General features: G+C 41.3%; 1 protein-coding gene across 1 annotated transcript; it reads right to left on the bottom strand.

The window, feature by feature from the left end:
* Window positions 1-12789: 12789 nt before the first annotated feature.
* On the bottom strand, window positions 12790-38307 carry LOC121287398 (vomeronasal type-2 receptor 1-like). Its single transcript, XM_041205242.1, has 7 exons — window positions 38204-38307; window positions 29199-29490; window positions 26973-27575; window positions 26685-26885; window positions 21684-21911; window positions 17465-17588; window positions 12790-13784 (listed from the first exon to the last, which is right to left on the bottom strand). The coding sequence occupies exons 1-7, from the start codon at window positions 38305-38307 to the stop codon at window positions 12790-12792; spliced, it is 2547 nt and encodes an 848-aa protein (XP_041061176.1).
* Between the last annotated feature and the right edge of the window lie 15806 nt (window positions 38308-54113).

Here is a 54113-nt window from a genome sequence, read left to right as displayed (position 1 = left end):
GAGGTTCTTTGAAATGCAATGTTACCCAAGTATGTAGTATCAAATGATTTGTAACACTATGACCTGAATTTTTCAGGCGGCGGACGGGCTCGGCGGGAGCGGGCAGGGGCGGTCGCAGAGCTGATCACCATCCGCAATCGGCTCCATGCCGCTACTTTACACGGGTGGACCAATTAAGGCCCACCCAGCGTAAGACACAAGCCATAGCGCTCAGCGCTACCTGTGCAGAGGGGGGAGAAGGGAGAGTCAAGGCACTGAGCTGCCTCAGGGAGATTGAATCGATATTGAAATATTTAAATAAGTGGAGAAAATATTTTAGTAAATATGTCCCCTCATGTCACTGTGTCACATGAGACGGGACATGTTTTTAGATCTCTGAGAAAATTTTTATTAATTTAATAAAAGCTTTAGGAAACCTCATCCTGCTCATGGATGAGGTTTCCTAAAAACGTAAAGACTGCATGGCCTTTTCACCTGCCTGCCAACTTTAAGGTTGAATGGGCAGCATTAACAATTACATTACTTACTTGCTTAATGGCCTTAATAGGTAATTTATATATTGACAGGCATGCAGCAGACTCCGCGCCCGCCCACCGAACGAATCATTGCGAGTCAGCACAATGACATCAGGACGTACGCCCGATATCATCATGCATCATCTTATGTGTCAGCGTGTCAGGCCCGCCCCCACACTCCAACTGAAAAATCCTGCCCTATATCAATTTCCCGAATATTTCTGAAGCCTAGAGATACAAAAGGAATTGAAACTGCAGGAAGGGTCTGAATCATTATTGCCAATATTTAAGACTAATCATAAAGAATCAATGTGATCCTCTTTGCCTTGATGGTGTCAAGTTTCTTGAGTGTTATTGGAGTTGAACTCATCCAGGCAAGTGGAGAGTATTCCACCAGACTCCTGACTTGTGCCTTGTAGATGGTGGACAGGCTTTAGGGAGCCAGGAGGCGAATTACCCACCACAGCATTCCCTGCCTCTGACCTGCTCTTGTAGTCACAGTATTTATAAGGCTGGTGCAGTTCAGTTTCTGGTCAATGGTAAGCCCCAGAATGTTGATAGTAGGGGATTCAGCATTGGTAATGCCATTTAATGTCAAGGGGCAATGGTGAGATTCTGTTTTGTTGGAGATGGTCATTGCCTGGCACTTATGTGGCACGAATGTTACTTGCCACTTATCAGTCGAAGCCTGAATGTTATCCAGGTCTTGCTGCATATGGACATGGACTGCTTTAGTATCTGAGGAGTCGCGAATAGTGCTGAACATTGTGCAATCATCAGCGAATATTCCCACTTCAGACCTTATGATGGAGGAAAGGTCATTGATGAGGCAGCTGAAGATGGTTGGGCCAAGGACACTACCCTGAGGAACTCTTGCAGCTATATCCCAGGACATATTCAATATATTATATATGTTCTATATATCAGATGTTATATGCTCTATATATTCTATCCTCTATATTGCATTCTCTATATATTCCCTTCACAATAAAGACCTTTGGTGTTTTTGAGAAAATTTTCCTTGAAGCTTATCCCAGTCTGGTACCTTAACTTCGATGGATATGAGAAGCATTGCTAAACACACTTATAGGGTTTCCATTGCACTTCTGGTACTTATGTTGAAACAAGTTTCATCTTCAAAAAAGCCAACAGTAAACTATTTGCAGGATATTTATGACCAAGTTGTACAATTAATTTGATGTATGTCATAGGATAGGGTCATTACCAGCACTAATATTGACTGACATAGGCAAAGGGAAGTTGATGTAGAACAGCACGTTTATCAGCAAAGAACTAGGGCTTTTATTTTTACCCTTGCTTGATATTTTCCTGAATTAGGTCCCTTTGAATTATATGTTTTACTTGAATTGAAAATGATACGTCACCATAAAGAAGCATAAGCCTGAACCAGGACTTAATAGTAATTAGTATAATTCTACTAATAAACAGATCTCCCACACTAATATTACTCATGTATCTATAAGTTACTACAGGTTTCCTGAACAAAGAAAGCTGAAATCGAGAAAAACATTTGTTACATGCTTGGATGGGATGTGGATAATCAAAGGAAACTGTTTTGAATATTCCAATCCACATGAAACTTCTAAAAATAATTATCCTCAAAAGATAGAGGATTATTTATTTGTTTAAATTTTTAAATATGCTCTAAAAAATCAAAATATTGCCTGAGTCAGAGATCATAACAATGTCAACAGAGAAGTTGAGCTCACTGAGTATGATCCAAACAGGATGTAAATATTGTGAAGTGCTCTGGAATACCAGAGGTTATGTGAAGTGCAATGTTACTCAAGTATGTAATATCAAATGATTTTTAACATTATATCGATTCCCCAATATTTCTGAAATTAACATCAGAGCCTTGAGACACAAAAGGAATTGAAACTGCCGGAAAGGTCTGTATCATTATTACCAATATTTAAGGTTAATCATAAAGAATTGATGTGACTCATCAGCCTGAAATGCTGATGTATAATGCTTGAAAAACAGTTACACATGCGAAAAGAAGGTACTCCGTAACCACAGCAGCACCATAGCTGAAAGCAGAAACCAAGTGCATGGCTGCAGCTTCCATTTTGCTACTGCTACACAGTACAGTATTTTCAAAAAATTTGTAGAAATTTCCTGCCTGTTGTCCAATGAAGAATTGCACGTAATATTTTCCTGACACAATATGACAATTCAAGCAGGAGTTAGCAATGACAGTTCTAAATGAAGCAGACTTTCACAAGAAGCTCTGTCTTACCTTAAACCTTTGCAGATCCTTAAGATTTCTGAACACAGTTCTGTCCCTGATGTTCTGCATCATCCAGAATTTCTGCCTATGAGCTGTAAATGCTACTGAGTTTGTTTACCCATTCACACAACTTTCTCAGACATTGATGAAGCCAGACTTTGCTGTTCCCTTATTAGCACAACCTGAATCAAATGTGACTCCTGCCAGCATTCAATTCTTTGGCATATTAAAAACATAAGCATTCAAGCAGTAGGGATCTCAGGAGGCCAACATAACACAGCCGCAGTTTATAAATCACTATAACTTGGTGCATCCTTCTGAGAGTTTTTTTAATTTTTAATTTTTTCAAGTAATTACACAAGGCATTAAACAATCTATGGTTATTCTCTTCATATGCTGCAATGGGCTATTATGTTTTATTAGACCTGGAAAACACTTCAAATATGTGACCAGACTACTGCCCAATAACTTAAACTTATAATACATAGAAAACAACCTTACAGAAACACATGCATTTCAAATATATTTTGAAAACTAAAGTCTTCCTTTTTAGGGAACTCCTTTTCTTTTATTTTAAACTTGGTATAAAATCTGAAATCTATTCATTAGCTACAGAAATAGAATTTATTTCAGTGTTTTTAGGCTTTAAGAGATGAGTATATGGATTCTGTAACACTGGATTTAAGCACCCAGAATGCACAAAAGTGCCAGCACACAGATCTTTTATTCCACCTGCCTCAAACCTATAAATACACTCATGTAAAAGCTTATATTAAAGAAATGAACATTTTTTTTTTACAATGGATGACCATTGCTCCACACTACAAAACACAGAAAAGCCATTAAGAGCTCAACTCTTCATCGTGAATCAGCAGTGTTGTGGACTTGCTTGTTAAACAATGTGAACAGGTGTTCATCCAGGGTGCCAGGTCATGGTCCTGAGTTTTTTTTTTCCTTTATCCCCTTTCATCAAACTTCACATAATGGAATGGGCTTAAAATTGGACACAGCAGAGAAACAAAGTTTAGAGATGAAGCGCTCTAGCTAGTTCCCCTAGAATACACGAGCCAGATTGCCTTGCCATCCAGATTCAAAACAGTATGCCCTTCTTCTCGGGGCTTCACAGGCTCAGGAGGGATTTGTGTTGCTCAGATCATCCTTTTGGGTCCTCACCAGCTGTCTCCAATCCTCCGTGCCTGGTCTCTGGGCGGCATAGGCCTCAAGCTGATCTCTCCTGCTCCTGCTCCATCCTGTCCCTCATGGCCTCCGTCCCCAATCTACCAGCCTGCAAAGGACACCACTTCATGCACCAGAGGGGCCCACAGGGGCCTACCAATTCCCCTGCCCAATGCTCTCCCCACCATCGCCACCAGGCAGAGGCCCAGCCAACTGAACTTTCTGGTAGCCACAGGGTATGCCCCGTGGAGAATACCCTGCAGAAGGCCAGGCCTAGCTTCTGGCCTCATGCCTATGTCGAAAGTCGGGAGCCAGGACCCAGTGCAACTCCCCTGCTACACATGACTAAAAGATATTGCACATTGAATAGCACTCAGTGCAATGAACGGCTATGATAAGGATGTAAATTTGATTGTTTGGATAATTGTGTCAAAATTATTATCTTCATATGAAAATTTTTATTCCAGGTGGTAGCAATAAAATTATGTCTAACTTTAGTTTTGACCATCAAACTTCCTTTGGAGCCACAGTCAGACATCACAGGATTGGTTTTAACCACCAGCAGGTTTTGGCCAGGTGAGGGGATGGCAAGTGCAAGATGCATTCACAGGCCTAAGCTTGAGGCCCAGGGTATTTTAATACTCCGGCCTCATCTGCAACCCCTTAATTAGCTGGCCACACAAGATGAGTGAAAAGCAGCAACTGGTCACTGGGCAAGAGTGGCAGCTCAGGAAGTCACAGGCCACAGCCAGCACCAAAGAAGGGCTCACCAGCAAGTGGACCAGTTGTGGGAGGGGTTTTGAAAATTATCACTCATTCCAGGGTGTTACAGGGAACACTTCACACATCACGTTGCCTGCAATTCAAAAATGCAACAAGCAGATAACCAATATTCCTTTATCAGGCCCAATGAATCCCCGATGAACACCAGCAGTCAAAATTCAAGGGCTCTGGAATTTGCTGCATTGGCTGGCTTCCCTCATGAGCATTCATTAAATGGAAAGAATTTCATTCCATTGTTGTGCAGCTGCTTTGTGATTATTGAAACAGGATTAAGTGGGTCTATGCCTGGTTTCTAGGAAGCTTTCTCAATTCTTTCATCATGTGGCAGTCAATTATCTCCCTGCTTATTTCACCCCATCCAGAAATGTATTAGTGGATGACTTCTTAGGGATACACACCACTTCACAACCCCAGCACACATGAATGTCTGAAGACCAACCCAAACCACAGGACCACCAGGATTGAACACACTATCGGCCTCCTGAAGCAAGGTGCCTGGAGCACCTAGGGGCTCAGTTCAATACACACCACAGAGAGTGTCCTAAATTGTGGTAGAATGCTACATCTTGTACCATTTTGCAATCCCCAAAGGATTGTACATGGAGGAGGCAGACCAAGGGGAACTCACAATATCTGAAGAGGAAGACAAGTGAAGGTTCAGAAGAAGCAAAAGAGAGAAGGACACTACAACATCTTGCAGCCAGAGATGAGTTAATTGTTCAGCATTTCAGTTGACATGTTCATTCTCCTGAAATTCTGCACAATTATTTTCTGCTTGAACTTACCTCATTCACCACTCTCAATCCCTGCAATAAAGAACATTGAAACTATTCAACCAATCATCATATACATGGTACATTGACAATACACATAAGCTGCTGTGAAAGCCCACTGCAGACAAAAGTGCAAAACATGAATTATTTAATGGCAACCACAATAATTGCCTTGAATTCATTTCTTGCCCAAAAATCAACCTACAGTGCATTTCTCTAAACTGGTTTGCTAACTCTACTACTCATATAAATTGCCCATCCCTAGTTACCCTGAGATGATGGTGATGGGCCTTCTCTTTGAACCACTTCGGTCTGTGTGGTGAAGATGTTGTTAGGTAGCAAACTCCAGAATAAAGGGTGAAGTGTTAAATGTCCAAGTCAGGATGGTATCTGACTTGGAGAGGAACTTAGAGGCAATGGTGTTCCCATGCCTTTCCTTCGGTGTCAGTGACCCTCTTATGTGGGAGGTGAGGATCAAGTAGGACATGGCTGGCAGTGGGGACAGTATGGGAAACCCCCACCAATGGCAGTGACTTTGGATTTTCCTGTTACATGTGGCAGATGGGCAATGTTAGTACAGGGGGTGCTAGTGGGTATGATCACAGCAAAACAGTTGGGATCACGTCCTGAGGAATTTCATAACCAATAGCTTCATCAAATCTACACTTACTCCAAAATTTAAGGGACAGAATGATATAACCAGTTTCCTGAGAGCTTTCTTAAATTGTTGATACCCTATAATTGGTGAAATAGAGAAGTATCAATAAAAAAAGCTGTTACGGTAACTTAGCAGTAATGTGTTCACTACATTTCTGTACAATGAGGATTATGATGCTGCGAAGCAAATGATTTTCACTGCTTTTTACCTGACACCAGAAGCATATAACTAGAAATTTAAACTGGAGACCATTGTTTCAGAAAACTGATGAACAGATGATGTATTGAAATTGTTTGGAGAGACAAAATGTCATATAACATGATGAAGCACATTGTCAGAGATTTTTTAATGGAAGTGACTGTGTGGCATCTTGAATGAGAGCCATATCCTAAATCAGATGGCTGAGTTTGTTGCAGTGTCTATGACAAGTGAACAGCAAAAGAGCTGGGTATTCAATAAAGAACTAAAATTTGTGAAGGTCTCTCCTTGTGATAGGGTCAGAAAATGATAAAGCACAATAGAAGATCTGGCACATTGCTGGCCCCTAATCAGTCCCGTCCTTCCTTTGACTGCTCTTCCACTAATTATTTGTTTTTAAAAGACTTTTGTGTTCCTTCCATGAATTTGTTCTTATGCTTTCTCTTTCTCTCCTATTCCCTTTTAGATCTCTTCAGTACTTTCCATATTTAGCTTGGTTCTCTGTTGTATTATGAATCATACATTTGTCACAGCTGTACTTTCTCATCGCATTTTAACCACTACATCTTTAGACATCCAGGGAGATCTCATTTTGAACGCCCTTCCTTTCCCCCTCATAGGAATGTCTCTATCTGTACCTGAATCATTTCCTCTTAAAAGGCTTCCTATTAATCAATTACTGTTTTGCCTTTAATTCCAATCCATCTTGGCCAGACCTCTTTTCAGCTTATTGAGGTTAGCCTCTGCCAGTTAAGTATTTTTATGCTACATTGTTTCTTGTCATTTTCCACAAACATTCTAAACTTGATGATATCTTGTACATTTTATAGTCTGCGTATTTAATTGGTTAAAATGCTCAAAGTATTCAAAACATTAAAAGGCACACCTCATGGGAAATGTACATCCAGTTTTGTTTCTGTCATTTGCATATACTCAATCTGTCCTGAGATTCTACATTGAAATTGTTGGCTATCTCAAGATAATGAAACATCTCTTCTGTTTGATAAGCTTGTTATGCTATGTGTGCTTCTTGCATGACAAGTCAGACTGCAAAATAAGCAAACCTATGTCATTGTGATGACAAATATAATCACTGTTTCACAATGAGTGTTTTGGAACTTTATGGTAGTAATTTTCTTCTGCTTTGCACCAGGTATTGCTTACTTCCAGGCACAATAGAAAGCACGGAGACAGTAGATTTCCTGTGTATCTACCCCACAGCCCACCCTCTCATCCCAAATCCTCCTTTTTTTGGACAGCAGTTAAAAGTATCCAAGCCCAATATACACTATGCTAAAAGGTCTGGAAACCAGCAGACTCTCTGACCTGCAGCTACCATTTCCAGGTAAGGCTCTGCAAAGTATCAGGACTGCACCTAGATTTCATTGGGCCTCAGCTATTGTCCTGAACTCATATACACAAGCAGGATTAGGTTGAGATCTTTGGATAAATCAGGACCTATATGCTCTCCAGTGGCCAGTCCTCTGATATCACAAACACATCCAAACCTTGACTCACAATTAAAATCTCTTAGCCTTTTTAGTTTGACATAATCACAATTTAATTTAATGTAAGTTTTTTTATCAAATGATATTAGTTTACGAGATTGCATAGTATTACCAGTTAAGCTAACATAAGGAATGGAAATGTTTTCAGTTATATATTAAAAGTTGTGCCATTGAGTAGGGGCACATAATTCATTCCCCAGTCCAGGAAGGCTGTGGTGTACCTTCCCCATTGTGAAGAGATGCTAAGTGGACGTCAACTCATCCTTCAGGGAGGGGAAACAAAGCAAGAAAAGTCACAAAGTTGCAATCCAGCATCTCCAGCAGATGGTTTCACAGTAACTTTGTTAGATGCTGGAGAGTAGGTCATGCACATGATATCTCGGTTAGATATGGAGAGTGGCAAGCCTAGGGAAGGGGAGACATTTTTATAAAGCACTATTCTCAATTCATCAAAAGTCGATGGTTATACTTAAATAAATGGGATGGAAAAATTACTAATTTTTAATTAATCTTTTACATCAACTGAAGCGTGTGGTTCAATTTGAATAAACAACATCACAATATCACAGTATCTTTACAGTACAGAAGGTGGTCATTCGGCCCATCAAGTCTGCAATGGGTCTCTGAAAAGCTTTCCACCTTGTCCCACTCCCTTGCCTTATCTCCGTAACCTTGCATGTTCTCTCTTTTCAGGTAGCAATCTAATTCCCTTTTGAATACCTCAATCGAAACTGCCTCCACCACCCTTTCAGAAAGTTTGTTTCAGGCTCCAACCACCCTCTGGGTGAAAAAAACTTTCCTCGCACCACATTTACTAATTTTGCCAAATATTTTGAATCTATGCTGTCTAGTTCTTGACATTCTCTTGTGCGGGAACATTTTCTCACTATTTGGTGAAGTTGGTAGACAGTACATGTTTGTTTATATTTGATTTCTCTGTGACATTCTGTAAATAAATGACTCATGAAGTAACACAATTTTCATTTATAGTAAAAACCTTAGCCCAAAAACAACTGTTGGCAATTATAGCAAATACTCAAATTACATTTCTTTTCCCACTATTTTAACACAGAATCGTCCATTTATTTTAGTATCAAAAGAAAGTTTCCTATTAAATAAAAACATATATTTCAATCATTAAATGTAGCAACAATGGCCAGAAGTTTGACCTTGGTGAGCGGGCGGGCCCCACCGGCTCGTTGGCGGGCGGGCAGCCGAAACCCGTCGCTGAAACGGGGCCGACCATCATTTTACGTGGGCAGGCCAACTAAGGCCCATCCAGTGGCCTGCCCGACGGGAAACGTTATGTGCTTCCTGTGCGGGGGGTGGAGGGATTCCCCATCTGTCAAAGTGCACTCTTTCTGGTATGCATGCGAAAGAGTGCACTGCTCCCTGAGACTAAATGCTGTCTCAGGGAGAGTGCTGAATGTTTAAAGAACTTTAAAAATGGAGAAAGAAATACATTATTAACATGTCCTCCTTATGTGACACAAGATGGGACATGTTAAATATGAGTGAAGCTTTAATAAACTTTTTAAAAACTGAGATGAAACCTCATCCCGCCGGGGCTCCTGGCCTGCCCACCAACCTTAAGGTTGGGGGGGGTTCCTCCCAAAGTCATCCTGCATCATTTTCCCGTCGGCGAGCGGGCCCCACCCCCAAATCGCCAACGGGAAAATTCTGGCCAATATTTTTAAACTTATTTGTGTTAAATAAGCAAAAGCAGAACACAAAAACAGCTACAATAGAATTGTAAATATGCAGAACAAGTGCACTCTGACCAGAGTCGCACCAGATCCCTTGGGCAGAAATTTCAACTCGCCGGGTGGGCGCGCAGCCAACCTGCTCAAGTGTGACATGTCGGGCGATGATGGCAGGCAAGCATCCCAACATCAACAGGTTCAGTCAGTGGGTGTGCACAGGAATCGGCAGCACTCCCGCCGTCAATTAGAAGGCCTATAAAGGCCATTAAAATATTAATTTACTTAAATTTTTCACTGCCCGTTCAACCTTATGGTTGCCGTGTGGCCTTTGCATTTTTTTGGAAACCTCATCCATGGGCAGGATGAGGTTTCCAACATCAAATAAAAATAAAATAACAGAGTCACATAAGGGGACATCTTTTATAACATTTTTAAAATCTTTATTTCTGATTTTTAAAATTCTTCGGGCAGAATTTTGCCAGGGTGGGCTCGGCAGGGGCGCAACTCCCAATGTCACCCTCCCCATTTAAATTTTCAGGAAGGCGGGGGCGCAGCAAAAGCAGCTGTACGCCCGCCGACCTGTCTATGGCCATTGACAGAGCAATTAAAGTAATTAGTGGACCTGCCCGTCCAACCTTAAGGCTGGTGGGCAGGCCAGGAGCCCCAGCGGGCAATAGAAAAAACATGAAACCTCATCCACAGGCGGGATGAGGTTTCATGTAGGGTTTTTAAAATTATAACAAAGTTTTGTTGGAAATTATCAATTTGTCCCAACTCATGTGACATTGTTAGGGAAATTTTATTTTTCTATTTTGAGTTTTTTCACATTTTGAGCCAATCTCTGAGGCTGCACTTATGCCCAGGGAGATGAGTGCGCTTTCGATTTTAGGGAACCCCCTCCCCCCAGCCCTGCCCGCACAGGGAGCGCATAGAGCTTATGTGTGGAAGTCACACTGGGTGGGCCTTAATTGGCCCGCCCACGTAAAATGGTGCCGCGCCTCCGATCGGGGGCGCCGATCAGAAGCATGCCAGCCCATCAACTTCCCCAACGGGGGGAAAATTCAGCCCATAACTGAGCTGCCTCAGGGAGATGAAACATTTTCAAAAAAAAATAAATAAATAATAAAACATGTCCCCTCATGTGACTCTGTCACATGATCAGGGATGTGTTATTAATTAAATTTTTAATTTTTAATTTTAGTTTTATTTGCTTTAGGAAACCTCATCCCGCCCGTGGATGAGGTTTCCTAAAATGTGGAACGGCCGCTTGGCCTTTTCGTCTGCTCGCCAACTGTAAGGTTGGACAGGCAGTGAAAAATTTAATTTAATAACCTTGTTAATGGCCTTAACAGGCCTTTTAATTGTTGACAGGCACACTGCCAACTCTCATGCGCGCCCACCGATCGAAACCACACGACTGTGCGCTGACATCGGGATGCTTGCCGGCGTCAACGCACGTCATTTTATGCTCAAGCAGGTCAGGTGTGTGCCCTCCCGCCCAGCTAAAAATTTTGCCCTTCCTCTCCCTGAGACAGCTCTGTGCCTCAGGGAGATTTTCAAGCACTCACTCAAGCGCGTGTGCAAAATTCTGCACTCGCCCTTCTCTCCCGCCTGCACGGGCAGCGCTGAGCACTGCTGCTCGTGTTTCACCTGCATGGGCCTTAATTGGCCCACCAGTGTGAAATCGTGACCTGGCCCCGATCGCAGGCGGTGGTCACCTTCCCAACTGCCTCTGCCGAGCCCACCTGACAAGAGCAAAATTCTGCCCTTTGAAACATATGGGGCCAGCCAGAACTTCTGAATTCTAGATGTTCGCATCTTGAAGGTAACCCACAAGATGCACGGGGGGAGCCTTTGGAAGCCTTGATGCACTGACTACGCAGGAATTGCCCAGGAAGTTTGGACTTCCGATGGCCTGTTCCCATGTCTGGGATCCTACGAAACTCTGAGTTAGAGTTGGAGATTCTGTTGGTTCCGACTTATTTACCAGAATAGTTACCCAGGAATAGTTAGGAGGATTAAAACCAGTTCTAACTCCTGGATAACTACTACTAACCCCTAACTGCCCAACTAACAGCCCTGACCCCGACACCACCGGACCCACCCTACATCCTCACCCACTTACCCGTCACCCTACCTCATCACCCATCCATCTACCACTCTAGCCCCTCACCCACTTACCTTACATACTTACCTTCTCTCCATAGCTTCTCAAAGTAGCTTTGGGACATTTAAACTTACCAGAATACGGCAGCTAGTGCCATAAAAAGGAGGCATGTGCTTGGCTTTCCCCGATGATTCTGTACTACAAAGGAGGACTCCCACAACAGGTACATTCCGCATTTCTGAAGATTGCCACTCCATTCCAACTTCCTTATCTTGCACTGGAACTCCAGTTTGGAAGCCCAGGTGAGAAATGTTAAGTTCCAGTGCAAGATAAGGAAACTGGAGTGGAGTGGCAATCCAAAGTGATTGCCATTCCTTGGAAGATTCGGCCCACAGTATCATATTTAAAGCTAGATATGCATTCAGCATGACACCTCAACCTTCATTTGGGACATGGCTGCAAGGTGACAAAAGGTAGCCTATTGGGGCCTTTATACACGGCATTGGTTTTACACTGGGAGTACAATTATCTAAATGAAAAATGGCAAAATCCCCACCCACGGTTACTTTTCATTGTGTTTTTTAATTCAGACATTAAAATCCACAATTATGTAGCTTGCTAGGCGTTGTCGTTAACATTCTTCATCAATCTTGCTGATTCTCTTTTAGTTTCTGATTTTATATGTGACAGTGACTGGGTGTGAAGATAAGAGCAGTGGACAAACCATGCCATCTAATCATATTTTAAAATAATTTTTAGAAATAGTACTTTGAGTTATTACACTTTTTAAACAAAATGGCTTTACTTCATTATTTTCTCAAACATAAATTGAGGTTATGGGTCCTGTAGTTGAAAGTACAAAATGACCTTATTTTGCTGCTTCAGGTTGTTACACTTTTATAGTTTTTCATACAGAGAATTGCTCAGGGGATAAGACAAGAACAGAGAAAAATACATTCTACAAATTCTGACATTAAAATAGAATCCAATAGCATTATATATGAATGATATACAATCTATAGCTTCCTTAAGTGCTTGAGGAATATAATAATGTATATTCAAGCAGAAAAACAATCCTAGCATCACTTACAGACCTTGTTTGTAAGCAAGTTTATTAACTGAGTGTAATTGTTGAACAGGCAGTGCTTATAGCTGAGTTCGTCAGTGACTGTGAAGTTGGTGGTGCACTCTTATCATTTGTAACAGTTTTGCCCTTAACTAATTCCTCTGTGTTCCTTTCTGGCTTCAATAAGATAATATAACATTTAGGAACAAAAAGACAAGCCAGCAAGCCAAAGCTGGATGCCAAAATGGCAAACATTTCAACAGCTACCATATATTTACCCCGAGTGCTTAAATAGGCTGGGATAAAAGAAATCCAAACAATAAAAAAGACAAGCAGGGCAAAGGTCATAAACTTGGCTTCATTAAAGTTATCAGGTAATTTCCGAGCAATGAAAGCAAAAACAAAGCAAATAGCAGCCAGTAATGCATCATATCCTAACACACAACACAGGAACACTACAGAGCCTTCATTGCATTCCATAATTATTTTGATATTTTGAGACTGTGTATTCTTGATAGGGTAAGGAGGGAGAATTAGTAACCAAGCTGTACAGAGACAAGCATGGCATAAGACAAGGATCAATGCAATAATTCTTTGCTGAAAAGGGCCTAAAAGTTTAGTTTCTGTGCCTTCAGGTGATTTTGCTTTGGTTGCTTTGGCTTTGAGCATCAGATTAACAGCCTTTGATAACATACATGAAAGGCAGGTAGCGAAGCTAACAGCAAGAAGAACCTGTCGTGTCATACAAGACCATGCTACTGGCAAGCCAACAAAGATGATTGCACTGAGAAAGCATATAACTAGTGAAAATAACAGCATAAAGCTCAGTCCACGATTATTAGCTTTGACAAGGGCAGTATTCTTTCGAACCATGTAAACCACAGCAATGGCTGCAGCAGTGCAGGCCCCAAATATCGATAGTGCTATTAATGTCATTCCCAAGGCATCATTATAACCAAGGTATTCAATCACTTTATGCACACATTCATCTCTGTTTTCATTGGACCAGTAATCTTCAGGGCACTGAATACATTCCCTCGAATCTGTCAAATAAACATCAAAATATTGTTATGCTGTTGATATATACATATGTACTATTTATTTTCACATTTAGACCTGTGATATACTGTTAATTCTACTTAAATAGCTCAAATGGCTATTACTTTTGGTAAATATACACAATCAACCAATCACTGTTGTAGCATTAACAGTTGATGTGCCGTGCTGCTTTTCTCTTAACTTTTAATCCAAGTAAATGAGCAACTCTTGTGGTGCAGTGAGTAATGTCACCCTGTCTCTGAGCCAGAAGCTCCAGGTTTGAGCACCTGCCCAGCACTCAAGGAAGATACCTTTGTAACGCAGCCAAACAGGTTGATTATCAACCTGCAAAGCCTTCTAACACACACTAATGGTAAGTGGTAAAAGGGGGAGAGATTCCTGGTCAGCATGTGATAGAAAAAAAATTGGAGTCTCTACCATCAATACCCAAAAGCTCCAGACTACAACATGACTGTAAAGTTCATCTTGCCATAGCAACTTAGCCTACAGGAATGAATTTTAACACACCACTACCGAATGAGAAACATTTATTTACTTAAGAAAGCTGTTCCCCTGCCCCCAGTCCAGGTCATTTTATTATAAGTCGAATAAATATCAAATAATTTTACTTTATTTGTAAAGGGTCTCATTTTTCACTCATAGGGCAGAATTAATGCCCTCCCCCTTGGCGAATTTGGGGGCAGGGGCCACTTAATCAGGCAGAAGGGCAGTGGTGGGGACCCCACCACTGCCTGGATTAAGTCTGTGGCAGGAAGGCCTGTGGAAGGTTTTCCCACCCCACACTAATAGAAGTCCTTAAGTGAGCAATTGCCCATTTAAGGGCCTCATCCCACCACCACTGTCATTCATCCAGCAGCGGGCAGAGGACTCACCATACAAGAAGCCTGAAAAGCAAACCCTGTCAGGGCTGCTTGCAGGCTCCTGATCAAGGGACCTGGCATTGAGAATGGGAGGCCCTCTGAGAGGCAGCCCTTGCCCTTGCTGCTGACCACCCTGTGACCACCTGTCATCATTCTTCACCTGTGCCTAGGTCCACTGGTGATCCTAGGCCTCGGGTGGGTGAAGAGCTGCTGGTCTTTGATCATGGGAAAGACCTGCTGCAAAGTGCCTAATTGGCACTTAATTTGACAGGTCTTCCCGAAAAGAGGTGACATGGGGCTCTACCCCCGTCACCTCCATCAAATATTACTCATACTAGCTGTCATTTTTGAAAAAGTGAGTACAATCCACTGATGATTTCTGTATCACCCTGGCCCTGGCCTGTGTTGGAGGTCCATCTGTGGTAGGCTAGCTGAAGATTCATTGGCTTAAAGCCTCACAGGTGTCTCTGCCTCCCTGGAGGATGCCCGGGTCAGCGTCTACCCCTTCTGCGTTCTCCAGTGCGTGCTCATCCTCGGACTCACTACTGGACTCATCGTGTGCAGCTGGAGCATCTGCGTCCATGTCTTCCTCCTCCACTGCGATCCCCCTTTCCAGCGCCAGTTTGTGGAGAGCACAGCAATCAACCACTATCAGCGACACATGATTTCGGGGGTATTGGAATGTGCCCCCTGAACGGTCCAGGCATCGGAAGCGCATCTTGAGAAGACCAATGGTTCTCTCTACCACAGCCCTTGTGGAGGCTCCTATTGTACTGCCGCTCAGCCTCTGTTCTTGGATGACAGAGGAGTGTCATGAGCCACCTTCTGAGGGGATAGCCCTTGTCACCCAGCAGCCATCCATCCAGCCAGGCTGGAGCACTGAAGAGCTTCGGCACCTAAGAGTGTCTAAGGATGTAGGCGTCATGAGAGCTGACAGGGTACCTTGCACAGACTTGCAGAATCTGCATCCTATGGTCATACACTATCTGCATGTTCATGCAGTGCAATCCCTTTCTGTTGACAAAGGCACCGGGCTCACCCGCTGGCACCTTGATGGCCACATGTGTGCAGTCTATTGCACCCTGGATGTGGGGGAACCCAGCAATCACTGCAAAGCCTCTGGCTCACTCTGTCTAGCTGGCCTCACCCCAGCAGTAGTGGATGAAAGTCAATGCGCGCCTGAACAGAGCGTCTGTCACCTGCTTGACACAAGTGTGGACAGCTGGTTGGGAGGCTCCACAAAGATCACCCACCAACCCCTGGAAAGAGCCAGAGGCATAGAAGTTGAGGGCAGCCGTGACTTTCAACACCACTGGCATGGGTTGGCACAGATCTCAGGGCCTATCATCTGACATATGGAGGTCACTGTCTCCCTTGAGAAACAGAGCTTCCTTCGGCACTGCACCTCAGACATATTGAAGTAGCTGCATCGCCGCCTGTAAACCCTGGCAGCAGGATAGTGGCGTCTTCTGCGACCCGCCTTGGACTTCCTGTTGGCCTGTGCCCCTTGTGCCTCTGCCTCTCCTCCCAAAGGTGGCTCCCCTGGAGGCTGAATGTGGACTCCTGGCCTCCTCCCCCTTCTGGCCCCCCTTTCTTCCTCAGAGGAGGTCCCTCCAGTGGAGAGCACAACCCTCATTCCCAGGCTAAGGGAAGGCTTCCTGAAACCAGCCCAAAAATGATGTTTATTCCAGAGTCCTGACCTGAAGCCTGTTACTCCTGTCCAAGCAGCTGTGAAGAGCTTTGAAGTTTTCCTGCTCACACAAGCAAGTAGCAGTAAGTTTAAGCATTAAATGTCTGACAAATAGCACCCGCGACCCCACTCACCCCCCTTATCCCACCCACGGATGAGGTTTATAAAAATGTGACCTACCTGCCTGCCCGTTGCGCCCGTGCGACGACCTGAAGATCGCACGGACCCTGAAAAATCGGCGTAAGTGGCCCATTAATTAATGGCAGGCGCGCATCGGAGATCATCATGTGCCCATAACCAGTTAATACTACACTGTAACTGGTTATGAAGCAGGTATTAGCAATTAAGCAAGAGGTTTTTACCTCAACCACCACCTATCCCCAATCCCCCAAAATGGAATTGTTCAGTATGGAAGCAGCTAAAATAACAGAAATATTACTAAAATACAAAGAACACAAAACAACACAAGAGACAGGAGCTATGAAATTCATTTAAATACCTAGTACTACAGAACTATGGATTATGTTTCTGTGTGTCACAAGATTGTCAATAGAAGCTTAATATAGTTATGTCATTGAGAATTTATTTTATTAATTGTTCATATTAATATTGAATTGATCAGTTATTCAGCTGAATCAACTATTAGGTTTGTGCTAATTGCTTTTAAGAGCACCTATTCCACTCTATACGTTCCATGCTCATCCTTGGGTATACAAAGACATCTTACTCAAATGCACAAATTGAACATTTTCTTTTAATGCTTTCATCGGATTCCCCCCAGCTAAGAATATAATACAGTTTTTTTTGTATGTGAAAGTACAATGTGAACTTTAGGGGTAATGTTAGAAAATTATCCTCATAATCAGCAGTCTTACCTACACATTAGGAATTTAGATGCATAATCCTCACAATGCCCATCCATTAATTATAAAATTGTGAGCTGAATGTCATAAAACTACCTATGTTACTGTATTAATAGAAATAATATATTTGTGTCTTGGCATTTTCTGTATTCTGCTAAATATGCTGTGTATTTATAAAAACCTGAGTGAATATTTAGCATAAATTTATTTTTAAAATGAGTGTTATTTCATATAAAAATTATTTAACTAACCTGTCTCATTAGTTATCTCGCCATCAGCACACAGAATGCAGTCAAAGCAGCAAACAGGTTCTCCTTGCCGAATTCCCTTTCTGGTGCCAGGCTGACAGCTCTTACTACATACAGAAAATGGAGGCTACCAAATGGAATATTGACACAAATTAAGTAGGAATTTCCAAAGAGCAATTTATACATAAAAGACCAAAACTGATATTTTTCTGGCCTAAGGGAAAATTACAAGTGTGAAGCTGTTATCTCAAAAACATAGCGTAATAAATCGCTTTATGAATGTTGTAGTACGTAAGTTGTGAAAACCTACTGCCAGGCTGATATCTTTTTGCATATAACAATTATAAACTGGGGAAATGCAGCAATACTTTTCATTATTGCGTAGATTGTGCACCATTATAAATAAAAATAATGAAATAATATGCAAATTTTCATGATAGTGTACAAAATGGAAAATATGCAGCTAAATATTTGCAAAGTGTAACCTGTTTATCATGATGTACATTATGATAGACCCAGTGCTTACGGAAACTGTCAGCAATCTCCTCAATATTGACAAAGACCATTATGGAAGAGATGTAGAAACAGAGAGAAAGATAAATATTTTAGTTGCTACAGTTTGAATTATCCAAGGGAAAGTGACACAATGTCATTGCACTTTAACCTAACCCTCCTGCCACAAATGAGAAAGTTATGTTAAAATTGTTTCAGTGCATTTACCATACTGGTCCCAGTTGGTGCCAATTTTAATCATGGAGTTCTTTTTAGGTAATTGAGGCATGTCCTGGAAGCAGGGGGCATCTAATAAAAACATGCAAATCGAGATCCTATGATGTAATTAAGATCCTGATGCATCTTTAACAGGAAAAATAAGTTCTATCTAGTGCTCGCTGAGTAAGACATGACAGCATTGGAATAGCATGCTGACTGGAAGCAGTATTTAAAGAGACACAGACTCTCATCATAGGGATCTGTATGCTGTTGTGACTTTTGGATTTTCAATGGATTTTTAACCTTGGAGATGGTTTGTTTTGATCTTTTTTGCCCTAAACATCTTGAATATGCAGTCACGGCTTATGATGGATGGCATTCCACCTTCATTGTTCTGCATGAAAGAAGAGATAGAGGAGCAACAGCAGCCACCTCAAGGAGCAGAAGAAGCAGCAAGTTGGCCTGTTAAAAGATAACAAGGAAAGTTGCTCATAGGAGGTCTTATCCAATTCAGAGGGTTTATAGACCAAGAACTATTTTCTTGGTTCTCCCTGAGGTGTGGTGAATGGAGAGTTTGTGCTTCACCAGCCAGGCTCCCACTGATCTATGAAGCCCCCTGAAATAATCTGCTGCCAGTTGGGCCAGATGACCATGTATTGCCAGTGGCTGTCAAAGACACCGCCGCCCTCAACTTTCTTGCTTCAAGCTCTTTCCAGGGGCATCTCTTGTATCTCCCAGCCCACAATGCACAACTGCTTTGGCAGGTGACCAATGTTTATTTTCCAGGGCCAACTAAAACATCAATGATTCTGTTGACATTAACAATCAAAATGGGAGCACTCGAGGATTTGCAGCTGTGGCTAGCTGCTCTCATATCCAGGGGTTACCAATTGCACTCAGGTAACATGACCAGGCACCAGAAAACGGAGCCAACAGCTTTCGTGAACTGTGATTACACCACAGAAGGATTGTGCACACCAGTGTCAGTTTCATTGGCAGTGATCACAATGCCTTTATCATGCAACAATCAACCACCTTCAAAAAATGTAAGATGATGGTTGTTAGAGGCCAAAGGCTATGGTCGTCCACTCCCAATCATATGGCTGGTGATACCCAGCTGCAATAGGGGAGATGGTGGCACAGTGGTAATTTCACTAGACCAGTAATGCTCTGAGGATATGGGTTCAAATTTCACCACATCAGCTGATGGAATTTTAAAAATTTAATTAATAAAATCTGGAATTGAAAACTAATCCCAGTAACAATGACCATGAAGCTATCATTGATTGTCGTAAAAACCTACCTGGTTCATTCATTAATGTCCTTTAGGAGGGAAATCTGCCATTCTTACTTAGTCTGGCCTACATGTGACTCCAGACCCACAGCAATGGTTGACTCTAACTGCCCTCTGAAATAGCCCACCAAGCCACTCAGCTCAAGGGCAATTAGGGATGCACAACAAATGCTGGCCTTTCCAGCAATGCCTACATCCCATGAAAGAATAAGGAAAAAAACATCATCTTATCAAAACAGCTCAAGTACAACCAGAGCTGTGGGACCATAGGAATACTATATAGAGCTCTTGGAGCAAAGCTTCAGGTGCTGAGATTGGTTTGGTGGCTCTCTAAGAGTATACCCCACACAAGTTTCCTGCATCATTATTTGTGGTGAATATTGCAACATGGCAATAGAGAGAGCATTGTATTTTAAGGAAGCAACAGCAATAACAGCCACATCTGATGAGGAAGAAGTGTATGAAGATAAGGAAGAAACAGAAGGAGGGCTAGCAGAAAACCTTAAGTCTGAAATGCCAAGGATCATTTGATAGCACAGTATTTCTGGTGTTCTGCTCATTTCCCTCCCCTGAAAACCTCTGTAAAATAAATCTCCTTATTACCTGCTTCACCACTCCCTTAATTATGCATTAAAGAACATTGTGCAATGACTTTTGACCTGAAAGCAGTATAGTAAGGAAAATTTGTAATTGCTTTAAAATTTCTGTGAAATCTTTTTTTGGTTTTAAGAATTTTGAAAAGGACTTTTACAAGTTTGCGTTAATTATAAAGGGATCAATTGTACCTTTCTTGGATAATAAGAAATACTGGTCCATGTGAGCTGGCAACCCTTGACCTGGAAGCAGTACAAATAGAAAGGAAATTGAGATACAGACGCCATGTGGCCAGACATGGAGAGCTACAAGCAGAGGAGCTGGAGGGTGAAGGCAATCAGCACAAAGAAGCAGACATAAAGAGAAAGCAGACAGAGCCAGAAAGAGGAACACAAAGAATTATTGTGAGATGAAGAAACAAATCATTCTCAGGGAAAGATCAGTTTTTCTGTTTTGCAGAAAAGGAAACAGGGCCTCTTAGAAAGAGGCCAAAAAATGTCTAAAACCTTCAAAGCTGCCTAAATAGCTTGGAGATACTAAAAAGGTGGGTATCCTCCCAGAAATTGCCAAACCAAGGTGTTATTGGTTGCACAGTTGAAAAGGAACTCTGGAAAACTACAGAGGGAGAGAGGGTTCGTAGAAGTGTGACTCGCTGACGATAATCATCCCCATGAAGCTCGGGGGTGAAAGCTGTTGTTGGACAGTACTCCTGAGCTCCCGTGTGTGAGTAAAGAACATAATGCCATACATGCTGAAGGAGAATGCTTGTGGTTGTGTAAGATGTATCTTTGTTGTATCGACTATTTAAAGTGAAATTTACCTTTATATTTGAAGTACCATTTGCTTGCTAATTCATTTGCAATCTGCATTGGTTATGATTCGTGTTAAAGTAAAAGCTACAAAAAGCAGATTCTTGTTGATAATTTCTTCATTTGGGGATCATTCAGTAAATTTGGTTATTTTGGCTTACGGTTCCCCATCGGGGTTGTAACAATTGAAACAACTCATCCAACTTTTATAGTATTGACAATGCAGATTCAGGAGCTACTATGGAAATATATAGCAGCCCAAAGTGCCAAATGTGATAACGGTGATTAATTTTAGTCTTGGCAAGCCTCCATCTGCTTGAGAGAAATAGAATGTCTCTTCTTGCCCTTGTCTCTTGCAATAGAACCTCCACCAGGGAAACATCAGAGAACATTGGGGCTTCCTCCTGACTCATTTGTCAGTTTGAATGATTAAAACAAGCATTGTCAACAAATTAAGTGCAACTCCCCCCATTTGTTGGAAATTATAGTCACAAAGTGGACAATCGGGTCAGATGTCTTGCAATCAAATGTTAATTTATGACAGTAGCCCTGTCCACTTGAAACCCATTCCAGGTTAACATTCAGCCCATTGTGTCACTTTTGACAATTAACACGCTGGATATTTGAATATTTGCCACTTCACTTAGACTTGAAATGCTATTACTCTGATTTCATGAACTGCTATTCAGGATCCAAAGATAATTAACAGTTACATTAATCCTCATTTGACTTGATTACTAAGCACAGATAATAATCACATTATATTAAATCATCTTCTGTTATAAATGAAACAGATGCTACATTAATTGCATACCGTAACCTGGTCATCATTCCAAATTATAGAATCATTATGGATGGTCATCTCTTGTCCTGGGGGTGCGGTCCCGTTGTAACTGCCTATTACCTTAAAAGAGATATACCCATCGGAGGTTCTCTGCCAGTTCATAATATCATACATTGCATCGATATCTCCATTTACATCAAAATATATTTCTTCCCCTAGAAGGCTCTTAAACCGAACATTTTTCAGGTAATACATAAGCTAGGAAGAACAAAAGAAAAATTAACAAGAAACAAGTATTGCTTGTGAATATAAAACAGCAACATAGAGATTTAACTTTGTTAGTTCAATAGATTAAATCAAACATCTATTTGTAAATTACATAGGGCCATATCTTGCTGCAAAAATAACAGCAAGGAAATGATGCACCCAGTTATTAATGCAGAAATCGGCCAAAAGTTCGGGGGATTTGATGATACCAATGAATTGTTGAATCCCCAGACTTACTAATAAATTCGTCACTCCCCTGCTTGCTTCAATCAAATAGCATCTCACCCTTAGCGTCTTTTTTATTTTAAAGTACTTGCTGGATTTGCACATTAATTACCATTTAAATGTGCAACAGGAAGTTAGAGATGATAGTTAATACCATTATAACGAGGCATTAATTGTTAATGCAATGCCAATTGACCTCTGGTCCAGAAAGGGAACAGTTTGAATGATCCAGTCTCATTGCTACACTATAGCAATTTCTTCCTAGAAATTTAATATAATTTTTCTTACTTTTCCTTTCCATCTCTCTGAATCAAGTCTTTCTTTCCCTCATTTTAGTTCTCTTTCTGTGCCTGGTCGGGATCTAATTCACCACCCTTTTCTGTCATTCCTCTGTTTCTTTCTCAATCCTTAAATCTCATTGGTTAAAGAGATGGATTGTCAATCCCAATGTTTACTAAGATCCCAGATGTCTGTTGACCTCACTATGCCAATATCAGCTTACACTTCCAGTACATTACAGTGCAAAAGATTTTGAGCTGAAGGGTACGGGAAAAAGTAACGTATGACACCAGCTACCTCACTCCAATATTTTTCTAATTCAATCGCGTATTATTGAATTCTGAAATTTGCTCAGTTGTTCACAACCCTTAAATTTGCACAAGTTGATTATGTTGACTGAAGATGTAGAGGTGCTTTTGCTTTTATCAATAGTAACATAACTCTCTAAGATTGTCATTTTTTATTTGTGAAGCTCAAAATGTCTTTCAGTACAAACCCATCTACCCTTTAGAATTGTCAAATTTGATTTGTAAAACTCAAAACGGAAACATTCACTTGTTCATTTAGCCACTTCTATTCATGGTGGCAGCTATTTTGGAACAATGCTGCAGTCAAACAACTTTTGATGTTTGATTGTAAATCCTTACAGTTTTTTTTGTCTGTTCATGTTTTCATCTCTATGGGTGACATCCTGTCCCATCAAGCATAGATTTCCTTTACGTCAGGTGCCCAAGAGTTAATTCCATTTAATTATGACATGAGTCATAATTCTATTTATCCCATGTCCAAGGTAAGTAGCAATGATATAATAGGGAGAAGATGTGTGTTGGACTGAAATCTTAAAGATTTCTCACTTATAAAGTGGTCTAACAAAATGTTGGATTTTCTACCAGCGAATATGAATAGGCAGAAAAGTCCTGGCAGTGTCTGATTACCACTGCCACTTTTAAACAGAGTAAAATCAAATGTGTGCTTGCACTGATATTTTGCAAACATATGAGAAAGCAATGAGAGCCAGCAAGATAATCTCACATACATGTTGGAATGTCACTGGATGTATAGCCATTTGTGAGGGAATTGAACTTAGAATATTGTATAAAGAGCACATTGCTAAAATAAAATTATGCTAAAATTCCAGACAGAAACAAAAATGTTTTTAAAAACTTATGTCAGTGCCTATTTTCAGTAATATGTTTCAATATTAATAACTATAAATAACGTGGTAATAACTACAAAGACAATAATTTCTTGCATAATGTTTCATCTTAAAATAGTTTCCAATATTTATAACTCGTCATAAATATTTCATTAGACCCTGCCCTAGTCCTGAACTTATACCTTTCTCTATTTTCTCTCCCGTCTTCCCTCATGCTCTCTTTGAGCTCATCTTCCATATAACGCACCACATGCTCTTTCCAGCCTATTCTCACTGAACTACCAACAATCCAATTTCCCTTCTTGGCTTCCAAGCTAGCTGATATTGTAATAGTCTCTCTCCTCAGGTTCTGTCCTGCTCTCCTTCAAATCTGCCATCATCACCACCACCCCTAAAAAAATCTTGACCCTTTGTTCATGCAAACAACAGTCCACCTTCAACCTCTCTTTTCTCTCCAAAGTCTTCCACATCTTCCAAATTCAGGCCCATCTTTCCGAAAATTGCATGTTTGAAACCCTCCAATCAGATTTCCACCCTGCCACAGTATTGCAATGGTTCTTAACAAAGTCACAATTACATCCTGTGACTGTGATAAACATAAACTATCCCTCCTTATCCTTCTTAACTTGTCTGCAGTCTTTGACACAGTTGATCACCCATCTTCCTCCAAAGTCTCTCCATCATCGTCTGGTGGGGTGGGACTGCACTTGCCTGGTTCCATTCTTTTCCATCTAATCCTAGCCAGAGAATCACTGCAATGGCTTCTCTTCCTGCTCCCACAATGTTACCTCTTGTATCCTGCAAGGATCTATCCTTGGCCTCCTTCTATTTCTCATCTACATGCTGCCCCTTGGCAACACCATTCAAGAACAACCAGCTCTATGGGGATGCCAGTAATTCAGAAACCCAGGCCAATGCTCTGGGAACATGGGTCCAAATCCCACGACGACAGCTGGTGGAATTTGAATTCAATTAATAAATCTGGAATATAAAGGTAGTCTCAGTGATGATGACCATGACAATCATCATCAATTGTTGTAAAAACACATCTGGGTCATTAATGTCCTTTAGGGAAGGAAATCTGCTATTACTAATTGGTTGGGTTTACCTGGTCTGGCCTACCTGTGAATCCAGAGACACAGCAATGTGGTTGACTCTACCAAGCCACTCAATACATGGGCAACTAGGGATGGGCGACAAATGGTGGCCTTGTCAGTGATGCCCACATCTCATGAAAGAATCATGAAGTTCTACCTCACCAACCTCGCTCAACCACTCCACTCTCTCTAAAAGGTTAGACTGCTTGTCCGACATCCAGTACTGAATGAGCAAAAATTTCCTCCCATTAAATATTGGGAATACCAATATTGGGAAGGTTATTATTCCCCGCCGCAAACTCCATGTCATAACCATGACTCTATTCCTCTCTCTGCAATTGGCTGAGGTTGAACCAGACTATTTGCAACTTTGCTCATATTTGACCCAGAAATGGGGTTCTGACCTCATATTCGCACCATCGCTAAGACTGCTTACTTCTACCTCGGTAGCATTATCCAATTCTATTGTATCAGCTGATCTGCTGCTGAAACCTTCATCTGTTTACTACCTCTAGATTTGACTATCCTAATGACCTCCTGGTCGACCTCCCATGTTTTACCCTTAGTAAACTTGAGGTCACCCAAAACTTTGTTGCCCCTGTCCTAACTTACACAAAGCTCCATTCACCCATCAATGCTGTGCTCACTAACTTACAGTGGCTCCCGGTTCAGCAGTGCCTTGACTTTAAAATTCTTATCCCCATTTTCAAACCCAAAATGTGGAATACTCTCCACTTGCCTGGATGAGTGCAGCTCCAACAACATTCAAGAAGTTCAACACCATCCAGGGCAAAGCAGCCTGCTTGATTGGCACCCTATCCACCACCTCTAATATCCAATCTCTCCACCACAGATGCAGAGTGGCAGCAGTGTGTACCATCTACAAGATGCAATGCAGCAACTCACCAAGGCTCCTTCGACAGCACCTTCCAGTGCCACAATCTCTATTACCTAGAAAGACAAGGGCAACAGATGCGTGGAAACCACCACCTGCAAATTCCCCTCCAAGTCACACACCATACTGACTTGGAATTATATTGCTGTTCTTTCACTGTCACCGGGTCAAATGCCTGGAACTCCCTCCCACAAAGCACTGTGGGTGTACCTACACCACATGGACTGCAGCTGTTCAAGAAGGCAGCTCACCACCACCTTCTCAAGGGCAATCAGGGATGGGCAACAAAAATGCTGGCCTAGCCAGCGACGCCCATGTCCTGTGAAAGAATAAAAAAGGTTGTATTTGCACAGTCTGTCAACGATGAAAACTAAGCTCTTTATTTAAAAGAGTCATTCCCTTATTCTGAGGAAATTTGTGAAGTTGCAGATCTGCAAAATCCCATCACCTTCTTCCTGGAAAACAGATAACACTGTGGCAGATTCTCAATTCTATTAGATCTACCAATTCTGCACCAAACCTCTATAGATCTCCAGCAAGCTCTCAATCGTGTTCTCAATGCACTGTTGTTAGACTTTTCAGTGTTCTTTCAGTTGGACCCCTGGGCTGTCAGACTCATTGCCTGAACAATGATTTCCAAAGAATCCCTTTCATAAACATGCTTATCTATAACTATTTTTAGAAAGTTTAATTAGTAAATGTGGTCAGTGATGCACTTATGACAAAATGTCCATGAGCACACCATGTCTACAAACCAAGTTTGATTTCTGTGACTTTTTAGAAAGACAATAATTCAGCATCATTCAATAATACTTATCAAATATTCCAAGACTCCTAAAAACAAGGACAACTTTGAAATTTGCTTCCATTTTACTATGGAGTGAAATGGCCTCCTTTGTATAATATTATTCTAAGATTAAACAGGGCAGGTTACATAACCTTTAGGAAGAGTGACATTTCAGCTCTTTCATTTTTCTTCAGTGTGAATGGATATTTTACTGGTGTGTGTATTGTTGAGTCACTGAAAAGCAGCACATAATTACAAACTAGAAACCAATTAAAATAAATAAATTCCTTGAAGAGCTATACAATGTAAAGCACTGAAAACATACCTGCCATGGCTGAAAATTTGTGATGTTTGCACATGATCCATTAACAAATGGACCCTCTCCTGTCTTACAGGTGTGCATATTGTGCAATGCATTTGCCACAGTGTATACAGATTTGTACACGCTGTACGTCAGCCTCAGTTGGGATATATCAGTATATGTATTGTCGATTTCATCAAAATCCTCCTTTCCTGTACAAAACCTCTGAGAAAGAGGAGGAATATTATGGATTCTATTCTTTACATCTGTTCTGTTATACTCAGCCGTTTTAACATTAAGTATTCTACTGACAGCCACACCATGCTCTGGCCACATGCAATCAAAGGCTCTCTCCCAGAACTCAGTTATCAGTTTTTCTCCAGAATTTCTTGGATCTAATTGAATGAGATGATTGTGTAGACCACGGATATCAGCTCGTTGAATTGCCAATCCAATAGTTCCACCTAAAAGTGAGGAATACTCTGGTTTGGAAATCAGTGCAGAGTTAATCCAAGCCTCACTTGCTATCCATGTTCTGCCAGAAATATTGCGTTGCATGACTTCTTCCATTAAATAGCTCAGGTCAATATCAGCAGAGAAGACTGCAATGATTTGGGCAGTTGATTGCTCAATTGTGTCCACGATTCGAACTATTTTCTCTCTTGCATAAACTTTGGGGATAGTCTCAGAAAAAGAGATGCATACTCCAACCTTTTCTACCTCTTCTTTGAAGTTTTTAATTCCATATTTCCCATAGTCATCATCCGATGCAATTGTGCCCACCCATGTCCATCCAAAGTGTACGACAAGTTTTGCCATTGCTCTAGACTGAAAAATATCACTTGGTATGGTTCGGATAAAGGATGGAAACTGAAATTTATCACTGAGGACTGAGCAAGAGGCTGAGTAATCCACCTGCAAAACAGTAGTCAAAGAAATTATGCAAAACATTCAGGCAAAAACAATACAATATCTCAATAACAACATGTGCAAGTTACTGTTTTCCCCTTACAGTTTTTGAAAACCTTTGTTATGAGTATTGCTGAAAAAAAGAGACATGCTGTCAAAGCTTTTCATCTTGAACTCATCAGTTCAGATGCAAAATTCCTTTTGCCTGCAGAGGACAGGTCCCTGTGTATAAATATATGTAGCTACTGGCAAATGTAAGTGAGATATATTGTGCCTTTTTTGAACTAAACAAAAGTGTGGGGGACAACAGCTCTCTGGTTCATTCTCCATGGCAACCCTCAACCAATCAGAGCCAACTTGCCAACCACCCAGCACCCTTTTCTCATGCAGCATAAATTGTTGCTCCCTTTGAGATTTGGCATTCTTGCATCCGTTCTGATGGGTGCAAGATGAAAAGCTTTAACAACATGTCTCTTTTTACAGCAATACTTAAGTTCTATACTACAAGCAACTTTTGTTACGCTATTTTATTTCCTAAGCTTCCCTTTATATCGGCATGGATTACCTCCCAACTAAAGACAAGGGTGTTTTATGCACTATGCTAACATTCCCAATCCTTCGCTATATTACTCTTGGTCTAGTCATCTATTGATTCAGCCTTGGATTTCACTCTGTTCAGCATTAATTACAAAGTCAATAGGTGATTGTGCATGTGCGAACAATCATAGGCAGGAATCCATATCCTCACACTCCACCACACAACATGTTGGCAAAATAATGTATTGTACCACTTCTATTGTACATTTCACATTCTGCCATCAGAATACGTTTTCTGGCAATTTCTGTCCTGGACATCATACAGCCATTACTTATTTTTAATTCCTGTTCCAAAAGGTAGTCAATGCCAAACATAAGGCTGTTCATTTATTACAAAAAGGGACAAAATAAAATCAGGAAATGATCAGTATGATTTTATTTGAATAAGAAAGGTCTTTGTCCTTCAACTTTGGAATTGTGTTTGGAAAAGCTAAATTAAAGGCAAGAATAAATTAATTTTCAAATCTAACTAAAATGTACATTTTGTATGAATTTATCCATTCTTCATATTTCAGATTCAAGTTACTCTATTGTTAAAGCAGACAGAACATCAAATATGATTTTAATATTCCTTTTCATGTGATGTGAACTCCAGATCTGAGTCAGGGCGATAGGAGTTTCAGTGGTTTCTGCAAAAAGAATAATGAATTTCTATCCAAAGATACACAAGTTTTATCACTTTAATGCAAATTATCTGAATATGACAAAGTGCAATTATGGCTTAATCCGCTTGAACTGATCGAGTTTGACATAGCTTGGAATACCGTTCACACTTGAAACACAACTTTGTTCCAAAGGCAACCTTCAATAAGATGTGTAGCAATTTCATACAAACTATTGAACAAGTTATGTCACTCAATTTTACTATTTAGTATGTTAAAACTTTACGCTATGAAATACTTTACAAACATAAATACACCAGATGGATAATTTGTCACACGAATACAGTATCCCCAGCTTAGTGCTCACATTTTTAACGAGGTTCTTATAAAAACATAGATCCTATCACCATTGCAGTTCCCATTCTGTTACCTGAGGAAAGTAATACAGTCCTAGGATTCTGGCAGTTGCAATAGAGAGAGCTGATCCACCAGATCCAATGAGCACCGCCAAAGGAGCTCCACTGCCACACCGGTAGTTGGGTACAGCTTCATCTTGCCCAGTCAGGTAAGTCAATGTTCCTTCAACAGCTTTGGAAATGGTAAAACAAGAGTCATAGATTGTGTACCCAAGCAGTATATCTGGTAGAATTGAATCATTCTGATTGATTTCATTAATCGCATGGATCATTGTTCTGGCCCAACGGAAAGCTCTGAAATTGAATCTGTTCAGCAAATCAATGAGAGGTTAGGAGAAAGTTCCATCTCACAATTACAAAGCCACATATTACGCAGAGAAAATATATTTATCAAAGACACATACAAACTCTAACAGTAAGGATTAGGAGAATTTATGACAGAAACCAATAATAACTTGGATTTATAGAACAACTTCAACATAGTAAAACATCTCAAGATGTTTAATAGGAGTGTTATCAAACAAAATTTGACACCGAGCCACATAAGAGAGTATTACGGCAGATGACCATAAACTTTGTCAAAGATGGAAGTTTCAGTAAGGCTTAAATGAAGAAAGAGAGGTAGAAAGAAGGAGAGGATGTAGGAGGGAATCTCAGAATTTAAGGCCTAGGCACTAATGATGGACAGATTAAAATCAGGGATAAGCAAGAAGCCAGATTGGGAGGAGCAAGATACCTTGGAGGGGTGTGTGGCTGGAGGAGGTTACAAAGATAGGGAGGTGCAAGGCCATGGAGGGATTCGAAAACAAGGATGAAAATTTTAAAATCAAGGTATTGCTTAACCAGGAGCCAATGTAGGTCAGCAAGCACAGGAGTGACAGGTGAATGGGACTTGGTGCAAGTTAGGACACAACAGCAGAGTTTTGGATTACCTCAAGTTTATGAGGGTGGAATCATCAATTCTCGAGATAACAAAGCTAAAGATGAGGGTTTCAGTAGCTAATGAGCTGAGGCATCATTTAATAATGCAGCAAAACATTGTCCCTACCCATTTGTCCTAAAAGCATGTCTTCTATGCTCAAAGTATTACTTTCACTATAACTTGTGACTTAAATAATAGCTATGGTGCTGTAACAGCACTATTTAACGTGACAATTTTCCTGCTTCAGTGCTATAATTCATTCAAATAGTTTCACATTTAAGTAAATGCTTTTGTAACAGCAAGAGTTTTATTTTTATTTAAAAACAAAAAACTGCGGATGCTGGAAATCCAAAACAAAAACAGAATTACCTGGAAAAGCAGGTCTGGCAGCATCGGCGGAGAAGAAAAGAGTTGACGTTTCGAGTCCTCATGACCCTTCAACAGAACTGATTGAATATTAGAAGAGGGGTGAAATATAAGCTGGTTTAAGGTCGGGGGGGTTGGGGGGGGGGGGTGGTGTGGTGGGGGATGGGGGGGTGTGTGGTGGGGGGTGGGGGGAGAGAAGTGGGGGGAGTGGTGGTGTGGTTGTAGGGACAAGCAAGCAGTGATAGGAGCAGATAATCAAAAGATGTCACAGACAAAGGAAAAAAGAAGGGTTGAAGATAGTGATATTATCTAAACAAATGTGCTAATTAAGAATGGATGGCAGGGCACTCAAGGTACAGCTCTAGTGGGGGTGGGGTGGAAAGACTAGCAGGGCATACAAGATTTAAAAATAATGGAAATAGGTAGGAAAAGAAAAATCTATATAAATTATTGGAAAAAACAAAAGGAAGGGGGAAGAAATGGAAAGGGGTTGGGGATGGAGGAGGAAGTTCAAGATCTAAAGTTGTTGAATTCAATATTCAGTCCGGAAGACTGTAAAGTGCCTAGTCGGAAGATGAGGTGCTGTTCCTCTAGTTTGCGTTGGGCTTCACTGGAACAATGCAGCAAGCCAAGGGCAGACATGTGGGCAAGAGAGCAGGGTGGAGTGTTAAAATGGCAAGCGACAGGGAGGTTTAGGTCTTTCTTGCGGACAGACCGCAGGTGTTCTGCAAAGCAGTCACCCAGTTTACGTTTGGTCTCTCCAATGTAGAGGAGACTGCATTGGGAGTATTTTTATTTATCTGCTTTCACCATATGGACAATGCTGGCAAGAATACATTTATTACCCATGCCTACTTGCAATAAAATGGTGGTGCTTTTCATAGGGCATTAAGGATAAACCGCTTAGTGCAGGCTGGAGTTAAATGTAGACCAGACTAAGCAAAGATGGCATGTTTCCAACCATAAGACATATTAGTGAACTAGCTGCTTTTTTTAAAAAAAAGCAATCCAGTAATGTTCATGGTCATTTTCTGGAACTGGCCACAAATGGTCAGATTTACTGAAATAAAAAGTTAACCATTTTCCATTCTGAGATTCTAACTCCCAATCTGTGGGCTGCTAATCCAGGTTCAGAACCATTAAGTAATATACCTAGTCAATGACAATGACAACAAACAACAACTGACAACCAAAAAGCACTTTAAGAATACAACATTTCTCCAAGATATTTCACTGAGGACGGAAGAAACAAATAAATAGATAATGGAATGGAGAGAGAAATTTGAAGCAGTGACTGAAAACATGGTGAAAAAAGGTGAGTTTTGAGAAGTTTTAAAAGATGAAGGCACAAGGAGGAGAGAGTTAGGGAGGAGTTCCAGAGAGTAGTACTTAAAGCATTTACAAGACTTCAAAAGAGCTGAAAGGTTACAAACTTGAATTGAAGCTCAGGGAGTGTGAGGAAGTGGTCGGAAAAACTTCATGACTGAAGGATTACAGGACAAATGGAGGCACACCTAGAAGACCAGTTGACACTAGAACCAAGCTGTAGCAACCCATGTCTCCAGATACTGAAAACCCAATGACAAAGAAGAATTGGCTGTACAAGTTTCAGATCAGCATAGATCCTGTGTCATTAGCTCCATGGGCACCAGTAAACAACCTACACTACAGGGGACATCAGATAGTCAAAGTTATTACTACCTTCAACGTTTCTGTCCCTGTTTCCTTCCAGCTAGCTCACAGATTTGTACTGTTAACTAATGCGATACGCATACATGTATCAAATGTATAACTGGTACATTAGCCAAAGTTTTTGGTTAGTGCTGCCAAAATGCTCAACTCTTCTCCTACTGAATACCAACACCCATCATGGCACACCTGCCCAAGATCATTGCATTGCTACATTTTCAAAATTAAAGGAATGGTTGTGGGCAGTCATGTGGACATTCAGGCAATGGGTTACTGCTCCACATCTGCCACAACCACTTGGTCCTCCTCGCCTATGAATGATGAATCAGCTGAAGCTGCCACCTCAAACCAACTACAGCCTCTGCAGTGTATATAGATGAGGTTGCAAACATTCGCGAGAGAAATGTAAGGCGCTGTCATTCCAGGCCATTGGCAATCCTGGCAGGATGCTCCTCCAGGCCTACAATAATAGAAAAAGAACAAATGTTACCTCCAAAATATACCTTCAAACATATCAGAATGGTATCATGGATGAGGAACCTCAAATATGTGGCAAGACTAGAGAGGCTTAAATTGTTCTCTTTAGTATAGAGTAGGTTAAAGGACAAATATACGTCCAATTTACACCATATTATGGGTGTAACTAAGGGATCATGCATTTAGGTTCTGATACAATTATTTTATATATAAAGCCCTTTGGAGATGTCAATGTGTCACAATATTTCCTACTGTAAGTCATATCTATACGTGTACCTTGCTGAAGTATAATTAAGCATGCTAAGTATTGAAAGAGCTGTAAGGACTCTGTAACAAGGTTGCTTTGAAACATTCAGACTTCTTAAGTGGTATATTAAATTATCTTACTGTGGCAGCTTCAATAAAATAACATTTCCTTCTGCAACTGTTCCCAGGTCCTAAAGGACTGTGCACAGTATTGACCTTGGCGTTTCCTTTTTTCCTGGAACGTGGCATTAATATCTTCTGCACAGTGTTCTAAAATGGCAAACAGGGAACCCTGCTCACCTGCACCTCACGCAGAGCCCTCTATCTCACCAATTATCAAACAGGGGTGTTGAATGCTGTACACTAATTGCTCATAGCCTTGCTCATTTCTGGCATCCAGATTTGCTTTGCAATCCACTATTTTTTGCCAGCCAATTTTTATGCCCTATACAACATTTGGAAAAGCTAATAACTGGCCGCATTGCTTTAAATCCAGTGTTAGGCTATTACAAGCTGATGGCTTGCCAGAGTTCCCTCCATCAGTCACCTTTGGCAATGCCGCCAGCACCAGCCCCAGTTCAGGCACAGAATTTGTTTCAAATGCTAAATTAGGGATGATCTTGGGAGACTCAAGGGAGTCAGTCATTCCTAATTTGCTTACATGAAAATGTTATGGAACTTCAATCCAATTGCCTCAGCTCCAGGATCAAAAAATCTGTCAATGGTCAACCCCTAAAAGGAGAATATGACATGATACAGGGAAACAAGATTGATATGGATTGTTTCAGCTGCAGATCAAGCACTGGCATAGGCCTCAATGTCCTCATTTAGTGCTGTCATTTTATAATTTTATGGAAGAATATAAAAAAGTTTTCCTATAACACACATTCTCTCCTATGCCTGCTCTTGAACTAACTACGAGAAGGTGTACAAGGATACCTTTCCTTCCACTGTTGAATCTCATGGGCAAAATGGAGCATCTGTTTGTATCAAGTGATGCAAGTATAGATCTGTATCCCATTGATACAGGGCTTATTTCTCAAGAAGTGAGGAACTTGGTGGAGGATTTTCATATTATAAAAGAGTTTGCTAGGGTAATATAGTGAAGATACATCCACTACGGGGCAGACAAAAACAAGGGGCCATAAATATAAGCCAGTCACTAATAAGTCCAATAAAAAATTCAGGAGAAATTTTTTTTTAACTCATTAAGCGATTAAAATGTAGATCGCACTGCCACAGGGAGTAATTGAGATGAATGGGCATAGGTACAATGGATAAATATATGAGGGAGAAAGGAGTAGAGTTTTGGGAGGGTTAGATGATGAGGATTGGAAGAAAACTCATGAGGAGCATTAACAATAGCATGGACCAGGTGGACTAAATGCCCTGTTTCTTTCCTGTAATCCTATGTAATTATTCTGTGCCATAGTGTAGTGGTGTACCAATGCACTGCATTATCTTTTAAATCATAACATTTAAAGCCAGTATGGGTTAATAATGTTTACAACCCAAATTAAATGACTTGTTATATTTCTTGTATTATTTTATGAACCTAGGTTATGCCTCCTCTGTTCTCTTATGAAGATACATGTCAATTTTCTGAGTCTCCCACAGTGCAGAAAACAAAAGCCCAATTTTTGCAGTAATGATGACATTGAAACCTTCAGTATTTGTTGTCATTACTCCTGTGAAACTGACAACAATTTCTAGAGTTCAGACATGTGCAGTTAAATGTGGAAGTACAAAAGTTGCTTTCAGTGATTCTGCACTTCTCCATAAGATGCACTGTTGAAGTCTCTACAGGCTGCAATCAGTTAGAAATCAGTGAACTGAAGATAACTTCTCTTTTAAACCGTGATATCACTGTTAAAGATCCCTGAAAAGGTTACACTGTGTTAATAATTCTTCACAGAATACTGAGTCATACCTATTGCTAATTGACTTCTCTGGCCCTGGGAAACAAATTATATATTTGTGTAATGTTAGTGTTTCTCATTTGATAAAAATCCAATTTATCTATAAGATGCACTGGAGCAACTCACCAAGGCTGCTTCAATAGTACCTTACAAACCTGTAACCTCTACTACCTAAAATGACAACACCAGCAAACGTATAGGAACACCACCATTTGCAAATTCCCTTCCATCCTGGTTTGAAACTATACCACCATTCCTTCACTGTTGCTGATCAAAAACCTGGAATTCCCTCTCTAAAAGTACTGTGGGTGTACCTACACTACATGGACTGTTCAAGAAAATGGTTCACCAATGCCTGCTTTAGGACAGCTAGAAATGAGCAAGAAATGCTTGCCTTGCCAACGAGGTTCACATCCACGAACAAATAATGGAAAAAGTTGCTCTCTGTAAAAATTAAAAGGAAGTGGCTGATAATCAATACGTTTTACTTCCTGGTTTCCTCTCTGTGAGAATGTGATTGGCTTCTTTCCCTGCTTGATGACATCACTGTTGCTGGGGCTTGGAGATTCCAGTTGGCCCCAGGTTTAAATTAAATCTGAAAGGGGAAATCCAGAGCTCACCAAATCTTTGTGGACAGCTTTCTTCGAGGTCAGTGGAAAGCACCATCACTCACCGCCACCCGCAAAATCTAGGCCACTACTGTGTGTGTTTATTTCTCAACCTTTGAACATCTGCAATTTCTCTTGGCCATTTGGGATCAGCCTAACTTTTCCTCCAGTTATTACCTGAAATCGAATAACTTACAGAGCTCCTGATTCGCTTTTACACAGATGATGCATTATGAAGATAAAAACAAAAAAACTGCGGATGCTGGAAATCCAAAACAAAAACAAAAACATAATTACCTGGAAAAACTCAGCAGGTCTGGCAGCATCGGCGGAGAAGAAAAGAGTTGACGTTTCGAGTCCTCATGACCCTTCGACAGAACTTGAGTTTGAGTCCAAGAAAGAGTTGAAATATAAGCTGGTTTAAGGTGTGTGTGTGGGGGGCGGAGAGAGAGAGAGAGAGAGGTGGAGTGGGGGTGTGGTTGTAGGGACAAACAAGCAGTGATAGAAGCAGATCATCAAAAGATGTCAACAACAATAATACAAAAGAACACATAGGTGTTGAAGTTAAAGTTGGTGATATTATCTAAACGAATGTGCTAATTAAGAATGGATGGTAGGGCACTCAAGGTATAGCTCTAGTGGGGGTGGGGAGAGCATAAAAGATGTTAAAAATAAATAAATAAATAAATAAATAAATTTTCTTTTTCTCTTTTTATAATGGAAATAGGTCGGAAAAGGAAAATCTATATAATTTATTGGGGAAAAAAGAGAAAAGGAAGGGGGAAACAGAAAGGGGGTGGGGATGGGGGAGGGAGCTCACGACCTAAAGTTGTTGAATCCAATATTCAGTCCGGATGGCTGTAAAGTGCCTAGTCGGAAGATGAGGTGTTGTTCCTCCAGTTTGCATTGGGCTTCACTGGAACAATGCAGCAAGCCAAGGACAGACATGTGGGCAAGAGAGCAGGGTGGAGTGTTAAAATGGCAAGCGACAGGGAGGTTTGGGTCATTCTTGCGGACAGACCGCAGGTGTTCTGCAAAGCCGTCGCCCAGTTTACGTTTGGTCTCTCCAATGTAGTGGTCTCCTCTACATTGGAGAGACCAAACGTAAACTGGGCGACCGCTTTGCAGAACACCTGCGGTCTGTCTGCAAGAAAGACCCAAACCTCCCTGTCGCTTGCCATTTTAACACTCCACCCTGCTCTCTTGCCCACATGTCTGTCCTTGGCTTGCTGCATTGTTCCAGTGAAGCCCAACGCAAACTGAAGGAACAACACCTCATCTTCCGACTAGGCACTTTACAGCCATCCGGACTGAATATTGGATTCAACAACTTTAGGTCGTGAGCTCCCTCCCCCATCCCCACCCCCTTTCTGTTTTCCCCTTCCTTTTCTCTTTTTTCCCAATAAATTATATAGATTTTCCTTTTCCCACCTATTTCCATTATAAAAAGAGAAAAAGAAAAAAAAAATATTTATTTATTTTAATTTTTTTTTACATCTTTTATGCTCTCCCCACCCCCACTAGAGCTATACCTTGAGTGCCCTACCATCCATTCTTAATTAGCACATTCGTTTAGATAATATCACCAACTTTAACTTTAACACCTATCTGTTCTTTTGTATTATTGTTGTTGACATCTTTTGATGATCTGCTTCTATCACTGCTTGTTTGTCCCTACAACCACACCCCCCTCCACCTCTCTCTCTCCACCCCCACACACACACCTTAAACCAGCTTATATTTCAACTCTTTCTTGGACTCGAACTCAAGTTCTGTCGAAGGGTCATGAGGACTCGAAACGTCAACTCTTTTCTTCTCCGCCGATGCTGCCAGACCTGCTGAGTTTTTCCAAGTAATTCTGTTTTTGTTTTTGTTTTGTGATGCATTATGAAGTTGGACGCTTTTGATTGGAGACGCAATCGCCCCACCCACTGAATGACTGAAATGTCACTCAAACGAAGGCGGACAAGTGATCAAAAATCCTCAAGGAAGTATTTACCTTCTTGTCAATACTGCAAATACTTGATAGTGCATTGTCAACGCCGATTTGACTACAGTAGGTTTTTAGCTCCGCAACCAATTATAAAATCCATAAGTTCCATCTAAGTCAAAAACAGAATTACCTGGAAAAACTCAGCAGATCTGGCAGCATCGGCGGAGAAGAAAAGAGTTGACGTTTCGAGTCCTCATGACCCTTCAGCAGAAATGAGTGAATCTTAGGAAGGGAGTGGTGATTTTGACTATCTTTTCGTTGAAAATTTAAATTAGCTCGTGTTAAAATGCATTGGCTTGACTTTTGATTTGAACGGTGTTTCATTGAAATGCCACTTTGGTTTCTTATATCATCTGATGATGAATAGTAACTAAATCTCAAATGCAAACGTTCACATGATGACCCCCCGTGAAAACAATAGCTCCAACAACAGCCTCAGTACCACACCGTTCACCTGAAATCACAACTAGACCAGGAACCGTCTCCAGTCCCGAGGATTCATTGGCTTTCCACATTCCACTGAACGTGTGCTTTATATACCCGTAGCATAAGCCACACATTGCACCTTAGAATTAAACAATTCAGTAAAGAAGCAACTCACCTCATGAAGCAAGGAATTTAATTGGATAGCTTTTTGCTGTCATGAAGTTCTGATCAAAAGAGTTGTAAACAACTAGAAACTAGCTGCTCCAAAATGTGATTATTTTAGACAAGCATTCACTATGGAATTACGCCGAGTTTCTATAACCGACAATAACTTGACAACAATGTATTTACAATTTGAGATCATAACTCTTACCCCTCACATCCCGAAGACTGCGGCGATGTGCTGGACGATGAATTTGAGGACACGACTCTGTAATGAATCGGAAACATTCCTCCAACTATCACATCTCCTGGCATTTTAAAACTATTTAAATTAAATTTTCCTTTCAGCTTGCACGTAGATTTTCCATAGACGGCCACGGAAATTGTTAAGCATATCAAAAAACGTAAACAATTTCTCGGCTCCATGTCAGGATTTGTAGGACATAAGAAAAAACTCGAATGTCAGTAAGTCCCCAGCTTTTATGGGTTTCTGGGACACTAACTCTAACCTCATTGGTTAAAACAGTGAAATGGGCAAAAGAAAAGCCCTGGTGCTGTCCCAGTGGGACACGAATGTAGTTATGGAGCAGAGTTAGATGTATCTTTGGTCTTGGCTGCTCATTTCGGAAATCTTTGACAAAGCGTCTTTGGCAAATGTTACAAACAGAAAAAGTTAATTAAAATTACATTTCCAAATAGATTTTGTTTCCAAAAGTTGCAAAAAGCGCATAATATTGAAATCAATGCCCAATAATGTTTCATACTTTGTTTGGATTATTTAGCTCTTTAACTTTGTTTATGGACCAAGGATCCACTGATGAATACGGACTCAGACGCTACACACTAAGAAACGACCACCGATCAATTCATTTTAAAATAAAACTACAAGAGAGGCAAGTGTCATTAAAATATGACGTCAAACTCTTAACAGAAAATTAGGACCATTAATTTCTTAACGGCAAAAGCACAGAAGATTGGTCGCAATGGTATTTAAATGTATCCAGCCCAAGGGCTGCTGGAAATCTCTTTTCGCAAGCTTTAGTTTTGCGAATAGTCCCCTGCTAATTAATTACAGTGAAAACATAATTGACAAGCAGCTGATTAATTTTCTCCTAAACCATTGGGATGGTTCGTAATCAGTAACTAAGGTTGGTTTATGTTTCTGGCAAACATGCTTGAAGCCACCATGGACCTCAGTGCCAGCTGATGGAGCTTTCTGTTCTTAAACCTCTGTGGGTCTCAGGATAAGTCCTGATCTGTTTGGCACACCGCCCCATGGGGTTGAGACACAATATCTTCCATCATTGTTAAACTTTATCCTTTGGGGTACTGGCCACCCTTCTATCTGTTCGTCAAGCCACCCTTGAGAGGACAGTCTATTGCACGCATCCTTGTCTTCCAGATTAGAGCTGCTCAGTTAATGACACAAGTCATTGCAGCAAGGCAAACATACAACAAGACTTTTTCTAAATTTTCCCTTCACTAATGAGGAAGAAAATGCCAGAATTTCTAATCGCCTGACAGATGCTAGGCGCCAATCTCATTCAATGCAACTGATTAGCGCAAAAGTGAGGACTACAATTTTGTTTTCGAAGAAAATACGCAGGGTTAGAAAGTCGTTCTAATTCTCGATTCGTAAACAAATTTTATTTACATGAAACAATAACAAATCTGTTCCATGTGAACGATGATTAATGTCCTATTCCCTCTGCTAGAAAATTATAATTAATATACCTTTGAGCATGGATTAAACAATTAACTGTACTGAACTGTTTACAACTATTCCGAGAATTAACAGTTGCCATGGAATAATAATTATTATAATCTCAACCTATAGTTCAAATGGCTCATGATTTTCTGGATAATTCCCAGCGACAGTTCTCAACAATGTGTCCGAACATTCTTTTTATTTTGTAGAAAGGATCTTCATAGGAAAAGGATACACCTCATTCGTTTCTACATTTCTAGTGCCACGTGACTAGATGACTATTAAAGTTTATAATGATTGTTTTAGTTTTACACTGGGCATCTTAAATTTCATACCTATTGTACCTAAAATACTGCATGGGTGATTGGGGATTGCCTGGCTGTAACCTAGCCAAGGATAGTGAGAAAAACTGTGACAGGTAAAGGGATAAAACTTGTTTCCACTGGTGGGGGAGTCCAGGATAAAGGGACACCTTTAACATCACAGCCAGGCCATTCAGGACAGAAGTTAAGGAAAACTTCTTCATGCAATGGCTGGTAGAACTCTCTCCCACAAAAAGCAATAAATGCTAGCTCAATGTTTGCTAGGTAGTAACCAAGAGTATTAAGCGAATTATGGAGCCAAGGCGGGTGAATAAAACGTGGATACAAATCAACCACGACCTCACTGAATAGTGGAACAGACTCTCAGGCCTGAACGGCCTACTCCTGTTACTATGTTTCTATCACAGCACCAGGAAACATAAGAATATAGGCCAGCTACTTTGCCAGCGGAAGCATAAGGGCCTGAAGATGTTCCACTCAGAATGAATGTAACACATGCAAAATCATAACCAGTGACTGCTGGAGTGCAGAAATACTTTCATTTCTGCCTTGTCATTATTTTCCATCGGCATCTAACGCTTAATAATGAGATGAAATCTGACCAGCAGCCATATGCTGCTGTACCCAAATTGGATTTTTGTTTTGCAGTCGGAATTATGATTAGATCAACTGCCAGAATTGAGAAGTGGCGAACTCTTCACTAAAATATTACGTGTAATCAGAGGGATCTAACCTTTGGTGGATTACAGGGAAATAATAATTGTGCACATATTGTGTATTATTCGTTGGGAATTAAGTTTAGTTTCCTACTTCAGTTGACAGACACGCCATTAAGCGCTTGAAGTGCAGGTCTGCATCACTGAAAGTGTCCTAGAATGGGAAACCCCTGTCCACGCACTACCCGAACTATTCTTTGTATACATGGACAGGTAAACGCAATTAGTGGTCATTACCAGATATTTTTTGCAACAAAAATGTACTCGACCTTGACAGAAATCCAACTGCCGGATTATACGGCAAATTATACAAATGGAAAAATGATGCATTTAAATTGGTAGAATTACATCACCGGACAACTGGCTCCCTTAGAACTTTTACCACGAAAGCGTCAAAAGCGCAATATATTTTCCAAAATTAACATGAGACTGTTTCATCAAATTATATGATGTGAAGTCTATTCGACAGCAAAGGAATTAACAGTTAAATTAAACTTAACTGTTAATTTAATGATAAATTAACAGTTTCATCATTCAGTGTGTGTTTTCGCTTATTTCGATGACTAGTGAATTAAAATAATTGCTAATTGAACAAGATTTGTAGGAATCCTGCCTTTTTCAGTATCTCATCTCTTATGAGACAGAATTGCAGGCTATTTGCGCTACACCAATTGAATCACACTCCGTGAGTGAAAATTAAACTCTGCAGTGTAGCATTAGTTGGCAACATTGCCTCTTGAATGACAACTCAGTTGTGTGTATGTATACAATTGTATGTGTATATTGTGCATAAGTAGCACGTATCTACTGAAGAATTTTAGCACTATTTTGGATCTGTCTACCAAATGATTTTTTAAAAATAGTGACTTGCTGGAGGTTGCTTCAAGTTCTGCCTTGTTACCACACGAATTTGGCCATTGTTATTGGGTGAGTCTGTGCAATGAGTGTTGGCAAGCTGTTTGACCACAAAGGGAACCTTAGTTTTTCTTCTTCTAGCGTCATTTTTGGTCCCACTAACTCCTTTGAGTTCCATCCCCACTTCTGAACTTATAATGGAAGGTCATTGATGAAGCAGCTGAAGATGGTTGGACCGAGGACACTACCCTGAGGAACTCCTGTACTGACGTCTTGGAGCTGAGATGACTGACCTCCAACAACCACAGTCATCTTCCTTTGTGTTAGGTATGACTCCAACCAACGGAGAGTTTTCTCCCTGATTCCCATTGACTCCAGTTTTGTTAGGGTTCCTTGATGCCACACTCTGTCAAATGCAGCCTGATGTTAATGGCAGTCACTCTCACCTCACCTCGGGAGTTCAGCTCTTTTGTCCTTGTTTGAACCAAGGCTATAATGAGGTCAGGAGCTGAGTGACCTGGTGGAACCCAAACTGGGCAGATCTATGTACGTATTTAAAAATCATTTCTCTTATTAATAAATGTTTAATCTAGCTTTGTAAAACCATAAGACTTGGTGGTGCTATTACTACTGAATTCAAGGCACATCTCTCAAAATTTATACAAACTGCAAAACAAGCTGTAGCAGTTGTTTCAAGTTTCCCTTTGGGATTTGAACAACTCAGCATTTACCATTTGCTGTATCATAACAAAGTTCCATAGGGACTTCCCAGCTTTCATAATAGTCCAACTTAGTCTGCTCATATGGCCTTGACACTTTCTATTCCATCCAGTTGTAGCAGCCCAGACTCAGTTCAGTTGCTGGACAACCATGTGTCTGGAAATTGCTTTCTTGTTCACAAAGTTTGCTTTCCTCCCTCCCTGCATTCCCACCATAAAGATGTAACCATGAGAGACAGGTAAGAAATGCAGAGAGCAAAGGGGGCAAAGAGAATGGAGAGAAATACAAATATAAAGAGATACAGAGGCAAAACAGAGCACAGCCCAGGCATACCAGAAAAGGGGAAACAAAGGGAACAAATCAGAAAAGGAGAGAGAATAAAAAAGAAGGAAGTTTAATAGAACTGCTAAGGGGACAGGAAGAAAGAAAGAGAATCCTCAGTGATTTCAATCTTTTTCTCGACTCCCCTTGCTCTTTCTCCTCTGAATTCACCTGTCCTCTTTAAATGTCCCCCACCCTATAATGTTCTGTGGCTTTTCCACTCCTATGGTACCAATCATTCCAAAGCTAAGGGTGGTCCTTAACCACCAATAACCTGTATCCCCTCAACTCCCAATACTTTCTGTGTCCAACCGTGAAAAAATTCTCCCTCTTACAAATACATTGGAGTCTTTGGATCTCCAATGATTTCCAATATCACTATAGGTGCTGATTTTCTCAAAAGCATCTGCACAAATATTAATTGAAATGGTAACTGATAACTGTGTTAACTAAATGGTAACCCTCTTGCCTCTGAATCAGAAAGTTCTGGGTTCAAGCACTTATTTTGGTGACTTAAGTACAAAATCTAGGCTGACAATCCAGTGCGTTATTGAGGGAGTGCTGCACTGCTAGAAAAGCTGTCTTTTGGATGTGAAGTTAAACCAAAGCTTCATCTTCCCTCTCAGGTATTTGCACAACATCCCAATAATCCATGTTGTGCAACCAGTATCACCATCTAGCCCTCCTAGGTCAAGTATAGTATTGATAGAGAGTAGATCATCTTTTAATTGCTTTGTGCTAACATTTGTGGTGGTGGGTGAGGGAGTGGCTAATTTCTTCTGAGTGCTTTACGTAGCTGATAGATTTGCTTTGATAATTATTGCGAATGAAATCATACATATCTTTTTTTAAAATACATTTCCAATTTTGCTAGGAATAGTGAAGATGAGCCCTGATTTTCTGAAAGGTTCCACCAGTTTTCAGATGGATCTTGTGTCAGTGGAGGAGGAATATCCACTCAAGAACTATTACTCATTTCCATGCCAATGACTATCACTCAGATTTTCTGTCAGGAGCAATAGTGGTCCTTAAATACATATGCCCAATATGGTTAATTGCATGATAATGATGAAGTGACAGCAGGATTTGCACTTAACATCATTGCCACAATTGCAATGCTGAAAACAAGAAATGCCAGCAAACTCCCAACATTAAGACATCCCTATGAAAAATGGAACAACCAATTAAAAGCTTTGTCGTTACAAAAATTGGCCCTCCTTTTCAGTTGCCCAACAGGGTTCTGGCCCTCTTGCAATGTAACTGGCATCTAAGGTCTGCATTAGTCCAGGGCAATGGTGACAATCTATTAAGGTTGGCCCTAGAAAATTAATCAGTGTCAGTGATGGCCAAGGTGGGCAGGTGCAAAGCCCGCCACACTGACTTTTACTTCAGGTTCCCACCAAATCATAAAATCACAGATAAAAAACTTCTCTATTTTGTTGCTATTTTACTCACACCTAGCAACCAGAGGAAAACTTAAATCTTTAAATATGGCTTAATTCCAGCCCAGCGTAATTCCAGCCCAAGAAAAGTGCTCTTGAGTGCATGGTCTGAATTTGCCAGACAAATTCACATAAGTAGATTGATTTTAATGCACCATAAAATATTTTGGTTGACAACCTCAGTGATTCAGTTTATAGAACTTATTTTACATTATAAAATGTACCCCTTTATCTGTTCATGCATGCATACTCTGATTGTAATTGAAGTGTTATTCCTCATAGCATGCCATTAAATCACTGTGCAATGTAACAAAGGCAGATTGTTTAAAACTGATTAAATCATTTAGATAGAGGAATGCCACCTTGTCCAGTCCATTCACCACCTCCACAAAAAACATAAAAAAGCTTCAAAGGATTACAATTTGTATTATTCTTTTCTTTTTCTGCCTATCTGTATTTTTCTTAAGGGAAGTGGATGTTTCAGGTTTACAATTTGTATGTAAGCTGTGAGAACCGAGAACCAGGTGGAGGAAAATTAGGATGTTAACTTCTGTTTTTCTGCTATGTAGTCTGCTGTATATGATACATTTTGATTTTGTTGAACACGTAATGACACAATATAAGCACTAGGTGACACTAGTATACCAATCAAATGGACTCACAAGTGAGATTCATAACAGCAGTATTTATAGTCAGGGCCTAACTAATGGATAGAAAGAATTTTGTATGTATTACTATTTGTCGGTTACATTTTTTACTCATCTATAATCAATATTGTTAATTGGATTACTTCAAGAACAGAGGAAAATTATGCCTACACAAAAACGCACCATAAAATATTTTGGTTGACAACCTCAGTGATTCAGTTTATAGAACTTATTTTACATTATAAAATGTACCCCTTTATCTGTTCATGCATGCATACTCTGATTGTAATTGAAGTGTTATTCCTCATAGCATGCCACTAAATCACTGTGCAATGTAACGAAGGTAGATTGTTTAAAACTGATTAAATCATTTAGATAGAGGAATGCCACCTTGTCCAGTTCCATTCACCACCTCCACAAAAAACATAAAAAAGCTTCAAAGGATTACAGTTTGTATTATTCTTTTCTTTTTCTGCCTATCTGTATTTTTCTTAAGGGAACTGGATGTTTCAGGTTTATAATTTGTATGTAAGCTGTGAGAACCAGGTGGAGGAAAATTAGGGTCAGACTCAGCATTAAGTATCAATACTTCTTGGCTTCCTGTATAAAGTCTGGGACCTCAAAGTTTGGTTGCGTAGCTTCATATTTTCAGTTCTATACATACCTCTTCAGATTCAAAATGGCACGACACCATAATGATCCTAGCAGTGTTGGAGGACAAATTACTAGACTATTGTGACATCTTGTGAACCCCTTTGACCACTAGTTTCTTTGGACATGATGGAAGTAGGCTGACATTGCACTACCTCAGTCTAAGCTGCCATTGCAGCACTCAGACACTGGATGGCTTCCGCCTGTGCTGCAATGGAGCTGAGACATTGATCTTCAGATGCTGCACGGTGGTTGAGTCCACAAATATACTTATGGAGTTGGCCACCACTTCCATGCTGGAAAGATCGGGCTTCATGTTTTGTGCAAACCTTGTGCAAGGTTGACATTGGGCTCCTGCATATTCCCTGGCAATGACTGCAGTATTTCTACTAGGCCTGCTAATGCACTAGATATTTCTGTGTGCATGCCCATTAGTTTTTTTCAATAAGTGAAATGTGTTTATGGCTAGTAATACAGTTGCTAGGAAATGGCATTTTTAAAATTCATTCAAGAGATGTGGACTTCGCTGGCTGGGCCAGCATTTATTGCCCATCCCTAATTGCCCTTAAGAAGGTAGTGGCGTGCTGCCTTCTTGAATTGCTGCTGTCCATGTGGTGTAGCTACACCCACAGTGCTGTTAGGGACCGAGTTCCAGGATTTTGATCCAGTAACTGCGAAGGAATAGCGATGTATTTCCAAGTCAGGATGATGTGTGGCTTGGAGGGGAATTTCCAGGTGGAAGTGTTCCCATCTATCTGCTGCCCTTGTCCTTCTAGATGGTAGTGGTCCTGGGTTTGGTAGGTGCTGCCTAAGGAGATTTGGTGAGTTTCTGCAATGCATCTTGTAGATGGTGCACACTGGTGTTACTGTGCGTCTGTCATGGAGGGAGGGAATATTTGTGGATGGGGTGCCAATCTCGTGGGCTGCTTTGTCCTGAATGGTGTCGAGCTTCTTGAGTGTTGTTGGAGCTGCACCCATCCAGGCAAGTGGAGAATATTCCATCACATTCCTGATTTTTGCCTTGTGGATGGTTGTCAGGCTCTGGGGAATCAGGAGGTGAGTTACTCATCGCATTATTCCTAGCCTCTGACCTGCTCTTGTAGCCACAGTATTTATACAGGTAGTCTAGTTCAGTTTCTGGTCAATGGTAGCCCCCAGGATGTTGGTAGTGGGGGATTCAGTGATGGTAATGCCATTGAATGTCAATGGGTGAAGGTTGGATTCTCTCTTTTTGGAGATGGTCATTGCCTGGCACCTGTATGGTGCAAATGTTACTTGCCACTCATCAACCTAAGCCTGATGTTGTCCAGGTCTTGCTGCATTTGGACATGGACTGCTTCAGTATCTGAGGAGTCATGAATGGTGCTGAACATTGTGCAATCATCAATGAACATCCCCACTTCTGACCTTATGATGGAAGGAAGGTCAGTGATGAAGCAGCTGAAGATGGTTAGGCCTAGGACACTACCCTGAGGAACTCCTGCTGTGATGTCCTAGAACTGAGATGATTGACCTCCAGCAACCACAACCATCTTCCTTTGCGTTAGGTATGAGTCCAACCAGTGGAGAGATTTCCCACTTATTCCCATTGACTTGAGTTTTGCTAGGGCTCCTTGATGCTACACTCGGTCAAATGCGGCCTTGATGTCAAGGGCAGTCACTCTCACCTCACCTCTGGTGTTCTGCTCTTTTGTCCATGTTTGAACCAAGGCTGTAGTGAGGTCAGGAGCTGAGTAGCCCCAGCGGATCCCAAACTGAGCTTCAGTGAACAGGTTATTGCTATACAAGGGCCACTTGATAGCACTGTTGATGACCCCTTCCATCACTTTACTGATGACCAAGAGTAGACTGATGGGGCGGCAATTGACCAGGTTGGATTTGTCCTGCTTTATGTGTACAGGACATACCGGGGCAATTTTCCACATTGCTGGGCAGATGCCAGCGTTGTAGCTGTACTGGAACAGCTTGCCTAGGGGCGCAGCAAGTTCTGGTGCACAAGTCTTCAGTGCTATTGCTGGAATATTGTCAGGGCCCATTTGAAGATGTATTCAGTGACTTTGACCACAGAGATCATTGAGCTTCTTGCAGCACTGTATTGAGATTCTCGGGGTTACCCTCCAGGTGTTGACCACTGCCTTTGCACGCCTGTCTGGAGGACCCCTTTCTGGAATGAGGACTTCTCTTCCTATCCACCTCCTACACCACAGTCTGCTGTGCTGCATCAGAAAATCTTGGAGCGCTCTCTGCCATGTTGTGCCATTCTTGAGTCTTTTGAACATCAAATTAACTTTTAGAATAACTTGCAGCTTCTGCTGCACTCAAGAAACACTCCTTCTTTAAAAAGCGCAGGCTGGTTTTAGGTAGTACAGGCTAGCACTGTTGATGATCTCTTCCACCACAAGCAAGAACTCATGTTAGCATCTCATGATTTTGTACCCCGATCCTGATCAGGCATGCAGCTACTCAACATAAAGGCAAGTTTAAAAATATTAGCTTATATTTAGTTCTCAGCCTCCAGCAGTCCCTTTAAGCATGCTCCAGCTAGTCTTAACAAATTTTATGAACACCCTAGAATGGGCACAATATTATAATGAGGCCTGTTCTCAATTCAGGCAGTTATCAGTGCCAGCCAAAGAAAGGCCCTGATGGTTAGAATCTTATTTGACAGACAGGGAAAAACGGCAGTGATTTTAACTCTGACCACTTGGTGGGAGGATTAGTCACTATGTTCCCTCTGCATTCCTGCTGATCACAATCCATTATGGGCAGAGGCGAGGCCTCATGAATACATGCAAACAGGGCCTAAATAGTCAAGTGGTTATGGTACTGGGCCTATAACCCCCAAGATCAAGAGTTCAAATCTCACAATGGTAAACTATGAAACAATGTAACTTCATCTGAAACAGATGGAAATGTGTTTGTACTCGAAAGAGTTACATGCAAACAGGGTATTATGATCTCAGCACCCTTCTAACCTGTAATCACAGAAATCCCAACAGGATTGGTCTCTCAGAATCACAGAAGCTGTAGTTAAAGCACATGCACCTGCACATAACTAGATCAGAGTATCTGGGTGTCATTCCTGATGAATTACCATGAAAGCTTCCAGATTATTTCTTCCTCTAATTTTTTGGGCTTATGTACCCTCAGTAAGTATGATTTGTTTATCTTGGGTACTATTATTGCTAGTTTCACTTGGATGAAGGAACAGTTGGAGAAGCCTAAAGCCTTATCAGCTAGTACAATCAGCTGTGTTTATTTGAGGACAAGGTGAAGGGACTGTTCCTGCAAACAAGGGCATAAAGGCCAAAAGTCACTCTACTTGCCTTATCTAAAGAACAGAGAGTCAAGAAACTGTGCTTCTCTGAGCAGTTACTAGACCTCTGTCATCTTCTGGTCCATCAGATCTGGACACAGAGCTGCTGGACCAGAAGACCAAGTTTTGCCAGTGGCTTTCAAAGTCATTATAGGCCCCAGCTCCTTTGCCACCGGCATGTTCTACACTGCAACAGGAGACATCTCCCGTGTTTCCCAGTCAGAGTGCACAGCTGCATCAAACTGCCTGTTTGTCAGGATAACCCAATGTATCACCTTCCCTATTAAACTTGATCATTAACTAGGATTGCACCCCTCCAGGATTGCCCTGGAGTCTCCAAGAATTAGAAACTAATTGTCCAGACACCACTGTGAGGAACCCAAGAGAAAATTTATAGGAGTATTTAAAAGGTCTTTCTTTCCCCACCCGCTCCCATTTCATTTCAACACTTCAATTAGTTGTAAAAATATTGGAGATTGGAAATAACGCTGTTTGTTTGGACAGGGCAGTTGGAGGTGGGAATTCATGTGATGAACTCTCCAGGAAAATGTCCAAGCAGAGTTGGTGACCCTACCATCAACACAAGCAAGTTTGGGGACTTGCAGCAGTGGCTGGCGACCCTCGTGTCAATGGCGTCATCAAGGTATGAGAATTCCAGCTAGCTTCATTATAAACTGGAAGGGCTACCACTCAATGAATGTTCAACCAGTCTCTGATCACAGAAACAGAATCATGCAAGTTTGTGTAAGGCAGCTGTCAAAAGATTTTTTACCCTCCAACATACAACCAGTCATCCAATATTCAACCCTTCCACCAAAATGACAGGATGGAAAGGACCTCATTTAAATTGAACAATTAAACAGCCAACTCCGAACAAACCCTTCATAGGCGGTTTACTGTTTGGAAGTGTGAAAAATCCAGTGTGCCTGATGCCACTTAAACATAGCCTGCAGTGTTAAAATCCAGTCTCCCTGCTGCCACTTAAACATAGCCTGCAGTGTTAAAATCCAGTCTCCCTGCTGCCACTTAAACATAGCCTGCAGTGTTAAAAGGGAGGTGCATTGTTCCAAGATTTACCAAGGTGGCAGGCTGCATGATATCAGCCGGAGCATCCTGATTCTTAAATATAAATATATTTAATGTTTTCCCCATGTTTTTGAGGAAAGAAGTGAGTTTGATTAAAATAAGTCTCATTTGTTTGTACAGTTTCTCTGTATGCTCCAGTTCTTCCTCGTTGAATTGTGTCCAAAGATCAATCGGCTCGCCTGCTGACATTGTAATGTCATTGGTTACAACAGGAACACTTATGCTCACAAAGATTTTATTTTTACAGGTATACACAAGCATCTACACAAATTACCACCCAGGTGTTAGCTGATAATTCCTGTCTGAAGTACCCTCTTATATCCTCTAATAGTCTTTGTGCTGTTCCCTCTATGGTTGTAGCAGGGGAGCTGGAAGGCTGCTGTGGCTCAGCAGAAGGCTCTGGAGACCCTTGTGGTCAATGAACTGTAGGAGCTTGAAAGGGCAGTCTGGCCCAGCAGGCCTTCTGTCACCAGGGCAGACATTGTTTGAGTGGTTAATGAGGATCGAAATATGCTGGGCAACATGTTCCCTTCCCAGTCCAGTACATGCTCCTGCAATGGCTCGCTGTGGCTCTTTGATAGCATGTGTGGGAGCCCCAGCCACCACGTCTTCCTGAGGTTGCTACTCCTGCCTCTGTGCAGCCAGGAGCCTCAGTTGTTCTCTCCTCCATTGTCTTCATTCTCTGTAGGCCATCAGGCATACAGCCAATTCACCAAGCTCCATGATCTTGATGTAATCCTCCTGCAAGATAAAAGAGAGAGACACATGGTTAGCATAGGTAGCATAGGTGTACTAAGCACTTGTCCTGTTAAGTGTGATGGCCCCTTAATGATTCCAGGAGATTGCTGGCCACCACTTAGATGGCCAGGGATTAATGTGCTGCATTCCATCTCCATCACTTCCGCCCCAGTCCGCCGAACTGATTGGCGGCAGCTTTGCCCATTGGACTGCATGCTGTCTTCTCAGCTCAGGCACAGGCATTCTCCTAACCCATGCTGCAAGGCTGCACTGTTAGCTTGAACAGTGGGAGAAACTGGTCCAAAACAGGATGCTGACATCGCAAGGGGCTGTGAGCACCTCCAGCAGTGACTGCTCCTTCACCAGCTTTAGCAAGGAGATTGAACAACGTATGCAGTCGTCCAATTGTTCTGAAGTCCACTAAAATGCTCATGACTTTGCAGTCTGTGCCATAAAGTGGGGGGGGGGGGGGGCTGTGTGGTGGTGAAAAGCTTTGAAGCACTTGGTGGCAGTTTAATGCCTCTGCATTGCTTGAGTGAGCAGATAAGCTAGAGGCCCAACTCCAATCATATCAATGTGGCTGCAACTGAACTGTCTCAACTGCAGAGGAATGGTCACTTTCTACAGGTTTCCCAAATGCGCGGCCACTTCCCTTGCCCACCCTACCCGCCACCCCGAATGCTTATGCACTATATTCAATGGCAGGGCTGCCCTTGCTCCCCCGGCCCTCTGCAGGTTGCCTCAATAGCTGGGCTGCCCTTAACCACAACACCCCAGCACCCTTCAAGCGTGATCTCCAACAGATGACCATGGTGAGCACTCCGCAATGTTACTGTGTACTCACCTCTGAGTTCCCCTCAAGGTACAGGCCGCCAAGTGTACTCCTTTTATGTGCTGTTTTGAAACATGTTCCTGCTGACGTGGACTGACGATCCAGCGGGGTGGGCGGGGATGGGGGGGGACAATTCCAGCAGGCTGGCCTAATAATTATGTGCTGATGTATTACAATGAGGTCCCCAATGTCTGATGGCATGAAAGGCATTTCCTGCTATTGGCGGGCTGAGCAGACAATTGTGAACTGGTTTCACGCTGTCGTGAAACCGATCATACCATGTTGTCCACTCATACCACTGAACACACCGAATGCCAGTGGGCATGGAAAATTCCATCCAATGTCTCACAACCTGTCCAAGTTGGAGGAAATAGTGGAGCTTTGAATCTAAACAAGATTTAAACAAAAAATGCTGGGAAAACTCAGCAGGTCTGACAGCATCTGTGGAGAGAAAGACAGAGTGAACGTTTCGAGTCTGTATGACTCTTCTTCTGAGCTCTTTTGCTTTTGTTTCAGATTTCCAGCATCTGCCATATTTTGCCTTGAGCTTTGAATCTACATGGTCCCAGTGCAAGTCCAGCCCAGCTACAGCGTTACTTGAAGTGACCAGATATTCCATTGTTGCTTGCAGATTGGCAATGCCATGTGGAAATTAAAAGCGCCACACAAATTGATAGGAGACTCTGCCATCACCTCTCTGCTTTGTGTTGCTTTCCAAGCTGGTAATCCAATGGATTCATCAATTGCTGGTGTACAGATAACATTTTTCCTTTGGAGATTGCACCCCTAAAGTTTACATCCCTGTCTTCTTCAACAAAGTTTGCACCCTGCTGAGCCATTTCCTGGATTGCCCATTCCACTTGTACCTGTTCGCTTGTGCTTTGTGAACCACGCAGTGCAGACCCCACTAATTCATGATTAATAATGCTTAGGTGCCAATTTCTATATAGTTGCTTCAAAAAATATGAGCAAGTGATCATGCATCTCCTGGGGGCTTGGCCCCATCTTCCTGTGTGTTTAATTTCTGGGCCTGAGTCATCTGAAGGCAGAGGGATAACAGTTAGCATGCAAGGGAACACCAGATGAGTGAGTGCAATGCATCACTTGGTTGTCATGTTGTGTGTAATCATGTGAGCTGGAGAGTTCAGTGGAAAGAGAAAAGGAAGGAAAAATGCCCAAACACCCCACAGTGTGCTGCAGTCTGACCGCCTCCATTACAGCACATCCTTCCTTTGCCAATAAAGACTCCCTGCTGGCGTCAAAGTTTGCAACTGTGCAAGATTTCCGCCTGATTGTGAGAACTCCTTCCAATTGTGAGCTAGGTTCTCCTGTAAGATGAATGGGAATGGTTAGTGTTTCCCCTTTCGAAGGATTTCAAAAATGTTTGAAGCAAAGTGTATGCTGAGCAGTAGAAACAACAAGTGTGAACTGGAAGACAAAGTTGTTGTGAGAGCTACAGCAGATGTTGACTGTGTGTGCAAGCAGGGGGAGGCAGAGTGAAGTGTCCTGATGTGATTGGAGGAGATGCATCGAAACAGGGAAGGCAAAAATTGCTTATGTTGGGGCTGATATCTGGTGTTGCAGGAATTCTTTATTGAGTGAGAGATATGAAGAGGACCTTGGCAATCCAAGTAAGGTTGTTAAATTTCCTCCTGGCCTGTAGCCAGGTCCCAGAAACGATATCGTTGCCAGTGTCCCACGGTTGCTAGTGAATTTGCTGCGGTATTCATCAGCGAGCAGGAGGGAAATGGATCTCTGTGGCATTTTACATGACCCATGAGGACTAGGACAAACGTTGGACATGGCTCTTAATGAAAGAGATTCTTCTGCCTGGAATTTGAACCAACATAGACACAGGATTTAAAGCAGAGATGTTCTGATTTATCAGATGTGGCCTGAGGCCCAGAGCTGGGAACTAAAAATGGAGGTCAGTTTTTGTAATTGGAAGTAATCTTAAAAGTAATGTCAAAAATAGCCAACAAAATGGACAGGGCAAAGCTTTTATTATTTTCTCCATGTTTTTGAGGAAAGAAGTGAGTTTGCTTTTTTACCCAGAAGGTGGTGACGGTCAGGAATGCACTGCCTGCGAGGGTGGTGGAGACGAGTTACCTCACATCCTTTAAAAAGTACTTGGATGAGCACTTGGCATGTCATAACATTCAAGGTTATGGGCCAAGTGCTGGTACATGGGATTAGGGAGGTAGGTCTCTACCGAAGGGCCTCTTCTGCACTGTGATTCTGTGATTCTGATTCTGCTTTAAATGAGTCTCATTTTGGTTGTACTGTTTCACTGTATGTTCACATACAGTTTGTAAACAAAGCAGCTTTAACATTTATTTACAATTTATATCTGGCCTCACCTTAGCAAGTTATCAATCTTTGGAAAAATTGGCGAAGTGCACAAGAGGGCAAATGTGAGACACAATATTCATATCAAATCACAAGATTCCCTCTTGTTATACCCCTGAGTTATACTTTCATATAGGTAGGTATTGGGTAGAGCAGACACATCCCAAGATAAGATAATCAAACCACTTAGTGATGTGACCAGGACTTCTGTAGTAAAGTCTCCAAAAAACAGACCCTAAACTTGTGATAATGGCTATTCTTCAGACTTGTAATAATGTAGATTCAGATTTTACCTTTTTTTCTTGAGTGTGAGGCTATGTCGGGCAAAAGGAGATTAGAGTTACTGAAGTGAAGCAATCTCTTTAGCAAAGCATTGTTCCTTGAAATTTCTGCTGAATAATCAGGAATGCGAATAAT

Source organism: Carcharodon carcharias, chromosome 2 (genome assembly GCF_017639515.1).
Source record: "Carcharodon carcharias isolate sCarCar2 chromosome 2, sCarCar2.pri, whole genome shotgun sequence".
Classification (NCBI taxonomy): domain Eukaryota; kingdom Metazoa; phylum Chordata; class Chondrichthyes; order Lamniformes; family Lamnidae; genus Carcharodon; species Carcharodon carcharias.
This window is presented reverse-complemented; position numbering and strand designations above follow the sequence as displayed.

Bases quoted from the DNA above. Each gene is read 5' to 3' on its own strand.
- LOC121287398 (XM_041205242.1), bottom strand. From the start codon at position 38,307: ATGCCAGGAGATGTGATAGTTGGAGGAATGTTTCCGATTCATTACAGA. The intron at 26,886-26,972 runs GTCAGTAGAATA...CCTCTTTCTCAG, and splicing joins GGCCAGAGCATGGTGTGGCT to AGGTTTTGTACAGGAAAGGA. The intron at 21,912-26,684 runs GTATGTTTTCAG...TGTTCTTCCTAG, and splicing joins CAAATTTTCAGCCATGGCAG to CTTATGTATTACCTGAAAAA.